Below are 72,089 nucleotides of genomic sequence, written 5' to 3'. Positions count from 1 at the left end.
ATGTCCAGTACGTGAACGACCACAAGATGACAGACTATCTGTTCTCTTTATTGAGGGACTGAGAAACGACACTCTCAAGAAGGACTTGCACTTGAAAGCTTGTACAAGTTTCGAGCAAGTAACGAGAGAGGCATTGTACTTAGTGGATAATTGTACGGTTTATGAAGAGGTGTCAGCGGATACAGATTTTGTATGCAGTAGCTCCTCCTCCGTAGCGAGTGAGACTACCACTAAAAAGAATGTTCAAACAACAACCATGCCAAATGTAGAGCAAATGATAGAAGATGCTCTAAAAAGGATGGCACCATACCAAATACCATTGCCAAAAACACTCAAATGGTGTGCTATTGAACAAAAATGGACAAACCATCCAACAGAGGAGTGCTATTACAACAAAGGGTATGTTAGGGATCGTCAGTATGCACCTCCTGCTCAATTAGCACCACCTCAGGTACATCCAGTACCTCGATACTCAACGGGAAATGTACCAGGACCTATGGGGATAGAAAGGCCACAACCAGTATTGGGACAACAACCACCTTTACCAGGAGCAAAACCAGTGGGCATTAGATATGCACCAACCTTCGAGAATCAGGAAGAACTAGACCTAGTGCCTGTTCAAGCCTATTATGAAGAATCTGGTGCACACATGTCTCCAATTGTGTATTACCCACCAGAAGAACCCAAACAACCAGAACCATGGGGCATGATTGGGAATGTTGGAATACCAACAGTTATAAGTGCTTTTGATGAAGAGAGATACAATTTGGACGCAAGGACATTGATGTTCATAGCTCATGGAGGGTTAACAGGACAAAGACCATCCTATCCACAAAGGACGAATCAAATGGGACCAAGACCAGCACTAGGACCCTTTTACAAGTGTGGAGGTGACCATCTGATGAATGTTTGTCCACATACGGAAATCATTAGAATTAACGCTTATTGCACTGAGTGTGGGGTTACTCACTTCATTGAGGATTGTTCAAAGAATCCAAACAAGCTAAGTTGCCAAGCTAATGTCCTTTTCCCAATTTGTCTGATTAGCTTGGCAACTTAGCTCGTAGGAATCCTCCCATAGTGGAATTTGAGGCAGGATCTCAAGTGGACTTGGATCTGCAATCTTACTGGGGAGATGGGGGCTCTGTTAGAACAATGGAGAGCAAACCTCACTCACTGAATACCTTACCTTCATACTTAGGAGAGTATGAAGCAAAATCCGAGACTAGAGCACTTCGCTCACGAAGAATCTCATCAGAAAAAGTCATGGACTCGCAAGGATTGATAGAGATCTTGTCAACACCAGTGACATGCACTATCACTCTAGCTGAGCTTTTGAGGCTAAGACCACATATGTGGACCACTGTAGGAAAATGAGAAATTTGGGATAAAAGACCCAACATCGAGACTACAAGAGGGTATACAAGAGCTGAGTAAACCACAAAAGAACGCTAAGCCTGTACCCTTAAACAAGGTCGGAGAGTATTGCGAAGGTAAAGAGGGGAATACAACCTTACCAGTTGAATTCCAAGGAGTGAACACGATGGCAATACTAGACAGCGGAGCTGGGGTAGCCATTGCTACAAAAGAAATCTGGAAAAAATGGGGGAAACCAGCAATAAGGAAGACTAGGTTGAAACTCCAATTAGCAGGTGGACACATGGAGAAACCTATGGGGTTATTAGAGAAAGTCGTAGTGACTTCTTGCGGCATTGAATACGAACATACTTTTGCTATTGTCGATTTTGGCAAGGAGAATAACTATGATATCATATTGGGAAGACCATTCATGAGACAATTGAAAATGGTCCAAGATTGGGGCTACGATCACATATACCTGAGAAATATGGAAACCACTACACGTGTGAACCTGAGAGACCATAGCTACAAAGATGTGAACCGAACACCGTAGAGGAGTTTGATTCAGCTACTTTGGCGGGATCCGAATTTCCAGCTTGGTTAGGTAAGCCCAAGGAGTTATGGATGTGTGGAGCCTCGAAATGTGGAAGTCTGAGGCGAGAAGAATATGTTTTAGAAAGGGCTATCGAAGACGAAACTTATATAGGAGAACCCTTTCCAGAGGACACACTTGAACCATTAGAATGGACACACATTCTAGCAACCCTAAATGTTTGTGCAATTCCGGATGGTCCCACAACGAAATTTTGCGACAAGGACGGGTACGACGTGGTTCCGTACTTCATGTTGAGAACTGTACTCGAAAAAGAAACTGAAAAGAACGATACACTGGAAAAGGAAGATGAAGAAGAGGTGTTCCACGACATTCCCGATCATCCTGAGTGGGGAAATAAAGCAGACAACGAGTCAACAGACAATTCAAGCGGAAACAAAGAAACTATAATGGATGTCCGATTTTATGATTTTCCGAACCAAACTAAACAATGCCAGAAATGCTATAGAGCAAAGAAAAAAACAAAGGGGGTTAGAACCAATCCGATGCTTAGAATAAGAGGAAAAAATCAATTCCTAATGCTAGTAAAGGCGGAAGATTGTGTTAAGGACAAGGTTTCTGGAAGAATGAGAGGCAATGATCAAAAGAGCTTACGAAAAAACAAAGGAGGCTCAAGAAATCGAGTTCAAAAGAATGGAACGAAAACTGAAACTGAAAAATCAGAAAAGAACAAGCGCAACAGAAAACACACGGAGTGCAAGCTAGAACGTAGAAACAAGTACAGAGAGCTCAAGAAAACTCTGAAAGAAGTTTGGACGACAGAAATTGAGAGTGGAGAGGACGAAAACGCCAAAATCAAGGAAAACATGGATATTCCCTCTCACTATAGGAAATTCACAATAGAGGATAGGAAGGTGGTATTAACCCCACCTATTCGAGAGAGAAAGGAGAACGAATCTTATGACGGACCGGAGGATGCAAAAAAAGTTGATTTAGCAGCTCCAGGTGAGACACCTAGACCGGTGTACATAGCCACGGATTTGTCTTCAGGCGAGGAAGAGAGACTTTTGAGTCTTCTCAGAGAGTATAGGGATGTGTTTGCATGGTCTTATAAGGACTTAAAGGGAGTTGACCCATCGATATGCCAACACACAATCCCACTGAAACAAGACGCAAAGCCTAGCAAACAGAGACCATACACATATAATGATACCTTTGCTAAGCGAATCAAAGAAGAGATAGATAAGCTAATGGAAGCTGAATTCATATACGAGATTGAACACACCGATTGGGTATCTCCGATTGTGGTAGTACCCAAGAAGAACGGAAAACTCCGAGTGTGTGTCAACTTAAAGAAAGTGAATGCTACAACAATCAGGGACAATTATCCCCTGCCGATAACTGATCATGTTCTAGAGCGTGTATCAGGGAAAACAACATACTCTTTTCTTGATGGTTTTTCAAGATATAACCAGCTAGCCATAGCACCGGAAGATCAACATAAAACAGCTTTTGCAACGGAGTGGGGAATTTATGCTTATCGGGTTATGCCTTTTGGTCTAACCAATGCTCCCGCAACCTTCCAGAGGCTGATGACGCATGCTTTCAAAGAATACTTAAGGTTGTTTCTAGAAATATACATGGATGACTTATGTGTACATTCTCTTATGAGAGATGAGCATCTAGAACACCTAAGAAAAGTATTTGAGAGATGTAGGACATATCGCATTTGTCTCAATCCTGAGAAATGTGTGTTTATGGTCCGACAGGGCAGAATTCTGGGACATATTGTCTCACAAAACGGAATATCCACGGATTTAGAGAAGATAAAAGTTATAGTGGATATGCCTAGAACAACCAATGCGAAACAAGTACAGAGCTTTATGGGACATTGCGGATATTATAGACGATTCATTTACATATACGCTATAATAGGCCAACCACTTTACAGGCTAATAGTGAACTTTGAATGGACAGAGGAGTGTGAGGAATCGTTCAAGAAATTGAAAGAGGCACTCATTACTGCTCCAGTCTTGAAATCACCAGATTGGGAGAAGATATTCCATGTGCATATAGATGCTTCGGCATATGCAATAGGATGCATTCTGGCTCAGCCAGAAGAAGGAAACATGGATTTTCCTATCTGTTACGCCAGTCGACAGCTCAAAAATGCAGAGAAGAATTATGCCACAACAGAGCGAGAAGGATTATGAATGATATATGCTGTGAAGAAATTTCGGCATTATCTTCTAGCCAACAAGCTTGTGTTTTTTACGGATCACCAAGCCTTGCTCTACCTAGTGAATAAACCATGCAATACCGGGAGAATAGTGAGATGGTTCATTAATTTACTGGAATTCGACTTCACGGTAGTAGTAAAGAAAGGAAAAACACATCTTAGAGCTGATCATCTTTCGCGATTGACGAATGGAGAAGACCCTATAGGAGTAGATGACGACATGCCAGACGCGTACTTGTTCAACATAGAAATGATACCGAAGTGGTCTTAAAATGTTGTTAACCTATTAACCTATGGAGGAGAGTTCGATAGAAGAGAATACAACCAGAAACATATTGCTATTCAGCAATCCAAGAATCTTCAATTGGTTGCAGGAAGGTTGTATCAATTGGGAAATGATCATGTTTTACGACTATGCATCAATCCTGAGGAATATAATATGTATTTGCGCGAAGCACATGTTCAGGAATGTGCATTTCATTGTTCAAGAAGGAACACATATAGGAATTTGTTACAATTGGGAGTCTATTGGCCAGGAATGAAAGAAAGCGTACATGAATATGTCACTGTATGTATTGTATGTTCATCAAAACCGCCAGCAGAGTATTCGACATTATATCAGATAATGATCGCTCCAGAATGGAGTCAATATATTGTTGAATATCTCACAAATAGAACTTTTCCAGAAGGAACGTCAAAAGCTCGTCAGAAATCTATAGAGACAGAAGCTAGAGATTACGCTTTAATAGGAGATCAACTCTATAAGAGAGGTAAAGACAACCAGCTTAGGATTTGCGCATCGGAGTCTGAGTATGTGATAATCCTAGAGCAAGCTCATGGAGGAGTAGGTGGAGGCCATTTCTCAGGTGATAAGACAGCAAAACTTGTCTTAGCCGCAGGAATATGGTGGCCAACATTACATATGGATGATGAGGAATACGTTAAACGGTGCGATGACTGTCAGCGGACCAAAGTACCACTTAAAAGAGATGATATGCCGCTTAGACCAATGATGGGGGCAAGAGCTTTTGCAAAATGGGGAATTGATTATGTCGGACCCATTTCACCTCCTGCATATAAGACTCATGCACAATACATCGTTGTGGCTACAGACTATCTAACAAAGTGGGTCGAAGCAAAGGCAACTCAAAAAGCAGATGCCAGGACCACGGCACAATTTCTATATGAATACGTCTTTGTACGATATGGATTGCCAATAGAAATTGTGAGTGATCGAGGCACACATTTTATAAATGAAGTGATAGAGATCCTTCTAGATGAATTCATGGTAATCCATAGGAAATCAGCCCCGTATCATCCACAAGCAAACGGACAAGCTGAAGCAACAAACAAAACCATGTGCACGGTCCTTACGAAGATTGTATCTGAGTCGAGAACTGACTGGGACCAGAAGTTGCATTCAACATTATGGGCATATAGGGTAGCATATAAAACATCAATAGGAACGACCCCATATAACATGGTTTTTGGGCTAAATGCTATCTTACCAATAGAATTCTTGATTTCAACCTTAAGGGTGGCTAAGGATCTAGAGTGGACAGGGCACGAGCTTTCTGATAGAATAGATGACCTGGAAAAGCTAGACGAGCTTTGCCTAAAAGCAGTAGCTTCTATCTACGCTCAAAAAAGGCGACAAAAGGAATTTTTTGATAAGCATGTGCGGACTAAAGAGTTTAAGGTTGGGGACTATGTCCTAGTTTACACTCTGAAACAACATGCTAAGAAGCTTAAAATGCGAGGGATGGGACCTCTGGTGATTAAAGATCTATCACCAAGTGGAGCCGTCAAGCTCGCTACATTAGACGGAGAAGAAATGCCCAATTGGATTAGTGGATGCAGAGTGAAAAAGTATCTTTTGCCGCTAACCCAAGACATGCTTCTCAAAATACATCAAGAAAAGCTACGTGTCCAGAAAAAGAAAAAGATTGTGGAGGAAGCGCAAGCCGAGGCGAAGGAAAGAATGGAGAAAAGAAGACTACTGCGTCAGAAATAGCGCAATGAAGGAGCAATACGAATAAATGCAGTCAGTGTAACAGAAATGGATAATGACAAAGAAGAACCCATCATTGAATGCAAAGTAGGAACCAACCAAATCAAAGCCAGAGCACTATTGGATTCACGAGCTCAAACTAACCTACTTTCACTCAGTTTATATAGACAATTGACAAATGACACTAAATTACAAACTGCCGAGCAAGAGTTAAAGAGTTACTCTGAGAATTCAATCAAAACTGTCGGATGCACAGTTTTACATATCCAGATTAACTAGTATGTGTATCCTCATATGCTTTACGTGGTTGAAGACCAAGCTACACAACATCCATTATTGCTAGGACAACCATGGCAAAAGCAATACAATGCAATGATTGACTGAAGTTCTGAATCAGTGCTTATCAAATACGAAGGTGAAAGTCAATCAGTTAAGTACACCATAGGAGCAGAGCCAACTCCAAAGGAAGAATCCACGAAAAAGGGCAAACAACAACCAGAGAAAAAGAAGAAGCAATGGCAACCAAAAGTTTCTATACAACCGGATTACTCTTCGACGAGGAATTCTCAACAGTGGATAAGGAAGACAAGCAATAATATAACAGCTCAACCTTGGGAAAAAACGGAGTCAAAGTTGGTATGGAGACCAAAAAAGGTTGTGCCAGAGAACACAAAGGTGGAAAACAGAGTCTTCAATACCAGACAACAGAGTGATTCCAGACAATCAAGGACAGTGAAACAGATCTGGATTCCAAAGAAGTTCATGACGGCACAACGCCATAGCAAGCAAATTTGGATCCCAAAGATTTGTAAACAGGAACTCCCTTCAGTACAATCAACGGAAACTCCTAGGTATTTCAAGGCGAGGAAAAGTTGCGGAAAGCCCGAAATGACAGAATTTTGGCAAAGTGGACAGATTTCTCAGAAACAGGTCAAACGGAGTCCAAATTGAGAAATTTCAAATCCTAAAGTGCATTTCACGACAAGATAGGAGCATATGTCAAATTTGGTAACAAGTGATCCGGGAAGTCCGAAGTTAAGTATTTTTCACTTCACTTTCAAGCTCATTTCCACTATTACCTTCTTGGAGAGAGCAAAGAGCACACAGGAGCATCCAACCTTCTACAGCCTTCTACGACTGCTATGAGAGCTCAGAGGACACTAGACATGAGAGGTAGACTCGTTGCCATAAGCTTTTGATGCTTATCATTAACTTTTGTCGCGAAAACTGACCAAAACCAAGAAACAAGAGCAGACGGGGAATGCGGTAGAATGCTAGGTAGTGGCACAACCGCCTAACCAAACCTTGCAAGAACTTATAGGTGGGTTACCCTAGTATAGAAGATGGGTTTCTAACACTCAAAGCTCGAGAAAGAACGACAGGAAAAACCCTAGGTCAACAGAGCCTGCAAGAGGCAAACAGGAAAAAGTTGTCGAAACGACACAAAACTTCTCAGGAAGCTTAACAACATCGAGGGCAATGCAACCATGGAGTATCTCCGGGTTTGAATCACCAAAAGTAGGTCGGAACAACCGATTCGGCTGCGGACACACAAAGCGTCATTTTGGCATAACGGCTAAAATTCACGACCAAATGACATGAAACTTCACAAGCAGCTTCAAATATACATGGATGACTTATGTTTGCAAGCAAAACCCAAAAGAAAGCTGATTCACTTACCGATGGTGAAAAAGACGCTTTCGGGCAACCAAATGGAGAAAGATGGAGAACGGGGAGCCAAAGTCAAGTTCAACCAAATAGGTGGCTTCACAACATATCCAATGAGCTGGAAATGCAACTCTCGAGAAGAAAAGTTGAAGAAATTCAACCCCACGTCAAAGAGACGACTTCGGAGACTGAAATGCCTATAAAGGGGCTTTTAAGCTAAACTGATGACTTTTTAAGTTGAAAACTAGTTAGCAGGGCTTAGGGCACTAGCACAAAGCATTCTTTGCACAAAAAGACCAACATTTCAAGAAAAGACATCATACGCGTATGATGTCTCACAGCATGAATTTCACATCCATTTCAACATTTGAGTGCATAGCCTCATTCCACATGTTAATCACATCCTATGAACCAAGTATCATGAGAATTGGAGTTGGAAAACCCAAGGAAAACCAAAAAGACACAAAGTAGGCCATAAAATTGATTTTTGGTCCTAATTTTGTCAAAATAACTCCAAACTCATTGAAACTTTGTAGGATTGTTGATTAACACATCTACAAGCTATCTGGAACCAAAAAGCACCATTTTGACACAAAAGACATCATACGCGTATGATGTCTATTTGCACTTACAGAGCCAAAACTGCTCATTTGACATCATACATCCATTATATATATCTAATACATGCTGCATATGAAATTTGGAACCATTTGGTCAAGTGGATCACCCCATTAGCCCAATTGAGGGAAAATCCTTCACCTAAAGCCCATTTTTGGCCCAAATCCAACATACTCAAGTCCAAACCAAGATTTGAGTAGATATAGTCCTTCACTAGTACATGGGGAGTCCACAGAACCAATCCCATGCAAAATTGACACAAAAGACATCATACGCATATGATGTCTCCAGAGCCATTTTTAGCCCAAAATCTATCCAAACTTCATAAATCCACTGAATAAGCCTATCTAAAGCCAAATCCAAGCTTATAGAGAAATTTGGTCCAAAAATACACTAAAAGACATCATACGCGTATGATGTCTCACTATGTGATTTTGGCACCTCAGGGCTTCAACCACCAAACAGAAGTGATCTACATGCCATTCAAAGGTGAACCACCAAGTTTTATCCAATTTAGATCATAAAATCCAATTCCCTTTCAAAATTTTGCCAAGAGCTTGAACTGGACTAAACTGGCCAAAACTTGACCAAATGGGATCCAAACTCAAATCCAAGCATATGACACTCATGTATACACTATCAGCTACAAGCACAACCAATATGAAGTCATTTTGACACAAAAGACATCATACGCGTATGATGTCTCCAGCATGATTTTGAGCCCAGTTTGCATATTTTTTCACCTACCTTGCATCCTTAGGCCCTGAATAGCTCATGTTTCAATTTTCAAGTCATTTGGATAGTTAAAAGCTTCATTTCGGCTTTCAGTACTAAAAAGACGCTAACTTTTGAAATTGGAGTTACAGGATCCATGGATTCCGCCAAGTTATCGGCAACGAAGAGAAAAAGACCAACAATCAAAGATGCTCTTGCAGAAGCGGAACCCTTTGACATTCCAGCAGAAACCCTCAAGCCAACCAAAACTTGGGTGGAGGAAGCAGTATTGGAGAAAGAGGGAATAAAGATCTACCAGGGGACTTTCAGAGACCCTCAAGGGCAAGCGGTGGATGTACCGATGATCCCACAGGAATTGGTAGATTATAGCAGGTCAGAAGACATCAGCAGGTACCTGGAAAGGGCAGACTTGCACAGTTTCTTCACCTCGAGACCATCAGGTGTGGATACAAGAAGAGTGTACGAGTTGGCAACATCCATTCAGAAGGATGGGAAAGCCACATTGATAGCCATGGATGGAGAGAAAGTAGAAGTACAGATCACTCCACAGCTCATTGCAGACGCATTGAAGCTGCACAACAAAGGGAGCTCTGTCAGGGAAAGAAGGGAGGCCATAGAGGTCTATGGATCCAAGAAACAGAATGCAACCTATGGAGATATGGCAGACCAAAGAGCGGCAACCCTTTGCCGACTGTACAACCAGTTTCTCCATATTTGCAGTAAAAGACCGCAAAAGTATACGACACCACCCCATGCCATTGCAACTACCATCACATGGGCATTGAAGAGCAATATGCCAAAAGAGGTGAATTATGCTCAACACATCCACGAGCAAGTAATTGCCATGCACAACGAGAAGCCAAAGTATATAGGAGGAGCTGAAGTTCTGACAAGAATAGCTTATGAAGCTATTGGAGCCAGAGATCAATGGCCAAAGGTTCCCTTCCAGAATGAGTGGCTTAGAGAAGCCGATGAGGAGGAAGAACAACCTGAAGTATCCAAGAGGGCGTCCACAAGAGCACGTAGCAAACTAGAAATAGTTTCAGAACCTGCAGAGGATGTGGATGAGCCGATTATGAAGAAAGCAAAGAAGAAGGTTGCTCCCAATTCAGCAAAAGAAAAACGATTATGAGGATCTGGTAGCGATAGGGTACATTGAAGAAGAGGCCCTTGAGGCAGTTTATGGGATCACCCTACAAAAACAAGATGATCGGAGAGGGACACAGGAAAAAATAAAGAGTACAAAAGAGAGTGAAGAGAAACTGGACGAGCAGAACGTACTAGAAGAGCCGAAGCCAGTGGAGGTGGTGGCAGAAAAAGCTTTAGAGTTGACAGATGAAGATGAAAAAGACATGCACATGGTGCATGAACTGCTCAGCAAGATCAAAGAAAGATCCAAGGCAAAGGAAGTGGAGATTGAGACAGCCAAACAAAGGGAAGCCGGGTTGCAGAGGAAATTAGAGAATGCTATGACTGAATCTGAAAGTCATAAAGCATCACTCTACGACGTGGAAAACGAGAGAGACGGCTTGATACTCCAGCTAGCCGAGGCTTCAAGAGAGGTAACAAGTGCACAGGAAGCAAAGGAGCGGATAGAAGATGAGTTGGAGGCAGCCAAGGATGAGCTCATTGAGCTAAGGGAAAGAGTCGAGCTCCAAGAAAGAACAATCACTAGACTTAGGACTACCCCTAGAGCTAGCATAGCAGGAACCGAACAAGGAGTTATCATACCAGCTTTGGAAGACCAGGTCCGAAGCTTACAAAGAGAGATGAGATTAGAGCAAGTCCAAAGGTTGCACATTGCGGAGAGATCATTGGCCTCAGAGGAGAGGCTCACATTAGAAAATCAAACACTACGGACAGAGAATGAGGCCCTCCGCAAACAACTCCAAGATCTACAAGAGCAACAAAGAAGAGAGACATAGACACCACACGAAGAATCAGGTGGAGCAGCCATAGAGCTACTAGAAACTGGAGAGGCAACCACAATTGAAGATCCAGCCCCAGCTCGCGAGGTGGCCTCAACTTCAGGAATCTCTGAAGAAGAAGAACAAAGGCTCCATGACCAAATAGAAAAGTCAACAGAGGAGAGTGCCAAGGCAGAAATGGAATGGGAGAGGAGACTCCTAATCTCCATTAGACTTCAGGGACTAGACACAAAAGTGCTCCATGAAGAGTGGATGCAACCTAACCTGCCTTTCTCTTTGATGAAGTTTGAAGTGATAAAAACGACAAAGAGAATAGAGGAGGAGCAGTATGTCGCTCTTTACGAAGGCGACATCACAAAAGAGGAACAATCAAAGAAGATTGTAGATTCGCAGCCTAGATGGAGGAAAGGTTGGCTGAACAAATACCCAGCCTACCTCATCTACTTGGTAGAGGCACCAAATGAGATTCGGGAGGATGCAACCTTCTGCCCGGTGCCAAGAGTCGGAAGCTGGAAAGAGCATGGCAGGATTGCAGAAAAGAAGCCAAATTGGCTTAATTACCCCAGGATGCCAGGACCAAAGGCAGGAGAGAGAATAGGTAAAGCCTACATGGTGAAAACCCTAACGGGCACCATCAAGCTCTTTACTGGCTCTCCTCACCTTTCGTGTCAGATGCTCAAGAAAATTTGCAGGACTCTCTTAGCTTGCATTGAAGTGTTCGCGCCAGATAAAGCCACGACCTCGAGTCTACTATCGACGGCCGACACAGTGACTGATATGATGTATGATCTTTCATTGCAGCCTTCTCCAAAAGTGTTGCACCTCCTATACCAGAGGATTCTGTTTTTGCCTAGCTTCCACATGCAAACATTCGAAGAAGCTTTCTACACCGGCTTTTTCACCCACGAAAGCAAAATATTCGGCCCAACCTTGACCATCGGCAATCTACGATACGAATCACATTTGCAGATGCTCAAGACGACAGGACTTTATTGACCAATCATAAAAGTCATGTCAGGGACGACATGAACGCGGAGGGGGGGAGTGTTGAGCCAGCAGAGGATCACACCCACATTTTTGCTCACACTCATCATTTTGTAACCATTGATTGTAATAAATGTCTTTCCGACATTAATTTTGATTTGAGCCATTCATTAAGTAACGGGACTCAATTGAGTTTCCAGCTTGTAATTCCGAAGTAATTTCACTTGCTGATGTAATTAGTTAGAGATGTTCTCACCTCCAAGGCTGAGGTATATAAGCCAAAGTTTTTGTAACCTAAGGAGATTCAGTTTTATTAATCAAAGTGAGTTTTTGGAGCGCCGTGACTGTGTCTGAGAGAGAGAGAGAGAGAGAGAGAGAGAGAGAGAGAGAGAGAGAGAGAGAGAGAGAGAGAGAGAGAGAGACAGAGAGAGAGAGAGAGAGTCTTATCTACTTGCTACGCGAGCTACGGAGCCGCCATTGGAGAAGCGACACCGCCATTGTGTTAGCAACGGCGAGAGCTACGCACAGATACCAAGAGTGCGTGCTATCGGCTTCTTTGTGTGGTAAGTTCCTACGAGCTTCGGTGTGAGTTTTCTTCCAACTCGTGTGTCGGAATGGAGCGTGCAGCATATCTATAGAACCACAACGAGTAGAGCTACGCATTAGTACCATCGGGGTCAAGTTTCGATCACCTGTATTTTTCGGCCTGTCTTCATACGCGTTTACCGCACGGAGTGATTATAGGTTGATTTTGCAGTTCAAGTCTTTAGGGTGTTGTTCTTACCTAGTGTATAGACTTCCCCTTGAGTTTGAGATCGATTCAATGATTTTAGATCCTGTTTCGTATAGCATTCGTTCGTAGTACGGATTTTAGTCACTTGCGTATTTTAGAACTTAGATTTGATTTCCTTTGTAGTGATTGTCATTAGAAGGTCGAGTAGGTGATTTGACACCCACCTAGTTGTTTCCATGCGCCTGCGGGTCAAGCTCCGTCCTCGTCTAACAAATTCTGTTGTTGGTTGAGTTCTCGCTATTTAGCTTCCGCTAGCGGCGTAACCGCCTTAACAATTGGCAAGGAATGAAAGAAAGCGTACATGAATATGTCACTGTATGTATTGTATGTTCATCAAAAACGCCAGCAGAGTATTCGACATTATATCAGATAATGATCGCTCCAGAATGGAGTCAATATATTGTTGAATATCTCACAAATAGAACTTTCCCAGAAGGAACGTCAAAAGCTCGTCAAAAATCTATAGAGACAGAAGCTAGAGATTACGCTTTAATAGGAGATCAACTCTATAAGAGAGGTAAAGACTACCAGCTTAGGATTTGCGAATCAAAGACTGAGTATGTGATAATACTAGAGCAAGCTCATGGAGGAGTAGGTGGAGGCCATTTCTCAGGTGATAAGACAACAAAACTTGTCTTAGCCGCAGGAATATGGTGGCCAACATTACATATGGACGCTGAGGAATACGTTAAACGGTGCGATGACTGTCAGCGGACCAAAGTACCACTTAAAAGAGATGATATGCCGCTTAGACCAATGATGGGGGCAAGAGCTTTTGCAAAATGAGGGATTGATTATGTCGGACCCATTTCACCTCCTGCATATAAGACTCATGCACAATACATCGTTGTGGCTACAGACTATCTAACAAAGTGGGTCGAAGCAAAGGCAACTCAAAAAGCGGATGCCAGGACCACGGCACAATTTCTATATGAATACGTCTTTGCACGATATGGATTGCCAATAGAAATTGTGAGTGATCGAGGCACACATTCTATAAATGAAGTGATAGAGATCCTTCTAGATGAATTCATGGTAATCCATAGGAAATCAGCCCCGTATCATCCACAAGCAAACGGACAAGCTGAAGCAACAAACAAAACCACATGCACGGTCCTCACGAAGATTTTATCTGAGTCGAGAATTGACTCGGACCAGAAGTTGCATTCAACATTATGGGCATATAGGGTAGCATATAAAACATCAATAGGAACGACCCCATATAACATGGTTTTTGGGCTAAATGCTATCTTACCAATAGAATTCTTGATTTCAACCTGAAGGGTGGCTAAGGATCTAGAGTGGACAGGGCACGAGCTTTCTGATAGAATAGATGACGTGGAAAAGCTAGACGAGCTTCGCCTAAAAGCAGTAGCTTCTATCTACGCTTAAAAAAGGCGACAAAAAGAATTTTTTGATAAGCATGTGCGGACTAAAGAGTTTAAGGTTGGGGACTATGTCCTAGTTTACACTCTGAAACAGCATGCTAAGAAGCTTAAAAAGCGAGGGATGGGACCTCTGGTGATTAAAGATATATCACCAAGTGGACCCGTCAAGCTTGCTACATTAGACGGAGAAGAGATGCCCAATTGGATTAGTGGATGCAGAGTGAGAAAGTATCTTTTGCCGCTAACCCAAGACATGCTTCTCAAAATACATCAAGAAAAGCTGCGTGTCCAGAAAAACAAAATGATTTTGGAGGAAGCGCAAGCCGAGGCGAAGGAAAGAATGGAGAAAAGAAGACTACTACGTCAGAAACAGCACAATGAAGGAGCAATACGAATAAACGCAGTCAGTATAACAGAAATGGATAATGACAAAGAAGAACCCATCATTGAATGCAAAGTAGGAACCAACCAAATCAAAGCCAGAGCACTATTGGATTCAGGAGCGGACACACAAAGCGTCATTTTGGCATAACGGCTGAAATTGATGACCGAATGAAATGAAACTTCACAAGCAGCTTCAAATATAATGGATGACTTATGTTTGCACTTACCGATGGTGAAAAAGACGCTTTCGGGCAACCAAAAGGAGAAAGATGGAGAACGGAAAGCCAAAGTCAAGTTCAACCAAATAGATGGCTTTACAACATATCCAATGAGCTGGAAATGCAACTCTCGAGAAGAAAAGTTGAAGAAATTCAACTCCAAGGCAAAAAGACGACTTCGGAGACTGAAATGCCTATAAGGGGGCTTTTTAGCTAAACTAATGACTTATTAAGTTGAAAACTAGTTAGCAGGGCTTAGGGCACTAGCACAAAGCATTCTTTGCACAAAAAGACCAACATTTCAAGAAAAGACATCATACGCGTATGATGTCTCACAGCGTGAATTTCACATCCATTTCAACATTTGAGTGCATAGCCTCATTCCACATGTTAATCACATCCTATGAACCAAGTATCATGAGAATTGGAGTTGGAAAACCCAAGGAAAACCAAAAAGACACAAAGTAGGCCATAAAATTGATTTTTGGTCCTAATTTTGTCAAAATAACTCCAAACTCATTGAAACTTTGTAGGATTGTTGATTAACACATCTACAAGCTATCTGGAACCAAAAAGCACCATTTTGACACAAAAGACATCATACGCGTATGATGTCTATTTGCACTTACAGAGCCAAAACTGCTCATTTGACATCATACATCCATTATATATATCTAATACATGCTGCATATGAAATTTGGAACCATTTGGTCAAGTGGATCACCCCATTAGCCCAATTGAGGGAAAATCCTTCACCTAAAGCCCATTTTTGGCCCAAATCCAACATACTCAAGTCCAAACCAAGATTTGAGTAGATATAGTCCTTCACTAGTACATGGGGAGTCCACAGAACCAATCCCATGCAAAATTGACACAAAAGACATCATACGCATATGATGTCTCCAGAGCCATTTTTAGCCCAAAATCTATCCAAACTTCATAAATCCACTGAATAAGCTTATCTAAAGCCAAATCCAAGCTTATAGAGAAATTTGGTCCAAAAATACACTAAAAGACATCATACGCGTATGATGTCTCACTATGTGATTTTGGCACCTCAGGGCTTCAACCACCAAACAGAAGTGATCTACATGCCATTCAAAGGTGAACCACCAAGTTTTATCCAATTTAGATCATAAAATCCAATTCCCTTTCAAAATTTTGCCAAGAGCTTGAACTGGACTAAACTGGCCAAAACTTGACCAAATGGGATCCAAACTCAAATCCAAGCATATGACACTCATGTATACACTATCAGCTACAAGCACAACCAATATGAAGTCATTTTGACACAAAAGACATCATACGCGTATGATGTCTCCAGCATGATTTTGAGCCCAGTTTGCATATTTTTTCACCTACCTTGCATCCTTAGGCCCTGAATAGCTCATGTTTCAATTTTCAAGTCATTTGGATAGTTAAAAGCTTCATTTCGGCTTTCAGTACTAAAAAGACGCTAACTTTTGAAATTGGAGTTACAGGATCCATGGATTCCGCCAAGTTATCGGCAACGAAGAGAAAAAGACCAACAATCAAAGATGCTCTTGCAGAAGCGGAACCCTTTGACATTCCAGCAGAAACCCTCAAGCCAACCAAAACTTGGGTGGAGGAAGCAGTATTGGAGAAAGAGGGAATAAAGATCTACCAGGGGACTTTCAGAGACCCTCAAGGGCAAGCGGTGGATGTACCGATGATCCCACAGGAATTGGTAGATTATAGCAGGTCAGAAGACATCAGCAGGTACCTGGAAAGGGCAGACTTGCACAGTTTCTTCACCTCGAGACCATCAGGTGTGGATACAAGAAGAGTGTACGAGTTGGCAACATCCATTCAGAAGGATGGGAAAGCCACATTGACAGCCATGGATGGAGAGAAAGTAGAAGTACAGATCACTCCACAGCTCATTACAGACGCATTGAAGCTGCACAACAAAGGGAGCTCTGTCAAGGAAAGAAGGGAGGCCATAGAGGTCTATGGATCCAAGAAACAGAATGCAACCTATGGAGATATGGCGGACCAAAGAGCGGCAACCCTTTGCCGACTGTACAACCAGTTTCTCCATGTTTGCAGTAAAAGACCGCAAAAGTATACGACACCGCCCCATGCCATTGCGACCACCATCACATGGGCATTAAAGAGCAATATGCCAAAAGAGGTGAATTACGCTCAACACATCCACGAGCAAGTAATTGCCATGCACAACGAGAAGCCAAAGTACATAGGAGGAGCGGAAATTCTGACAAGAATAGCTTATGAAGCTATTGGAGCTAGAGATCAGTGGCCAAAGGTTCCCTCCCAGAATGAGTGGCTTAGAGAAGCCGACGAGGAGGAAGAACAGCCCGAAGTGTCCAAGAGGGCGTCGACAAGAGCACACCGGAAACTAGAAATAGTTTCAGAACCTGAAGAGGAGGTGGACGAGCCGCTTATGAAGAAAGTAAAGAAGAAGGTGGCTCCCAAGCAAACCAAAAGTCAGAAAGTGGCAAGAATGGAAACACTAGTGGAGCAGTTTAGAGCAGAAAGAGCTCTAAAGGGTGACTTTGAAGAAAAGTGGGTGCCGGACCTCACCAAAGTCGGAACTAGCTCAGCCAGGCCACATGTTGATCAATACGATCAATATATTAAAGCTTATGAGGAGTCAAAGGCTATACTGAAGCAGCAACCTGTCGAGCCATACACTGAAGAGGAGGTACAGCTTTTAAAAGCTGAGCTGAAAAAGGACGACAAGGGGAAAGGGAAAGTGGATGAGTCTACTAACTCTCAAGAGAAAGACGAGCAAGCCGACAAGGGGAAAGCCAAGGAAGCTGAGGACAGATACCCCTCTATGACTGATGTACTAAGCCCGAAGAAGACGAAAAATATCGTGGAAGAGACCACAATAGAGATGGACACAGATGATTTGGAAAAGCCGAAGGCCGAGACCAAAGAAAAGGAGATAGATCCAGTTCATCAAAAGAGAAATGATTATGAGGATCTGGTAGCGATAGGATACACTGAAGCAGAGGCCCTTGAGGCAGTTTATGGGATCACCCTACAAAAACAAGATGATCGGAGAGGGACGGAGGAAAAAACAAAGAGTACAAAAGAAAGTGAAGAGAAACTGGACGAACAGAACGTACTAGAAGAGCCGAAGCCAGTGGAGGTGGTGGCAGAAAGAGCTTTAGAGTTGACAGATGAAGATGAAAAAGACATGCACATGGTGCATGAACTGCTAGGCAAGATCAAAGAAAGATCCAGGGCAAAGGTAGTAGAGATTGAGACAACCAAACAAAGGGAAGCAGAGTTGCAGAGAAAATTAGAGAATGCTATGACTGAATCTGAAAGTCATAAAGCATCACTCTATGACGCGGAAAACGAGAGAGACGGCTTGATACTCCAGCTAGCCAAGGCTTCAAGAGAGGTAACAAGTGCACAGGAAGCAAAGGAGCGGATAGAAGATGAGTTGGAGGCAGCCAAGGATGAGCTCATTGAGCTAAGGGAAAGAGTCGAGCTCCAAGAAAGAACAATCACTAGACTTAGGACTACCCCTAGAGCTAGCATAGCAGGAACCGAACAAGGAGTTATCATACCAGCTTTGGAAGACCAGGTCCGAAGCTTACAAAGAGAGATGAGATTAGAGCAAGTGCAAAGGTTGCACATTGCGGAGAGATCATTGGCCTCAGAGGAGAGGCTCACATTAGAAAATCAAACACTACGGACAGAGAATGAGGCCCTCCGCAAACAACTCCAAGATCTACAAGAGCAACAAAGAAGAGAGACAGAGACACCACACGAAGAATCAGGTGGAGCAGCCATAGAGCTACTAGAAACTGGAGAGGCAACCACAATTGAAGATCCAGCCCCAGCTCACGAGGTGGCCTCGACTTCAGGAATCTCTGAAGAAGAAGAACAAAGGCTCCATGACCAAATAGAAAAGTCAGCAGAGGAGAGTGCCAAGGCGGAAATGGAATGGGAAAGGAGACTCCTCATCTCCATTAGACTTCAGGGATTAGACACAAAAGTGCTCCATGAAGAGTGGATGCAACCTAGCCTGCCTTTCCCTTTGATGAAATTTGAAGTGCTAAAGACGAAAAAGAGAATAGAGGAGAAGCAGTATGTCGCTCTTTACGAAGGCGACATCACAAAGGAGGAACAGTCAAAGAAGATAGTAGATTCACAACCTAGATGGAGGAAAGGTTGGCTGAACAAATACCCAGCCTACCTAATCTACTTGGTGGAGGCACCAAAGGAGATTCGGGAGAATGCAACCTTCTGCCCGGTGCCAAGAGTCAGAAACTGGAAAGAGCATGGCAAGATTGCAGGAAAGAAGCCAAATTGGCTTAATTATCCCAGGATGCCAGGACCAAAGGCAGGAGAGAGAATAGGTAAAGCCTACATGGTGAAAACCCTAACGGGCACCATCAAGCTCTTTACTGGCTCTCCTGACCTTTCGTGTCAGATGCTCAAGAAAATCTGCAGGACTCTCTTAGCTTGCATTGAAGTATTCGCGCTAGATAAAGCCACGACCTCGAGTCTATTATCGACGGCCGACACAGTGACTGATATGATATATGATCTTTCATTGCAGCCTTCTCCAAAAGTGTTACACCTCCTATACCAAAGGATTATGATTTTGCCTAGCTTCCACATGAAAACATTCGAAGAAGCTTTCTACACCGGCTTTTTCACCCACGAAAGCAAAATATTCGGCCCAACCTTGACCGTCGGCAACCTACGATACGAATCACATTTGCAGATGCTCAAGACGACAGGACTTTATTGACCAAGCATAAAAGTCATGTCAGGGACGACATGAACGCGGAGGGGGGGAGTGTTGAGCCAGCAGAGGATCACACCCACATTTTTGCTCACACTCATCATTTTTGTAACCATTGATTGTAATAAATGTCTTTCTGACATTGATTTTGATTGGAGTCATTCATTAAGTAACGGGACTCAATTGAGTTTCCAGCTTGTAATTCCGAAGTAATTTCACTTGCTGATGTAATTAGTTAGAGATGTTCTCACCTCCAAGGCTGAGGTATATAAGCCAAAGTTTTGTAACCTAAAGGAGAGTTTTTATTTAATCAAAGAGAGTTTTTGGAGCGTCGTGACTGTGTCTGAGAGAGAGAGAGAGAGAGAGAGAGAGAGAGAGAGAGAGAGAGTCTTATCTACTTGCTACGCGAGCTACGGAGCCGCCATTGGAGAAGCGACACCGCCATTGTGTTAGCAACGGCGAGAGCTACGCACAGATACCAAGAGTGCGTGCTATCGGCTTCTATGTGTGGTAAGTTCCTACGAGCTTCGGTGTGAGTTTTCTTCCAACTCGTGTGTCGGAATGGAGCGTGCATCATATCTATAGAACCACAACGAGTAGAGCTACGCATTAGTACCATCGGGGTCAAGTTTCGGTCACCTGTATTTTTCGGCCTGTTTTCATACGCGTTTACCGCACGGAGTGATTATAGGTTGATTTTGCAGTTCAAGTCTTTAGGGTGTTGTTTTTACCTAGTGTATAGACTTCCCCTTGAGTTTGAGATCGATTCAATGATTCTAGATCCTGTTTCGTATAGCATTCGTTCGTAGTACGGATTTTAGTCACTTGCGTATTTTAGAACTTAGATTTGATTTCCTTAGTAGTGATTGTCATTAGAAGGTCGAGTAGGTGATTTGACACCCACCTAGTTGTTTCCATGCGCCTGCGGGTCAAGCTCCGTCCTCGTCTGACAAATTCTGTTGTTGGTTGAGTTCTCGCTATTTAGGTTCCGCTAGCGGCGTAACCGCCTCAACAATTTGAAACTAAAGAAAAAAAATCAGAATGAACTCCTAGATTGTGTATAAATTTTAGAATAACCAAAATTTCCTTCAAAAAAAAGTTATGCTAAAAATTTGAAAATAGCCCCCCATTGGACTCCCCACAATGATAGAAGTCAAAGGGTTCAAGGAGAGGTATGGTGTCACAAGTGCATGGTGGGAATCTCATCGAGGTTTATTCTGTCAAGATCTCTTGTACTTTATCATGTCTTCTCATGTACAATCTTACAAAAAAAAAAAGATACTTTAAATGACTACAAATCTTATTTAACTTATCAAACAATCTAAAATATGGTAGACCAAGAGTGCTCTTATACATCAACAAACAAAAAAGTCCAAACTTCTTCTCATTAACTTTGATAAACATACATTCGTGAACAACTTCCAAGGGGTAGTGCAGTCATAGTTCTTACATCCATTCCATGACATGGTATGCTCATGGGGTGACCTATCATATAAAAATATCTCTGGTGGGGGTGCCCTCATGTTAGGAAAGGGTGTGCTGCTGATGAAAAGTTGTTGTATTGTCCTACTAGGGATCTCTCCATGTTAGCATAGTGATTTTTGGTGTAGTGGGAGCCACATTGCTTAAGGAGAGCTTTGTGCCACCGTAAAAGCTTCATGTTATGCTAGTTCCTTGAGCCATTCTTGCATTAGGATGAGATTACCCACCTCTAATAAGGATGGATTTGAAGCACCTACCTGCAAGATGTAACAAAGAAAGCTGTTTTAGAGGAAAAGTGGTGACACTTGACCTCTCTAACCTGCACCCACTATTTCTTGTAATGCCACTGTTTTGAGCTGAAGAGCTTGACATTCGTGCATCCACGAATGCAAAGAAGCACCTGCACCCATACACAACCAATTGCAATAGCCTAACAAGCCTACTTCTCCCCTCCCAAGATATTGAAGAACCATACACATTCGTCTCACCGACAATATGACGATCTTGGGATGACCTCTGCTCACCCTCACGTGCGGCCTTCGGTGCAAACACTGCGGACAAGCAATATGTACACTTTTGTTGTGCGGAGTACATGGTGGTGGAGGGATACGATTTGTGATGTCCGTGAGCACCATGGCAGTTGTTGCGTGAGGAAGCAAAGAATGAAAAGAAAGAGGGGGGAGGGAGAGGGAGGAACATGGGAGGAGAGAAGGGGACAGAGGGGGAGAGGGAGAGAGAGGGGAGGAGGAGGAGAGAAGGGGGTAGGGAGGGAGAGGAGAGGAGAGGAACATGGGAGGAGAGAAGGGGGCAGAGGGGGGAGAGGGAGAGAGAGGGGAGGAGGAGGAGAGAAGGGGGTAGGGAGGGAGAGGAGAGGGAGAGAGGAGGAAGGAGGAGGAGAGAACAAAGGTTTTTTTTTGGGGGGGATTTTTTTTTTTGAAAAAGTGGAGTTTTAGTGTTTGTAAGTTTAAAAAAATGTCAAAAAATGATTTTTTGATGTGTATATATGTTGGGAGGGAATTTTAAGTCAAAAATAAGTAAAAATAACTTTTTTGAAGAAAAGTCAAATTTTGGCTCTTAGTGACCCACGTTTTTGCTGATGTGGCCACACCCCTTTACTCCCTTCACTTTCCAAAAGCTAGAGAGAGAAAGTGACCTCTTAGGTCCACATCCTACATGTGTCTAAAAAAAGGCTAGAAAAGTCTACTCAAAACTAGCTTCTTGAATGCCCTTGTCCCCTTAACCCTACACAACATTAGCTTTAATCCCTAAAAATTAGGATTCCTTACAAGGCGCATGCAAGGTTCATATTTCTCCTAATGATGTAAAATTGGGTTATGACCTCCTGACCCACTGTGGTGTGGTGTTAAACACCATAACCTTGGTTTTTCCAAGGCTAACATACAATCCATTATCGTGGGCAAATGTGTACAAAGCATCTAAATGACGCTGCATCCCCTCTGGGGAGTCAGAAATCAACACAATATCATCAACATTGTAGCAGGGCTACAGTGTCACCGGCACGGGACAGGCAGTTAGTCACAGTTGGCCCGGGTTTCACACTCGGACTCTCTTGCCGGGTGGGTGACTGTGACACGTGGCAGGGATGCGGGTGGTGATCCAATCGACACCGTGGCCAGCGCACCACCTCACAGTTCAGAGATAGGCTTAGCTGGAGTGGATATTTTGCAGCCATTGGTGGCTCTTCATGTTTGTATGTATCCATAGCTGTTTGGGGTTTTTATCTACTTTTGTATGGTCGAGAGTTCTGCACGCCACTGGCACTCTCTCTGCACATTGGACCCTCGACACCCCCATTGTACCTTGAGTCCTGAGCTTGGAGCTGTGTTTGCTGCCAGCCAGAGTTGTATGGTTCTTTGAGCTTGTCGAGTTCCATTGAGTTGAGTTTGCAGTTGTGTTTTGAGTCATATTTCGCTTCTGTGTTTAAATCATGTTCCTGTGTGATGTTTCTTCTGTTAAAGTGAGGTTTCATGCATACTGCACTGAGGAGAACCAACTCTAGAGAGCACGACACCTTTTCCTCACTACAGGTGCTCTCATTTCTGGCACGCCCGGTGGGACCTCAATTCAAGTCTCACTCCGTTACGCCTATGGGTCGATTAATGTCACAAAGTGATGACGTGGCGGACAGCAGAAACCCTAATTTCTGCCAGAAACCCTAAAATTCCTACAAACCCTAATTTCTACCAGAAACCCTAATTTCCGGAAATCGCGGAGGCGGAATATTATAAAAAATAATAAAAATAATAAAAAAATTGGAAAATTTTGAGCGATGCAAATCTCAGCTTTTCGCTTTGATTTGGGAGAAAGAAAGAGAAAAAGAGAACTTGTTTTTTTACTGACTCTCATTGAGAGAGAGAGAGAATCTGCTTTTGCTTTCAAGCTTTTGGGGCTCTGCTTTTGGGCATCCCTTGTAACCTTTAAATTAGTGGTGAGGGCCTCACTTCTCAGAGCATCTGGACGCAGAGTCTGAGAGTGAAACCCTAACCGCTCTCTTGTACTTTGATGATTGATTAATATAAAAATAAATACCGAAAGGGGCGCCAGTCTTTGGGGCCAATATCTCTAGGCACGGAACTCCGCCGGGCCAGTGCAAATCTATTGTGATCTGTGAATTGTTTTTAAGTGGTTATTTGGTGGTGTCGCGGTTGTTTCTTGACTTGGAGCGGCCGATTTCTTTTCTATGGGAAATCCGATCCCTGAATTTTTTTTTTCCGCGGCACCTATGGCTTCAGGCAATGATCAGTCGACTCCCTCAGCATTTGGAGATGCGGGCAGGGATCACAAGGAAGATTCCGGCAGAGAGTACGGCCCGCCTTGGCCTACTTAGGCGGAGCGGCGAGAGATGGAGTGTCGCCAGTTGATCGGCGATGCAACAAAGATGATGCTCAATTTTGCCAAGGACCCGAAGATGGCAAAATATATGAACCACACCTCTTTGGAAGAGGTACAGATGGAGTGGCAGAGAACCACAACACCACTCCCGAAACCGCTCTCAAGAAACCTTTTGCCTCCAAGAAATATACGGAGAAGGAACTAGAGACCGTGGTTGATGCACGGATTGCTCAGCTTTTCGACGTGCAAAAGAAAGGCAAAAAGCACGGCAAAAAGCAGAAGAAAGGCACTGACTTCCCGGGATATTTGGGTCGTTGGTTGACATTTGACAAGGCAAAGAAACAGAAGAAGCGTGTTCGATTTGAAGGAGTACCTAGTTCTTCTTCTTCTTCTTCTTCTTCTGACAGTTCTTCTAGCTCTTCAGATTCTAGCGAAGAAGACAGAAAAGGTAAAAAGCGAAGCAAGAAACAAAGCTTCGGAAAGGGCAAGAAGAAGGCTACATCTCGCCCAGAGACTGACAGTTCTTCTGAGGACTCGTCTACAGACAGCTCAGATTCTGATCATGGAAACTTTTATGCGAACAAGAAGAATTTTTACAAAGCCAACCAGTATGACTTTCTCGAAGATGAAAGCAAGAAAGTCCGAGAGTTTAAGGAAGGTGGCCACTCGATCAAGTTTGATACTTTTAAGGATACTCAGATGCTTCGAAGGCTTTGTCTTTTATACAGCAGTTTGACATCGCTTTCGCGGGAGGACGTTATTTAGAGCACTCCAAGATTCAGAGAGCTACCTCTTACCTTAAGGGGAATGCTCGTACTTGGTGGTCCACGCTTCTTTTAAACAAGAGTGCGCCAGTATAATGGCTGAAATTTGAAAAGATTTTTATTTCTTCTTGGTTGATGCAAGAATATGAACGAGATATTCGAGCTGCTTGGAACCATCTTCGGATGACCAAGAAAGACACAATCAATGCTTATTGTGAAAGATTCTGGAGCTCTTTTCTACCCGCCTCTTCATTCAAGAAGATCTCGTTCAGAGAACAGATTGAGCGGTTTACCTTGGGTCTACCTACAGAGATCCGAGATCACTGCTTGGAATAGAAGTCAGCTTCTATTTAGGCGTTGATGAGTCATGCGAAGCGGGGCTTTGCCATTCACTCTGGCAGTTTGACCTACCCCACAGATAAGGCCATGACACAACGAGCCGAACAGACTTCTGGGAATGAAAGTAGAAAGAAAAAGAGCAACCGAGAGGAAAAAGGATGCACGACCCAAGCTTACTCCTGAGGAGAGAGCTCGCTTCATCAAAGAGGGGAAGTGCTTTGGATGCGGGGAACATGGACATATCTCCGAGAAGTGTCCTAAAAAGGCACAGAAAGAACAGAATGATAAAGACGACGACAGGCCTGAGAGTTCGAGAGCAGCTTACGAATGTGGCAGAAAAGGCAAATAGAAAAGCAGAACAGGTGCCACATGGCGTGGGACCTGAACTGAATTAAATGAATGAAAGTACAAACTTTGCCGCTTTTGGGGCAAAGTAAAGGATCAGGAAGCTCTTTTGAAGGAGCCAAGGCCAACTTCTTTTCACTTGGAATTGGCGGCTCGATTTGGAATTACACCCAACAGACTGACGCCATAGGCGGAGGTAGTTCGACTGGCACCCGGATGGGATTTGCGATTACACCAAGCATTGGCAAACTTCGTTTGCAATGACAGGGGTGTTCAAGGCACGCGAGTGACGTTCTACTCAGGATCCCTTGGTACCACAAGAACTACGCCGTGGTTGACTACCGGGCCGAGAAAGCGACTTTGATAAATGAAGGGCTTAGAGATTGTACTTGATGAATTTCAGTTTCTTACTCATTCTTTTGGGAGAGAACTGAACGCTGGATAAAGGTTGAATATGTTTTGACCTGATCAAAAGAACGCCAAGATTTTTCTCCACACTCATGCCGATTGCTTTTCAGAGGGCCTGAAGATCAAACCATTGATCTGATACCTGGAAGCACGCCACCGAATCAGCCACCTTACCGTGTGAGCCGAGTACAGAATGAAAAGATTATGAGCCCGGTGAAAGACCTCTTGGAAACGGGTCTTGTCCAGCCTAGTACTTCACCGTATTGCTCTCCACTGTTGTTGGTTTTGAAGAAAGACGGATCTTGGAGAATGTGCATCGATTATAGCACTCTCAACGAAATCACCATCAAGAACAGATTTCCGAGCCCTAGGATCGATGATATACTCGACAGGTTACAGGGATCCTCGTGCTTTAGCAGGATTGACTTGAAGAGTGGATATCATCAGATCAGGATAGCGCCAGAAGATGTCTACAAGACAGCTTTTCGGACGACTTTTGGATTATTTGAGTTTTTGGTGATGCCTTTTTGCTTAACCAATGCTCCTGCGACATTTAACCGGATGATGGACAGGATTTTTCGAGAGTACAGGCTATTTGTTGGCACTTTCTTTGACGACATCATTGTTTTCTCCAAGAATGAGGCAGAACACAGAGATCATCTGCTTCAAGTCTTTCAGGCATTACGATATCACACGTTAGTGATTAATGCAAAGAAAAGTGATTTTTTTCCTACCACAGATTCACTTTTTGGGACACATTGTATCAACACAGCAGGAGTGCAAATGGACCCGGCCAAGATAGAGACTATCCATTGTCAGGAGTTTTTTGGAGCAAGGGATTGCGCATATGTACATACACATGCATGGTGCATCAAATAAATAATTGCCCATTTTCCAGAGCCAGGTGGTTACGTGGGGCCCACGTGTGTACAGGTAGGATAGCATGTACATAGTGCATCGATTTTCACTATTACCAGTACCACTGTGTTTTTTCTACAATAATGAGGAGTTTATAGCGTGTAAAACTTCTCGAGGAAGCTATCCACGGGCCGACGACATGAGGTCAGCAGGTGCGTCAGATGGCATCTAGTGGCGTCAGGAGGGCGAACGAGGTCAATATTTGCACGCGGATGAGAACGGACACAACGTGGGTGTTTTCTGGTGAGAGTTATGCAGAAAGGTCATCATTAGGACCACTTTTTGGGGCCACTTCACGTGGTGGCGAGATGCATTATTGGAAAAAAGTTGAGTGCCAGGTGTGCGAATGATGCAAAAAGGTGACAACTATGCACTGCGAGGTCAGTTTTTGGCCTGTTCGGGGTCCGTTTGAGGTCATCTAAAAGGCCAAGGGTGCCCAAGTAATAAAGCTAAGTGTGGGGAACTGAAAAAAGAGAGAGAAGACCAGAAAAAACGTGGAGAAGAGAGGAGGAACAGCCGCAGGTGTGTTTTTGGTTTTTTTGGAGCCAGTTTTGGCCGTAAACTGCTCATCCGAGGTCGGATTTGAGCACTTTGACATTGTAGACTGGGGTTTTGGGCCGTTCCGGACGCGATGGCGCTGTCCATTTTGCCAAATTCCTCCCTCTTTTCCTGCTGTTTTTCTGTGTAAGTTTCTCCTATGAGCGAAGTTTCTGCTCCAGTTTGTGATTGTATCTAGTATCTTTTACCCATATTGTGTGAGCTGTTTGCCCCATTGGTGTTGGCCCAAGCTCATTTGTATCTAAACATCAGAAATTCTCCTCTTTTGAGCTGAGTTTTTTTTGGGTGTGTGTGTGTGTGTGTCTCTGTGTGGAGTGGACAAGTGGATAATCTCTCTCCTCTCACTCCATAGGTGTGTTTCCTGTCTCGGCCAGGTGTGTTGTGTAAGCCGAGTGGTGCCCCATTGTGTGTGTGTGTGTATCTTCCCAAGAGTGTGTGTCGGGTCGATATAGAGGCGTTGTGTGTGTTTTCATCCCGCTCACATTCTTTTGGCGCCCCCACGGAGGATCTTCTTCGAGTACCTTCTGCTTCGAGCTTCAAGCTTCGAGATTCGGGATTACAGGTTGCAGATTACAGGTTACAGGTTACAGGGACAGGTACAGGTACAGGTGATTCACACAGGTACAGGTAGCTGGAGTACATTGATATACTAGCAGTGATGTCACTTGCAGTTGTTGTGGGAATTCATCACTTGGCACCTATTTGAGCGCATTGTCTGCTGGATTTTACGTTACTTGTGGAAACTGCCATTGTACGCATTTGTGGAGCCATAATTGGTTGTATTTGGTAGTCCCAGCCATTTCTGAGACTTGGTCTGGAAGATAGTCATTTCTGAGACTTGACTATACGCGATTTGCATTAGCCTTCATGTGAGGGTCGATAGCGTGAGGTTTTTATTGAGCTGGGGGATTCTCAAATGTGGAGATCCTTTCGGTGATACAGGTAGCTGGAGCACCCTTTTTGTGACCTCGCCATAGGCTATGTACTAGTGAGTCCTACTTGATGCTCGAGTTCTATTGTTGACAGTTTATGCATACATAGACAGTCTATATTTTGGGTTCCTACTGCTCTACTTCTGGGGAAACTCTGTCGAAATTTTCCCAAGTTATGATGGCTGGTTTTTTGGTATTTTGAGCCATTTATGCTGTTATGCTGCTGAAATTTTGGCAAAATCAGAGGATAAGACAGCTGTGCTTTCTTGGGAGCTTCATGGTTGGCTTTAATGGATGATCAAAATGGCCCTCAGTTCACTCCTTTTCATTTAACTCAAAGAATTCAGATTGATGTTCATGTGTCCAGGAAGATCTTTTTCCAGCAGCGCATAGTCTTTATGTTTGGGCCAAGAAGATTGAGAGAGATCCTGGAATGTCCTTTGCCTGTTGTAATTCCGATGATCAACTATGAAAACTCATTTGATGTGCATGTGTTTGTTCTCATCTAAAGCTGAGCTCCATTGAAGTTTCTGGGGATTGGGTAGTAAAAAGTTTTGGGTTCTTGCACGTGTGTTTGAAGGGGTCCTCTAGCCATGGCTTTCTCTTATCCGGAGTTTCATGGAAGAAGTGATGAAGATGTGGAAGAATTTTTGGAAAAGATGGAGGTTGCCTGCATTAGCAACCAGATTCATGACCCTGCGCAGATGTTACGCCTTCTCCAAATTTGTTTGAAGAGTGATGCACGAGTTTGGTCTAAAGCGTTTGAAGAGGAGTTGCGTGTGGCTGATCCACCTGTAAGGTTGAGTTGGGACAATCTACGACATGGGTTGGAAGTGGAGTTTGTGAAGATAGAAGATCCTGACAAAGTGTGGCAAGAAGTACAGGCTTTGGTGCAAAAGGAAGGTGAGCCAGTAGATGCGTACACACGTAAGTTTTCATTGGCATGGGAGCGAATGTGCAAGGCTTTAGCACCACAGGTACCCCCACCTGACATGATGAAGAAGGACAGGTTCTTGGCTGGTCTTTGGGAGAATATTCGTTGGAGAGTGGAGCTAAAGAAGCCTAGGACATATGAGGATGCACTAGAGGTAGCAAGGAACAAAGAGTGGAAGCTGAGGAAAATGAGCCAGCTAGGGGTGGAGTCTTTGCCAATGAGGTCTGAATTTCAGCCTATAGAGTCTTTACAAGGGCGCATGTCAGGGGTTCATCATGAACCAGTGGTTCCTGTTACTACTCAGGTTATGCCAGCAGTGGTCACTACAGCAGTGCAAGATGATGGCCTAAGGCAAGACATGAGGCAAGTGGTTGATTTGATGAAGAATCTCAGCCTAAACATGCTAGGTCAAGTGGGAAATAATCGAGGTCGAGGGCGGTTTGCAAATCAGCCAGGAGGTGAAGAAAGGCCTAGGAATGGTGTTGGACAAAGCAATGGTAGGTTTTGGAGGCAGACGCCCACATGTTATAATTGTGGAGAGTTGGGTCACATCAGCCCGCAATGTGATAAGCCACCAAGGATGGGGGGAGACATGTATCCATTGCCAAGACAGGTGCTAACTAGGTCAAATGATTATGGCATAGAAATTAAGGGAGATGAAGGAACCAGCGGATTAACCCAGGAGGAAAAGGGAAAGACAAAAGTGCTAAGTGTAGTCACCTTGGAGAAGGCATCAAAGCTAGAGGATACATTAGTGATGCCTATTGGGAAGAGGACCACAGAGGATAAGGAAGGAAGAAGTGCCCCAGGTCCTAGTAAGAAGAAAGGAAAGAGCCATGAAGGCGAGGATGTCAAGGCCAAGAGGAAAAGGAGAGCTCGTCGAAAGTTTCATGTTTCAGATTTTCCACTAGGGGATGGGCAATTAAGCTATGACTTGAAGGAGGATCTGACGAGCAGGAAGGCAGATGTTACTTTTGGGCAGCTTATAGAGATGGTGCCTAAGCTAAAGCGACAGTGGAAGAGGATGGTTAACCCAATGGAGAAAGAGCCAGAGAGAGGTTCACTGAAGGTGTTGGCAATGGACGAGCTACCAGACATTTGTCCAATAGTAGATGTGTGGCATAAAAGGAAAAATTTGGGACAAGGTTATGTGGATGGCGGAGCCCAAATATGCGTCATAACACACTCATGCGTTGAGAAGATGGGTCTCACAGTGACTGGGGTGTCAGGGTTTCGGATCAGATTGGCAAATCATCAAAAAGTAAAATGCTTGGGTGTTGTAAAGAGCTTAGAAGTGGAGGCATATGATGCAAAGGCAGTGGTTGATTTTCATGTGATGCCAGCAGGGTTGGGAGCATATCCTATTATACTGGGCAGACCATGGTTACGTGCAGTGGGAGCTGTTCAGGATTGGCGACATGGTACGATTAGCCTCTATGGAAAGACAGGTACCAAGAAGCTTTATAATATGGACACAAGGAAACGATTAGAGGAGCTTTATGAAGATGAGGATGAGTCTAGTGATGAAGACTCTTCCACGGTGACAGATGAGGACAGTGATAGCACTACCAGCAGTGAGGAGGATGCTGATGTTGCATTTCTTTTGATGGATAAAGAAATCCAGGAGTGTGGTTTAGTCGCATTTGCGAATGAAGTTGAAGATGAAAGTGAAGGGCCTTATGAAGTGATTGAAGGGCTGATGCAAACCAAGGTTGAGTTGTCAAAGAAGCAGGAATTAATGACGCAAATGATCAGTGGAGACCTCTCAGCTATGGAGAAGGATATATATTTTCACATGCTGGCTAGTTTTCCTGATTTGTTCATTACTTCATATGAAGAGATCAGAGGGTTCAAGGGCGAAGAGATGCATATAGAGCTGAAAGAAGGTGCTAAGCCAGTGCGGCAAAGGCTAAGAAGGATGGGTCAAGAGCAAATGGAATCCTTGAGAGAAGAGGTGGACAAGTTATTGAAGGCAGGGTTCATAGTCCCTGTGGAGACCACAAAATGGGTGAGTCCAGTTGTAGTCAGTCCAAAGAAGGATGGGAAGTGGAGAATTTGTGTGGATTTTAAACCCTTAAACGCAGCCACTAAGAAGAACCCATATCCTCTTCCATTCATCGATCAGATCTTGGATTCAGTGGCAGGTTATGAGAGGTACAGTGTGTGTGATGGTTTTTCAGGCTATTTTCAATTGAAGATTGCTCTTAAAGACCGCACAAAGACCACTTTTATTACGCCATGGGGCTGCTATTGCTACACAGTATTGCCATTTGGGTTGACAAATGGACCTTCCTTCTATCAAGAGAGAGCGAATTGGGTGTTGGAACCATTCATTGGTAGTTGTGTTAAAGCTTTTATGGATGACTTCTGTGTTTATAGCAGTAGGGCTGAACACCATGAGAAGATGCAGATGGTATTCGCTCGATATGATGAATGTGGAGGACAACTAAATCCAAAGAAATGTCATCTAGCACAGCCAAGGGTGAAGTTATTGGGCCATATGGTGTCAGAAAATGGCATTGAGGCTGATCCAGATAAGGTGAAGTCTATTATTCTTCTTCCATCACCTATGAGTACGAAGCAATTGGCAACCTTTATACACAAAGTGAAGTACATGGCACGGTTTATTCCATTGTCTTCGCAGCTTCTTTATCCATTACAGCAAGTGGCAAAGCATGATCCATTGCAATGGGATGACAAGTGTGAAGAAGTGTTTCAAGAGGTGAAAGAGGTGTTAGGGGGGTTGTCAGCCATGCAGGCTCCTGATTGGGAGAAAGTTTTTTATGTAAATCCATCAGTAGGGGATGATGCCATTGGAGCTATGCTATTGCAAAAGGGGAAGGGCAGCCATTATATGAGGCCAGTGTATTGTGCAAGCCGAGTGAAGTTGGTAGCGGAGAGAAAGTTATCGGAAGTAGAGCTAGTGATGGCCAGTGTAATATTTGCTTGTCGACGATTTCGTCATTACTTGCTACCACGGCCTTTTGTTTTCTTGACGAGTTATGCCTTTTTGCCACAGTTAATTAATGGTATTAACATGTCAAATGTGGTGAAGAAATGGGTAATTGAGCTGCAAGAGTTTGAGTTCTCTTTTCTAGTGGAAGATAGTACAAGGGCTACCCTAGCTGATTTGTTGACCTACAAGGAGAATCCCCTTATTGTTAAGGAAGAGGTGGTGAGAAAGGTAGTTGAAGAAGTGCCACAGATCAGCAATGCACATATGTTGTTCTTTGATGGTTCATACAGAAAGAGCCACGATGCAGCTTCAGGGGGTATAGCACTTTATGATCCAGAGGGGAAGCTAGTATGCAAGAGAGGGTTCAAATTGGATGCGCATAGTAACAATGAGACTGAATATGCTACATTGAAAGCCGGATTACACATTTGTTTGAAGCATGGGATTCGAAGGTTGAGCATAAAAGGTGATGCCTTGTTAGTGGTGAAGCAAGTGCTGGGTGTGTGGAAGAGCAAGAACACCTCATTGAAGGAAATGTGCTTCAGAATTAAAGGCCTGTTAAAAAAGTTTGAAGCATGGAGCATCAGACACATTGAACGTGCTCTAAATGGAGAGGCACATGAAGCAGCTCAAGGCATGATTGGGGAGCTATTTGTGTTGAGGACCACTTTACCTCTTTATCATGGCCGGGAAAGTTTGGCTCAAGAAGAGGAGTTTTTGCTAACAGGAATCATTCCAAAGGAGATTCAGAAGTCTAAGAAGTATGGCTTTGTGCGTAGAGCATACAGGTACAAATTGATTGGTGATGTCTTATACATGAAAGGGGTCGATCTCGTGTTGAGACGTGTACCTTGGCGGGAGGAGCTTTACAGAGTGTTGGAAGAGAATCATGAAGGCGCATGTGGTGGCCATTTTTCTCTAAAGATCACCTTGCATAAGATTTTGCAAGAGGGGTATGTATGGCCTAGTTTGCACAAGGATGTTCACCATTGGTGTAGGTCTTGCAATAGGTGTCAAGCATTTGGGAAGAGAGTGTTGAAGCCAGAGCTACGAAAAACCATTATGGCGTTTGATGTGTTTGAAAAGTGGGGGATTGATGCAATAGGCCCGTTACCTATCACAAGCAGGGGCAAAAGCTATATTTTGACGGCAGTGGACTATCTTTCTAGATGGGCAGAGGCTATAGCAGTAAAACAGATCATTGCAAAGGATGTGGCAAAATTTGTGTATGATGAAATATGTTGCAAGTTTGGGGTGCCATTAGAGCTACTTTCAGATAAGGGGTCAGGATTTAGAGCTAAACTGCTAGACTTCTTATGCACAAAGATGAAGATTAAGCATCAGCATACCACTCCTTATTACCCACAATGTAATGGCTTAAATGAAAGATTCAATGGTGAGTTGGTACAAATTCTTTCTAAAGTGACAGAGCACCAAGGAAAGAATTGGGATTTGGAATTGCCTAGTGCATTATGGGCTTACCGTACTTCGGTGAAGACAGGTATAGGGTTTACTCCATTTCATTTGGTGTATGGAAAGGAAGCACTATTGCCTGTGGAGGTAGAGTTGCCTGCGGTCAAGATATTAGAGAAGTTGCTTGGGTCGCCTAGTGATGCATTCAAAGAGAGGCTCTTGCAGTTACAAGAGGTCCAGTTGGATAGGATGAGCGCATTGGAGCATTATGGGCAGATGCAGGATAAGGCTTTGGCAAAGATAAATGAAAAGGTCAAAAGTAAGGGTATCAAGAAACATGACTTGGTTTTGCGCTACAACAGTAAGCTAGAAAACACCTTCCAAAAGAAGTTTCAAATTAAGTGGGAAGGCCCTTTCAAGGTAGTGGAGTGTTTTCCAAATGGCACATATCAGTTGGCTAACCTGGATGGGTTTCTACATAAGTCAAGGGTAAATGGATTGCGTCTTAAATTGTATCATGCAAGGTTGATGATGGTCGAGCAGGATGAGCTGTATGTGGATCAAGGAGTGTTGGTGAGGGATGAGGAGACCTGTGATGCGGCGAGTCTCATATCTCTTTTTGCTGCTGCTGATCATGAATGATCTAGCAGGCTAGGGGGTGGGCAAATTATGTCAGGAGTTTTTTGGAGCAAGGGATTGCGCATATGTACATACACATGCACGGTGCATCAAATAAATAATTGCCCATTTTCCAGAGCCAGGTGTTTACGTGGGGCCACGTGTGTACAGGTAGGATAGCATGTACATAGTGCATCGATTTTCACTATTACCAGTACCACTGTGTTTTTTCTACAATAATGAGGAGTTTATAGCGTGTAAAACTTCTCGAGGAAGCTATCCGCGGGCCGACGACATGAGGTCAGCAGGTGCGTCAGATGGCATCTAGTGGCGTCAGGAGGGCGAACGAGGTCAATATTTGCACGCGGATGAGGACGGACACAACGTGGGTGTTTTCTGGTGAGAGTTATGCAGAAAGGTCATCATTAGGACCACTTTTTGGGGCCACTTCACGTGGTGGCGAGATGCATTATTGGAAAAAAGCTGAGTGCCAGGTGTGTGAATGATGCAAAAAGGTGACAACTATGCACTGCGAGGTCAGTTTTTGGCCTGTTCGAGGTCCGTTTGAGGTCATCTAAAAGACCAAGGGTGCCCAAGTAATAAAGCTAAGTGTGGGGAACTGAAAAAAGAGAGAGAAGACCAGAAAAAACGTGGAGAAGAGAAGAGGAACAGCCGCAGGTGTGTTTTTGGTTTTTTTGGAGCCAGTTTTGGCCATAAACTGCTCATCCGAGGTCGGATTTGAGCACTTTGACATTGTAGACTGGGGTTTTGGGCCGTTCCGGACGCGATGGCGCTGTCCATTTTGCCAAATTCCTCCCTCTTTTCCTGCTGTTTTTCTGTGTAAGTTTCTCCTATGAGCGAAGTTTCTGCTCCAGTTTGTGATTGTATCTAGTATCTTTTACCCATATTGTGTGAGCTGTCTGCCCCATTGGTGTTGGCCCAAGCTCATTTGTATCTAAACATCAGAAATTCTCCTCTTTTGAGCTGAGTTTTTTTTGGGTGTGTGTGTGTGTGTCTCTGTGTGGAGTGGACAAGTGGATAATCTCTCTCCTCTCACTCCATAGGTGTGTTTCCTGTCTCGGCCAGGTGTGTTGTGTAAGCCGAGTGGTGCCCCATAGTGTGTGTGTGTATCTTCCCAAGAGTGTGTGTCGGGTCGATATAGAGGCGTTGTGTGTGTTTTCATCCCGCTCACACCGTGATTGGCCCGATTTGAGGAATGTCCATGAAGTTAGAAGCTTCTTGGGACTGTGTTCGTACTACAGGGGGTTCATACGAAAGTTTGCAGAGGTTGCTTCCCCTTTGCATACCTTGACACAGAAAGGAGTACCTTTTTCGTGGGGACCCACAAAGGTGACTGCCTTTCGGACATTGAAAGAGAAATTGACTATGGGACCTATTTTGACTTTGCCGAACTTGCAGAAGTCATTTGAAGTATATTGTGATGCTTGTGGTCGTAGTCTGGGTGCGGTTTGATGCAAGAAGGCCATGTCATAGCTTATGAGAGACATTTGTTCTCTAGGCCGGAGATGACAACACAAATCTATGAGAAAGAGCTTTTGGCGGTTATCCATGCTCTTACTCAGTGGCGGCATTACCTACTCGGAGCAGATTTTATTGTCTTTACAGACCATCAGAGTTTGCGCTACTTCTTGTCACAGAAGCAGCTTTCGGAAAAGCAGATGCGGTGGGCGAACATCTTGTCACAGTTCCACTTCCAGATTGTCCATGTGCAGGGACAGAAGAATGTGGTGGCAGATGCTTTGTCTCGAAAACCGTTGGTTCTGGTTGTTTCCGCGATACATCATAGGAGCTTCGAGGAGATGGTCGATCAGTATGCCACAGATACAGATTTTGCAGATATTTTCACACGAATACGGGATGGGGAGACAGTAGCTGGATACTCCCTTCGGGAAGGCTACTTGATGAAAAAGACTATGTTGTGCGTTACACAACCGTTGAGGGAAAAGGTTATGACTGAATGCCACTGTCCACCTTTTACGGGTCACCGCGGCATTGCTGCCACCATGAAAGGGGTAGAGAGATATTTCTTTTGGTGGAGACTCAGGAGGATGTGGAAGAGTTTGTGCGCAGTTGCTTGGCATGCCAGAAGGTCAAGTTTGACAGGCATAAGGCACAGGGATTGTTACAGCCTTTACCCATACCCACCCGCCCCTGGGAAAATATTGAAATGGATTTCATTTTTGATCTCCCAAGAACACAGAATGATCACGATGATTTTCCGATTACATGGCACGTTTGAGACAATTGTCTCCGACAGAAACCCCAGATTTATGAGTTTGTTTTGGAAGGCAATTTGGGAGAACATTGGCACGCGGTTGCAGTTCTCGTCATCGTTCCACTTGCAGACTGACGGGCAATTTGAGATTGCCAATTTAGTGATTTTAGATTTATCGAAGTCTTGTATCTCGGATCAGAAGACTCGATCAACTGGAGAAAGACAATGGCTTTCTCGGTTGGCAGTGCTCCTGTGCCAGATTGGATGCCAGGAGAAGGTTTTAGATGGATTCCCCCAGGGACTGCAGTTCGATACTTGGGTTGTCAGGTTGGCCTGGACTTGTCCCCCGAGCAGCAGATTGCTCCGCTTCTCCTGTCCATAAGGAGAAAGCTGTTACATTGGAGCTCAGCACGCCTTTCGCTGGCTGGCAGAGTAGTAGTTGCCAATCAGGTTCTGTTGGTGACTATGTGGTACATCACTTCGTGCTGGATCTTCTCGAGTTCTTGTATCAGCCAGGTAGAGAGGCTGATCAGGAACTTCCTTTGGTTGGGTCGTGACACTCAGATTTCCCAAGCCAAGGTGGCTTGGTCGGTCATCACACTTCCTTGTTCTCAGGGAGGGCTTGGGATCATTGATCCAGCACAGCAGAGCAGAGCCCTTCTTAGGAAGTTCGTTGTCAGAGTACTTCTTCCAGGCGAGGAGCCCTGGAAGGAGTTCTTGCTGCAGAGGCTTCGTGCCAGGGTGCCTCAGTCAGGAGGCCCTTGGCAACCTTCGACTAGATGGATCTTTACAGAGATGCGCCGAGTTGGTTTGAGCAGGAGACTGGAGGACCGCCTCACTGTGAGTTTGCTTCGATCTTGGGAGCTCCTACCGCGTGGCCTAGAGCAGAGACAGCCGACGTGCATGGAGGAGCGCCTACGATAGCCCCTCGTCTGGAACCCCATGGTTAGCACTCAGAGAGGCCACTTGGTTGTGAGTCCGTCTCATGTTTCCTGGGGTCCCATGGCAGCAGGTCCAGCGCGCTCTCTAGGTGACTGGCTAGAGTTCACAGGCTTGTCAGAGGAGGTGTAGGGTCTCCAGCTGCAGGGCATGAGAGGGGTGCAGAGCATGTGTCAGGACATCTCAGAGTCAGTTCCAGCTGAGTGGCTCACGCCTCTCGAGCCAGTAGCACCCAGGTGGATGGGAGCCTTCACTCGATTGGAGGTTCTCATTTCAGTCAGAGCCTGCTTAGAGACTGTCCCAGCCCTGTTCTTTGAGCTCCAAGGTGGGGGACGATTACAGCGAGTTGCTGAAACCGGCCCGTAGGGCAGTAGGCGTTGGCTTTCACCCGAAATTCTTTACTTAATACACACACACAGAGCACTTTGCAAAGAGAACCTGTAATGGGAATTAACACTTAATCACACACACAGCTCGGAAGCTAGAATGCTCCGAGCAGACGCCGACAACCTGTAGGCCCCAAAATTGGCGCCCCTTTCGGTATTTCTTTATTCTTTAGGAGGGTAAATTACAAGGTAAGGTCCTGGGAATCCTTCACGTGTATCCACCTAGATACCATTTGATTTGGCCAAATTTCGGCAACATAACAGCCCCAAAACTTGCGCGAAACCAATTCCCCTGCTGGAATTTGCTTACATTGTCGTATACCCTCTGATTCCTGTCCAAAAACAGTAAATTCAGCACGCTGTATTTACTGGTTTTTGCCCTGTTTTCAGCCCCAAACAGTCCCCTTACTGCCCTCTGCCAGTGGGACATGATTCCCAAGTGTTCTGGCGTCCGTATGGCTGAAAAACAGTCAAATTACAGCGCATACACAGCGCTGATTTTGCACCTGTATGGTGAGGTTATGACCCTCACCAGTGCCTGCTTTGGAGTAGCAGTTAGCTACCCCTGTTCCTGCTCAAGGAGACTCTTGCCTCAGCACAAAAGCATGAACCCACACAACTGTACATCAGTCAAATGAGTAGCCCTCTTGTGGGGCATCACATAACTGCACGTAGGGGAGAGAGAGAGCAGTGTGTAGTGTGCAGGGCATCACTCCTAGCACCACACTGTACATGAGAGGAAAAGGAAGCACTCCATAGCTCTTAACCTGTGACAGGTTCTCAATGAAGCATCCTCCCGGCATAAATCGAGCGCCCCCTCTGCTGCCCTTGACCTGTAATGCATCTATGAACAAATAGATGCAAAAAGGGGAAGATTTCCATGGCTGCCAAAACCTGCGTATCGCTGAAAACGCAGCAAAACAGCCCTGTAAACACGCATCTGATGCCTTCCAATGCTGAAAATGAGCTCCTTGGACCTAGGCAAAGTCATGGGAAGCTCAAAAATGGAGAGAAATGGCTGAAAATCAGCGTTAACAGCCTCCAAAACTGCTCCAAAAAGTCAATTACGAGTTCTCTTCTCCCAAACTTGGTAAATTGACCAAAAAGTGCCACTTGGCACTCATGCATGCAATTTTCCTGCATTGGGTTTCCTGCTTAAAAATCTCTCAACTGGTGCATCAGTTGACTTTGCAGCAGAGTACTAAAATGTTCCCTTGGTCATACCGAAGGTAATGACGCGAACACATTTCACGGCCCAAAATAGCAGTTCCCTAATTTTTAGGAGATGCTTCCGTCGGGCTCCCGCTGGTCTTCTGACCATCTATCCTCATTGGGACCGCATCCAAAAGTGCAATGTGGCCCAACTGTCGGATACTTTCTGTTGGTGATCCCACCTTGACTTTATGCCTTTATTGAGTTCACTTCCTAGTATCCACCAACTTGCTAAGTGCGACGGGGGGGACCTGTATGATCTTGCTCTGAGCCTAGACATCCTCTTACTGTACGAATTCCAGTGCCGACCAACTTCCCGTCTGCGGGTGAAACTACCGTTCACATTGGCCATACAATGTCCGACCATTTGCAACTTCAAAAAGAGGGTCTCAAAAATAAAACAAAAATCATTGGAAAGAAACCAACAACTAAGGTTAGCAATTGCCACGTCCTCGTGACAGTTGCAGTAGAGGCCCCGCAGGTAGCAGAGTGCTGTTTCCAGAGGATTCGAGTTGTGGGCATCTGTGGGAGGACTTGCGTCATAGACCCTGACCCAGCAGCTCTTGAGACTGGACACTGGAGGCTATGGGCTTGGGAGTGTTGTCCACTGGCACGAGTACAGTGGGATCCTGGTGAGTGGCTATGGAGGGACCCCTTCTCTTCTGTAGACCGCCCAGGAGTCCCTTTCTTTCAGTACACTGTTCGGCTTGGACGTCATATACTTGCCGCACAGAGAGAGGCCCGCCCCGCTGCAGCACGTCATTGGCAGGAGGAGGGCCTCAGTCGATTTCTTGGCAGCCTTTTGGCAGAGGCTGTGGGACTGAAGACAGCCGAGGCGCGTCACTTTGTTTCAGTGGCTGGTTGCACATAGAGCCACAGCAGTAGGGAGCTGGCTTGTACATAGTGGTCTCTCGGCCACATGTGCAGCTTGTGACCAGTTGGTGGAGAGTCAGCGGCATTATCTTTGGGACTGTCCCTCGGCCCAACAGGTGTGGCTACGAGTTCTTCGGCTGATGCCTGCCCTCTGCACGGCTCGACAGTACACTTGGGGGGCAGCGGCTTGGTCCACCCTCACGGGCCCGGCACTCTAGTTTGAGCTATCTCCCACCAGCAGGATGATAGCAATGCAGGGGGGGCGACCTACACTCCAGCCTGCTACAGAGCTTACTCCACAAGAGTGGTGCAGTGAGAGAGATGAGTGTTGGGAGCTCATCAGTGGCCTGACTCTTTGGTTCATCTGGCGGGCCCGCTGTTTTCGCATCTTTGAGGCTCGCCCTGTACCACCAGCAAAGACTGTTCGTGACTTTTGGCTAGAGCTGATCCATACTCTCAGAGGACAGCTTGAGGGACTACAAGGTAGGTCAGACCGCATGCGAGAGCGCCGCGAGGCTTTCCTTGGACTCTGGCGCCCTGGGCCTTTCTTCACCATAGCCCAGGGGGTGCTCAGATGGCACTACTGTCCACCTGTGTGGCTCTTCCCTCCTCCCATTTCTTGATTTAGCCTCATTGTACATATGCTGCTTTTTTTTCACTGGGAGTCTCCCCATCATTCTTGTTGTAGCCCTCTCTTGGAGAGGTGGATGTAGCCCTACGAGCAGTTCTCATTAACTAATAGAAGGATCTTTTTCTCGGAAAAAAAAAAAGGTAGTTTTTTCTACCAAGGTGGTTGTACGGTCATTGTTGATTAGTGTGTAGTGTCCAAGGTACCTGTCATTGTACTTTGTTTTTGGTCATGGTGGATTTTTTATCATGAGAGTCTTTCCTGTTATGGTAATAGCTTTTGCCTTGATGTTTTTAATTGAATGGCAGTTTTCTATTATGGTGGTAGTGTCCAAGGTACTTTTCTACCTACCATGGTAATTTTCATTGCCTTGGTGGTTTTTTGGAGTGTCCAAAGTACTTTTTTATGGTAGTTTTTTCTATTAAAGGTACTTGTCATGGTACTTTGGGCTGTAATGGTGCTTCTCATATCTAATCCCTATGGGCCTTTTGTTCTTCATTTGTCATGCAGAAAGAAGTGACCAACTTGGAAGCATCAGCGAGTACGTGTGTGAAGCAGATCAACTTTTGTGAGAGCATGTTGGAGCAGGTGAAGGCTGGTGACGCAATGTTACTGCTTCCGACAGCTGGATAGCACTTGAGCCACTTGCAGGCTACAGTCTCTCTTCCAGGACCATGTGCTGCATGTGGTCTTGCATTTATGGCTTCCCATGTGGTTTGTGTATACACGCTAGCATGTGGTCATGCATACCATGCTTTGTGTTTTGTTGTCTGGCTTGCATCAAAGACGGTAAGTGCGCACGCCTCTTGCAAGAGTAGTATTCAAGATTCACTTGAATCAATGCTCCTGCATACAGGTTGGTTGCCGTTTCTCCCAATCTCATATAAATCCAAGAACTGTTCAGGTTTCCTTTAAGTATCTGTTGATTGCACAAGCCTGAACTTCACTGATGTGCTTGCAGGTTCTGGCCATATTCCTTGTGTGGCACTGATACAGGATGACGTGCCAAAAGTTGTGCTACAAGCTACTCCTGAAGCCCATAGTGTGGACTCCAGTGAGGGCACTCCAGTTGTGAAGGTAGACCCCCCTGTAGGCACAGCAGCACTTGAGCCACAACCCAGCAAAAGCAGTCCAAAGGGAGATGCAACGGTTGACGATGCGGAGGCAATAGCGCAAGAGGGAGTGGATGCAGTACAGCGCATGGTAGCTGGTGATGAGTGTCACCAGCGTGTGACTACTATCTATCCTTTTTGTTGATTTCTTTCTTATTATCTATTTACTTTCACTTTTTGGAAACACCCCTCGGGAAATCTAACTGCCCCGCATTGCATAGCTAGTGTGGAATTGTCCAGAGGGAGTCCAGGCCTGAGGGCAAGAGAGCACTAAGGTTGGACAAGGACTATGGTTAGCCAAGTGGGGTCATTGACTAGCCAAAGTGGAATCCTTTGCTACAGAGGCTACATTTCAGTTCTGGATGTGGCCGCAGTGTACAAAGAGGGTCGGATGACCTAGAAAGATACAATGGCAGCATCTCCTAAAATTTAGGGAACTGCTATTTTGGGACCTGAAAATGTGTTGACGTCATTACCTCCGGAATGACAAGGAGAACATTTTCTTACTCTGCCGTGAAGTCAACTGGGCGACCGGTTGAGAGATTTTTAGGCGGCAACCCTGAAACGGGAAAATGCTTATAAATGTGCCAAGTGGCACCTTCTGGTGCACTTTCCTCATGCAAGAGAAGGGGGCGCTGAATTTGAAGAGCAAAGAGGCTCATTTTCAGAATTTGTCACAGGTTAAGAGCTATGGAGTGCTTGCTAGTGCGGTGCGGTGCCAGGAGTGATGCCCTGCACGCTACGCACTGTCCTCTCTCTCCCCTTTGGCAGTATGTTATGCCCCTCTAGTGGGCTCTTCATTTGACCAATGTACAGTTGTGTGGGTTCATGTGCGATTGCCGAGGCAAGAGCCTCTTGCACAGGTACTGGATTAGCTAGCGGCTAATCCCCCCACAGGTACAGGTGAATTCGGAGAGGTTTCACGCCAGAAATCTCGTCCGATTCAAAGGGCAAGTAGCCCTACAGGTGCGGGAACTCGAGGACTTGCTATGGATGCCACCGGCACGCGAAACGGAGCCCGAAACAGTAAATTACAGCCTGTTGTGTATTTTTGCAGGTTTAGGGTTTTGGCCCTAAACGGACCCTAATACCCCCAGGAGGTTCGAGGACGCAAGGGGACCGCTGTACAGGCGATCTGGCGCATTTTCGGGGCTGAAAACAGAGAATTCAGCGTGCTGCAGATTCTCGCCAGGTCTTGCAAAGTGCACGTATGCGTCGGGAAAGTCACTCAATGCGTGGGAATACTGAGTGTGAAGGATCCTAGTACAGTTATGCTGCCGAAATCGGGCCGGAACAGTTGAAATTCAGCCAAGTTTGTGCGGGGCAGCTTGTAGGGATCCACAACGTTTATTCCCTCTTTGGAAGAATAAAGAAATACTGAAAGGGGCGCCTATGTTAGGGGCCAATCTGGTGTCGGTCTTCTCATACAGGTGCATTCCAGCATCTGTATCCCATTCCTCTCTCTTGTGTCACTATAGCGCAGGTAAAATAGACGACTAATAATGGGTGAAAGCTAAATCAAGGTTTGAAGTAAAGTCTACCGCCCTTTTTGGATTGAACAGGCCGGTTACATGGTTCCATCGACGGGATTAAATCATTTTTTCCCATAGAAGTGAGCCTTGGTCAGTTTTGGGCTTGAAGACACGGGGGATCATAGACCAGACACAGGGAATTGCAATTATGGCTGACAGACCAGATGATGTGACTGAAGAGGTTTCCTCTTCACAGGGTCAACAGACACATGAAGTGGGTGAGTCCTCAAGACCACCACAGACGGATGATGATATATTCAGGACCCAGTTGGCTACTGCTGTGGCTATGTTCACACAAGTAATGCAGAACCCGAGGTTTTTAGCCTTTCTGCAACCTCCTGTTCCGTCTCAGCAAGTTGGGTCACTGGATCATATTCAAAAGCCTGTTAAGGCTCGAGCACAGGTGCTTCATACCGCACAGTCAATGGAAACACCTGTACACTTGACGGAGAACATGCAGTCTCCACAACCTGTGCCTAAGGTGCAAGAACAGGTGGCTGAGATGCCAGTCTTTCAAGCTGTACCAGTTCAGCCCGCCACCTTTCAGCAGCCTATAGCTGGTTCTAATGGGCAGGGAAGCAACCTACAGGCTATGCAACAGGTCTTCCCACCACCTTCAGTACACCCTCGCTATTTTGGAGGTGGATTGGTATTCCAGAGAATGACTGGTCATGCACCTGGAAATCAGTTTTACACGCCAGGAACAGTGTTCGAGAGTGCTCAAACGATGATGCCTAACCCCATGTATGGTGTCATGGGCATGCTACCAGGGTTTCAGAGCACTCAGGGCCAATTTGGGATGCCACAGACAAATTTTGGTATGGCTGGAATTACAAATCAGCAGCCAAATATGGCATTTCCAGGTCAAGTTAATAGCGGCCAAGGAACACAGATGAACCCTAATAGTGTTCCCATGTTTCATTCACTTCCATATGACAATTTAACGCCGCTGGAGAGGCCAACTCCGTACAAAGAAGGTGGCAAAGGTGTGTCATTCACGACCTTTACAGGGTTTGATGACAGGAAGAAGGCTCTCTCATTCCTCCAGCAGTTTGACAAGGCCTATGCAGGGGGAAACTTTACAGAGGCTTCAAAGGTCCGCAAGGCAACCACTTTCTTGACAGGGAATGCGGGACAATGGTGGACAACTTTATTGCTTCAAGGGCAAGCTCCGTCCACATGGATTTACTTCAAGCAGATTTTTGCAGCAACATGGTTATCTGATGACTTTGAAGCAGATGTCATGACAGAATGGCACCAGCTTAATGCTGCTACTTGCAAGAATCTGGATGATTACAATCGGAAGTTTTGGAAAGCTCTACTTCCAGTAACTTCCTATAGGTTTGTGCCATTGATAGAACAGATTGAAAAATACTGTTGTGGCCTACCTAAAGGATTGAGAAAGTACTGTACGAAGACAAAAGTCACTACTTTGACGCAGGTCATCGAGGTAGCAAACACTGGCAATGGTTTGCTCAAGGGAGAAGATTGTGAATTTAACACTGGCGTCAAGGCAGAATCAGGCAAGAAAAATTCAGCCAAGAAGCACGTTCCCAATGAGGCTCCTAAAGGGACTCAGGAGTCAGCCAACGCAGGGAAAGATAAAGCTACGGCTGAATCAGAAAAAGGACCAGCAAAGAAATGGAAAAGACGTTTTCCTCGCAAGTCAGAAGAGCAAAAGAAGGTCCTAAGGATAGAGAACAAATGCTTTAGATGTGAGCAGCCTGGCCACATTGCTTACAATTGTCCTACAAAGAAAAGGCCAGCTGATTCTGATGACAAGGAAGACAAGAAAGGAAAGAAGCCCATGGCTGGTCTAGTGCCAGATATGGTGGGCGACAAGCCAAATTCAGATGCAAGTGAGCTTTGCAGAGCATGTGGAAAGGTCAGGGATCAAATAGTGCTTATCTTCTTTGATCCAGGTGCCAAAGCCAACTTTATTTCCCCAGAATTGGCTTCAAAGTTGGGAATCAGACCTGAAGAGATGGGGTATACAGCAGAGGTAGGTTTGGCATGTCCTGGCCATACAGAGGCTGTGACACCCATCATTGGAAAATTGCGCCTACATATCCAGTCCTATGCAGATGCTGAAGAATTTTACATCATGCCACTGGACGGATGTGATGTGTTGTTAGGCATTCCTTGGTTGTTTCGTGTACAGGGAATCCTGGATGCCTACAACAAAAAGATCACTGTACAGAGCAGGGGAAAGACTCACATTCTGGATGTAAAGCTTAAAGGGGAGTCTATTCCCACTGTATCAGCTTCTGCTATTACTTCTGTAATGAAAAAGCATCTTTCTGCGTACTTGGTTTTTGCACGTGAAGTGTCAGATTGTGATGAATCAAATTTATCTGTGCTAGATAAAGAAAGGTCAATGTTTTTACAACAGTATAGTGACTGCTTTTCCGATTCATTACCGTCTCAATTACCGCCAGAGAGACCCAAGGACCATGCGATAGATTTGGTGCCAGGCAGTAGCCCACCAAATAAGCCTCCGTACAGGGTTAGTGCGGCTCAGCAGAAAGAGATAATGGGCCAAGTACAGGAGTTGTTAGAAAAGGGGCTGATTGAGCCCAGTTCATCTCCATTCTGTTCTCCAGTGTTGTTGGTGCAGAAAAAGGATGGCTCATGGCGTATGTGCATAGACTACCGTGCACTGAACAAGAATACCATCAAGAATAGGCTCCCTATACCTAGAATTGATGATATTATGGACAAATTAGGAGCAGCTATGTTTAGCAGGATAGATCTAAAGAGTGGGTACCATCAGATCCGCATTAGATCAGAGGATGTGCACAAGACTGCTTTTAGAACGACGTTTGGCCTTTACGAATTTTTAGTGATGCCCTTTGGTCTCACAAATGCTCCTTCTACGTTCAATAGGATGATGGACAGAATTTTCCGTCCACACCAGCAGTTTGTTGGTACATTCTTTGATGACATGATAGTCTACTCAAAGAATGAAGAGGAGCATAGGCATCACTTGGCCATTGTGTTCAAAGAGCTACGCAGTCATAGGTTGCTCATCAATGCAAAGAAAAGTGAGTTTTTTCTGGAAGAGATTCACTTTCTGGGACACATTGTCTCAAAGGATGGTGTCAGAATGGATCCTGCAAAAGTTGAAGCGATCAAGTCATGGCCAAATTTGAAGACGGTGCATGATGTCCGAAGCTTCTTGGGACTATGCTCCTATTACAGAAGGTTTATCCGAAATTTCGCTGAGATTGCTTCACCTTTACATGCTCTTCAAAAGAAGACAGTCACCTTTAGATGGACACAAAAAGAGATTTCAGCTTTTAATCTCTTAAAGGAAAAGATGACTTCGGATCCAGTCATTGTGTTGCCAGATCTTAGGAAGTCATTTGTGGTCCAGTGTGATGCCTGCGGTAGTAGCATTGGTGCAGTGCTAATGCAAGATGGCAGGGTAGTAGCCTATGAGAGCAGAATTTTGCAAGGGCCAGAGATGACCATGCAGGTCTATGAGAAAGAGTTACTGGCTGTGATTCATGCGCTCTTAAGTTGGAAACACTACCTGCTAGGTGTAGATTTCGTTGTCCAAACGGACCATCAGACCTTGCGATACTTCTTGACACAGACAAAGTTATCTGAGAAGCATATGCGATGGGCAAATATCTTGTCCATGTTCCATTTTCAGATTGTACATGTGGAAGGCAAGAAGAACGTTGTGGCTGATGCCTTGTCAAGGAAGCCACAAATTTCAGTTGTGTCAATTCCTTATCATCATGAACTTGATGATATGAGAGAACAGTATGCAAATGATGAAGATTTTGCAAGGGTCTTCGAGCAGCTAATGGATGGACAACGTCATGAACACTATCTTCTTAAAGACGGGTTCATGATGATGCATGGCAGATTGTGTGTCACAAAGCCATTGCGACGCAAAGTTATGAAAGAGAGTCATGTCCCACCGTATGCAGGGCATCGTGGTATCGATGCTACAGTTAAAGCGGTTGAGACATTCTTCTACTGGCCTACATTGAGAAGAGATGTGGATGCCTTTGTGCGAGAATGCCTAATATGCCAAAAGGTCAAGTTTGACAGGCAAAAGGCACCAGGGTTATTGCAACCACTACCTATTCCAGATAAACCATGGGAAAGTATTGCTATGGATTTTATCTTTGATCTTCCGAGAACGCAGACAGGAAACGATGGTATTTGGACCATTATTTGCAGATTCAGCAAACAGACTCATTTTATTCCTGTCAGGAAGAAGATAAAGCCAGATCAGATGGCACGCTTGTTTATGAGCAATATTTTCAAGTATCATGGCATGCCACAGTCGATTGTTAGCGACCGTGATCCACGCATGACAAGTTTGTTCTGGAGAGGCTTGTTTGAGAATATGGGCACCACGCTCAAATTCTCTTCGTCATTTCATCCTCAAACAGATGGGCAGTCAGAAGAGGCAAATTCTACTGTCCTAGATCTGCTGAAGTGCTATGTGTCAGAGCATAAAGGAAAGTGGGAGCAGTATTTGCCATTGGTGGAGTATGCATACAATAATACAGTGCATTCATCAACTGGCAAGGCACCCTTTGAGATAGTTGAAGGTGGCAAGAAAGTTCCTCCCATACTGCATACAAAGGACAAGATATTTGAAGCAGATAAGTATGTTCACGACATGGATGAAATGTACAAGAAGGTCAAAGTGGCCTTAGAAAGGACTCAGGCAAAGCAAAAGAAAGCAGCTGATCGTCACCGTCGTGAAGTGGTGTATTCACTTGGTGATTGGGTGCTTTTACGCTTTGAAAAGGCAAGGTTAAAGAAGATGAAGGGCAAGGAGAGACTGTTTCCAAAGCTCAACATGCGTTACTATGGGCCTTTTCAAGTATGCGACATAATCAGTGATGTTGCATATAGGCTGAAATTGCCTGACAGTTCGAAGATTCACAATGCGTTTCATGTGAGTCTTCTCAGACCCTATGTGGGTGATGTGCCAGAAGATATGACAGCTGAAGATCAGCCGGAAGTCGAGGAACTTGACGAGATCTTGGTCCCCGAACAGATTTTGGCACACAAAGAAAGGAAAGTGAAAGGCAAGGTTGCTAGGAGTTACTTGGTAAAGTTCAGAAACTATCCACCAATGGATGCTAAGTGGATGGAAGAAGGTGAACTTGCAGAGTCACCAACTGTGTTATCACTTTACCTTGAAGCCTTCGATTTGCAACCTACCTTGACCCCTTGAGTTTCAAAGCTACATGGATTGTCAGTGTGACAATGGCTTCTGAAACAAATGATGTACATGGTATTTAAAGTGAGCTCAAATCAAATACCTGTTACATGAATGTTAGAGCTGTACAGATTGTCAGTTTGGCAATTGCTCTTATGGAATGTCCAAAAGTTTGGTTAGTGCTATAGAAGTGAGTATTTCTTGTCAGTTTATCAAGGATACAGTGATTGCTTCTATTAAAGAGTACATGTGTAACTGCATTCTTAAACTGTCGGTTTGGGTATGCTCGAAAGTGTTACGGGATCCAACGTGTACTATAAGACAGTGGCAAAATGTGCAGCTACCATTTTGTCATTGGAAAGTTAGTGACTCAAAGCAATGACAGAGTGTGAAGCTACCACTATGTCATTGGGACAGGGTTCACACGCAGGCAATACATGAGTCGACGACGTGTTGAATACACGAGGGTTGACAATGAGCATGTATGTGTCGTACATGTGTCGATAGGTGTTGAATACATCAGTGTTGACTACGAGCATGAACGACATAGATGCAAACGAGGACGTTTGAGATTTCAAGAGGGGGGTATCTCACCAGCATGTGACTACTATCTATCCTTTTTGTTGATTTCTTTCTTATTATCTATTTACTTTCACTTTTTGGAAACACCCCTCGGGGAAATCTAACTGCCCTGCATTGCATAGCTAGTGTGGAATTGTCCAGAGGGAGTCCAGGCCTGAGGGCAAGAGAGCACTAAGGTTGGACAAGGACTATGGTTAGCCAAGTGGGGTCATTGACTAGCCAAAGTGGAATCCTTTGCTACAGAGGCTACATTTCAGTTCTGGATGTGGCCGCAGTGTACAAAGAGGGACGGATGACCTAGAAAGATACAATGGCAGCATCTCCTAAAATTTAGGGAACTGCTATTTTGGGACCTGAAAATGTGTTGACGTCATTACCTCCGGAATGACAAGGAGAAAATTTTCTTACTCTGCCGTGAAGTCAACTGGGCGACCGGTTGGGAGATTTTTAGGCGGCAAACCTGAAACGGGAAAATGCTTATAAATGTGCCAAGTGGCACCTTCTGGTGCACTTTCTTCATGCAAGAGAAGGGGGCGCTGAATTTGAAGAGCAAAGAGGCTCATTTTCAGAATTTGTCACAGGTTAAGAGCTATGGAGTGCTTGCTTTCCCTCTTATGCACAGTGCGGTGCCAGGAGTGATGCCCCGCACGCTACGCACTGCCCTCTCTCTCCCCTTTGGCAGTACGTTATGTCCCTCTAGTGGGCTCTTCATTTGACCAATGTACAGTTGTGTGGGTTCATGCGCGATTGCCGAGGCAAGAGCCTCTTGCAAAGGTACTGGATTAGCTAGCCGCTAATCCCCCCGCAGGTACAGGTGAATTCGGAGAGGTTTCATGCCAGAAATCTCGTCCGATTCAAAGGGCAAGTAGCCCTACAGGTGCGGGAACTCGAGGACTTGCTACGGATGCGACCGGCACGTGAAACGGAGCCCGAAACAGTAAATTACAGCCTGCTGTGTATTTTTGCAGGTTTAGGGTTTTGGCCCTAAACGGACCCTAATACCCCCAGGAGGTTCGGGGACGCAAGGGGACCGCTGTACAGGCGATCTGGCGCATTTTCGGGGCTGAAAACAGAGAATTCAGCGTGCTGCAGATTCTCGCCAGGTCTTGCAAAGTGCCCGTATGCGTCGGGAAAGTCACTCAATGCGTGGGAATACTGACTGTGAAGGGTCCTAGTACAGTTATGCTGCCGAAATCGGGCCGGAATAGTTGAAATTCAGCCAAGTTTGTGCGGGGCAGCTTGTAGGGATCCACAACGTTTATTCCCTCTTTGGAAGAATAAAGAAATACCGAAAGGGGCGCCTATGTTAGGGGCCAATCTGGTGTCGGTCTTCTCATACAGGTGCATTCTAGCATCTGTATCCCATTCCCCTCTCTTGTGTCACTATAGCGCAGGTAAAATAGACGACTAATAATGGGTGAAAGCTAAATCAAGGTTTGAAGTAAAGTCTACCGCCCTTTTTGGATTGAACAGGCCGGTTACAATGAGAATCCAGATTCTCCCATCTTTCTGAGTGACATGGTGAAGGTGTCAAAGAAGCGCAAGAAAAACGGTGATGGTAAGTGGTAATGGTATTGGATTTGTCAACTTCTATGCAATGTCTGCATGGGGCTGATGTGTTGCTTTATGACATAGGTAGAACTTCCAAAAAGAATAAACCTTCGCAGTCCACAAGTTCAAAGCAGCATGCAGATGGAGATATCGGAGAGAGGGAAGCACCCAGATTACCTCCTGTCGTGAAGAAGACTCCCAGAAAGAGTACTCCCCTCCGCAATTCTTCTAATGTTTCCCACCCCCCCAAGCCTCGAGTTTGCAAGAAATTGTGACTCTTCAATTGTAATACAATTCTTGATTTTGAATGCAAAAGAAACTTTTTTGTCCGCCTCTATGTTTTGGTCGCTTTTATGTTTCATAAGAGCAATGCCTATGTTTTTGTCGCTTTTATGTCAAATATTGCCTCGTGTTTATTTTTCAATGTTGAATGCTGTCTTTTACAAAGCGTCCAAAGGAAAAGGGGACCCTCAGGCTGCCTGTAGAGGAAATCATCATCAGAGATCCCCCAAAGTACATTCCCCCGGCTATCTTCTCCTTGCCATATGATGATCCAACCCGACCAGCCCTCATATTAGATCTTAATGGTATACTTTGTCTTACATGTACACCTGATAAGTATGACCCTTCGTCTGTCCCCAATATTGAGGCTACCTCATTTGTCAAGCATGAGGAGGCAATTGGCAGGTACCTGTTTGTTCCAAAAGATGCACAGGATTTTACTGCATGGGCTGTGACATGGGCAAATGTCTACATATGGAGCAGTGTAATGCTCAACAAAGTGGGCTCAAGAATTCGAAGATGTTTTCCCCATGTTCACAGCTATATTAGTGGATGCGCTGGACAACGGTTATGTGATGTGGGCATTTACTGTTTTGGTGGTGGAAGACCAACATTTTTCAAGGTATTGCAGAATTTTTTAGCGAAGTTGCAGCAGTATGATACCTGCAATGTCCTTTTAATTGACAACAGTTCCTATAAATGTCATTATAATCCCTATGGTACTTACATCATAGTGCCTGGTATTGAGCACCGCTCCAGCCAATACTTGTCAAAAGATCTAAAGGCCTGGCTAGAAGGGTGGCACCATGCTATAGATCGCCGTGCCTTGGCGGACACATTCAACAAATCAAAACCTACTGATGACGAAAAGTACATATTCACAGCAATTGCAAAAGGGTTTGAAAAGACATCATATGATGCGTACTTATGTGGGCCGCAGCTCATGCCCATAGAGTGCAAGCGATGATGACATCTCTTGCTTTTTTTAGGATAAAAAATCCTTTCTGTACCTTTTGTAACTAAACTAAACCCGTGCCAGAACCTTGTATATTTAGACCTTGTATATTTATATGCTACTTTCCATGTGGAAACCAATTTTTTGGCTTCATTTTGATGGCCATTGTAACTCATGTAATGACTTGATGTCAAATTGATGAAGATGTAATATATTCCAACTGGTTGGATGCGTTGTCTTTGTGTCCCAACATTGAAGTGTTATTTTTCTGATTCAAGTAGTTTAAAACTGTTTAAGTGTCCTAGCATTGAAGTGTTATTTTTCTGATTCTGTTTACTGTTTCCCAGTTTAGGATAGTTACAATGTAAGGTACTTTGGGTTGGCATTCAAAAACTTAACAGATTGTTATGTACAGAAACCACCTGAGGACTACCTATAAGGTACTTTGGGTTGGCATACAAAAACTTTTACAAGTCCTTGTTTCCTACATAGTTTAAGACAGTTTCCACCTGTGAACTACCTGTAAGGTACTTTGGGTTGGCAGACCTGTAAAGTACCTATAAGGTACTTTGGGATGGCATACAAATTTTTTTACAAGTGCTTGTTACCTACATATCTTAACATACAAAAACCACTTGAAGACTACCTTAAAGGTACTTTGGGCCGGTAGCCAATACTTTTAGAAGTGCTTATTTCCTATATATTTTAACAAAAGTGCTTGTAAACTACTTGTAAGGTATTTTAGGTTGGCAGACTAGTACTTTGTGTTCCAGAATTGAAATGCTATTTTTGTTACTCAAGTAGACAAAAACGTTTACAAGGGCTTGTTTGGACTGGCCTGCAAGAGGTTTTGAAACCTACGATAGGCTCCTACAAAAACCACCTATGGAATAGCTGCATGGTACTTTGAAGCTAATTACTGGTACTTCTACAAGTTACTTGGGCAGCTATATCACTATTGGCATACTGTTGTACACATTTTCGTATACCTCTACAACGAGTTTGAACTTATGTGGCTCTCCTTCTAAGGGTTCCAAGGGTATCTTAATCGATCTAACCAAGTGTGATGCCAGAAGCACTTTTGGTTGACTAGCAGGTATGTAATAGATATGCTCGGCGCCTTCGTAATAGGACCCCTCAACCAAATAGCTCCCTACAAAAAGTATATTTCCCAGGAATCACTCAAGGCTCTTGTTGTTTTGTATTTCTCTTGTGAGCACCTCAAAAGGTAGAAGTCAGCTCCATCTTCCTTGGCATTGGTGGCAAAGGTATCACTGATGCATAGAGCATCACTAATTGTGTCATGGTGCCCACCATACATCGGCAGATCCGATCCTTCGTCATCACTGAAATATTCACTTTCTGCATTGTCACCATCCAATGCCTCAAGGGTTAGATACTCCCAGTTCTCAACATGTGTGTTGTTCAAGCATCGCCGCCAACGCTGGGACATACAAAATTCACAAAAACAAGAGAGAAGTATGCAACGGAGTGCACTCTGTCACTCTTGGAGTATCCATTGACACAGTGTATTGATCGTAAGCCTTCAACTCGCTTGCAATTCCACTTCTTCTCCCTTGGCACCTCAGTTGCTTGGACCTCCTAAAAAATCCGATTCACCCCTGTGTGACCACTTTCATCATTAAATTTATGCTTCAAGAAGCCAACAACATCCTTGGCACACTTCATGTGTCATGCATCAACCTTTAACTACTTATGTGTTAAAGCCCTCTTAACAACTGCCCCTGCCCCATCATGCTCCCCTTTGTCGTGGCCCGAGGCAAAGAAACTCCACAGCATTTCAATGCCAGTCAAACCGTAGTACCTAAAACAATGACCCACTTTCAATGCTGAGCAGAAACAAACTTCTGGAAACTTTTCATCAGAGGTGGAATAAAACCTCGCGTACCTTGACACGAAGAAGAACAGTCTAGATGACTTGAATTGAGCAGCACATCCATCTGACCACACCCGGTGCCGCTTCAAAAAGTTGAATCCCTGATTTTGAAGCCAAACACTATGCAATTGCAAGCAATGTTGCACAAAAGAGTGTGTCATGATCTTTGTCATCAGAAATGTAAAAATGTGTATATTTTAACACCTGGTCTTTCTCGTCTCGAATGTATGTAATGTGCACCAAGATGGTGACTTGTGAAGAGTACCAATGCATTGACTGGATTTCATTTTGCTCCTTAAATGAGTAATTTTCTGCAAAGTCAATAACAGAGACCACTACATCTCTAGGAAACCTATGACTGCAATCTTTGAACTGCTGAGACTGCCACCGGGCAATAAAATTGTGTCGGATGTAAGTGGTCAGATGCTTTTGAAGAAAAGTTGTGAAATCCTTGCATCCCATTCCCTTCACCAGAAGATCCTTGCGCTTCTTGCCTTGAGAATGGGTTGAGGCAACATCTTCAAACACCTTAACAGAAATTTGGTTTGCACTTTCGTTTGGACAAAGCATCAATCTCTTCCACCCACATTGAGGACATTCTCCCTTCAAGCAAGGCAACTTATGATGCGGAGTCCATTTGGTTTTGCACATAACACACTTTCAGTCAATGTGCTTACGCTAGTGTATGTGTACGTGGTAGCTTCACACTTACTTGGAGCCTCTTTTGGCAAGCATATAGCACACATGCAGTCACACCCGTCGCCATGCATGCCTGTCTTACTGTGTCTCATGTGGTTGAATGCTTCCTTGAAATATATCATCTGAATATGAGCAATACAGCAGCACATGTAACGATCCTTCAATTTACGAACAAACCAAGGTTTCAATCCCTCAAAATATCTGAGTGAGATCTTGATGTGTGGATATTGCATTGGAACTTCCTGTAAAGCTAACCCTGTGCAAGAAAAAATAAAACCCATCAGAGGCTCAGACTTTTTTCAAAGTAAAAGCTCTGTGAGGTATTCAATGATTTTTTTCTACCTCCAAAGTACCTAAAGCACCTCTTTACTGTCATGGTACTTTCATGACTACCTTTGAAAAGAACTCTATGGTACTTTCAAGACTACCTTTGCGAGGTATTCTAAACTTTTTCAAAGATCCAGAGTACCTAAAGAGCCTCTTTACTGTCAAGAACTTCCATGACTACCTTTGAAAGGAACTCTATGAACTTTTTCTACCTCCAAAGTACCTAGAGAACCCATTTAAACTCACATGGTACTTTCAAGACTACCTTTGCGACGTATTCTAAACTATTTCAAAAATCCAGAGTACCTAAAGAGCCTATATACTATCATGATACTTCCATGACTACCTTTGAAAGGAACTCTATGACTTTTCTCTGCCTCCAAAGTTCCTAGAGAACCTCTTCACTCTCATGGTAAATAACTACCTTTGAAAAGAACTCGATGGTACTTTCAAGACTACCTTTGCGAGGTATTCTAGAATCTTTCAAAGGTCCAGAGTACCTAAAGAGCCTCTTTACTGTCACGGTACTTCCATGACTACCTTTAAAAGGAACTCTATGAACTTTTTCTACCTCCAAAGTACCTAGAGAACCCATTTAGACTCACATGGTACTCTCAAGACTACCTTTGCGAGGTATTCTAGACTATTTCAAAGATCCAGAGTACCTAAAGAGCCTTTTGTACTATCATGGTACTTCCATGACTACCTTTGAAAGGAACTCTATGACTTTTTTCTACATCCAAAGTTCATACCTGTGAAACTTTAGGAGCATACCTGTGAATCATCAAGCAAATGTATTGGATACTTTATGTAAGATTTTCTGCCCAATCGTTTTCGACACACATCTTTTTTGTTTAAGGACACTCTTGTCTCTGTCTGCCAAAAGGAAAAAACAAGGTCTTTTGTCGTCTGTGTGATGGTGGAACTTTGAGGTAGTTGACGACTACATAATTGCAAAGGAAATGCACCAGCCTTAGCCTACTTTAACTGCGAATTGGTTGCTGCAAAGTTTCGCCGATGCAATCCAATAAATCTGGCCATCTTGGAGTTGCTAATAGACCTTGATGGATCTCCTTCACTATTCACCAACATCATGCAGACAGCTCTTTTAATCTTCGCTCCTCTTCAGACATGGATGCTTTGACTTTAGTAATTGTGTCTCGAATATTGGATAGTGTTGACCTCTCACATGCATGATGCAAACGTCTAAAAGCTGGTAGTCCTAGAAGACATTGAAAGGCGGTTTTCTTAGCATCGCAAGTCATGCCTTTTGTTGCTTCCTACCAACATTTTGAGACTTTCATGCAAACCTGATTCACATCTTCTGTTGACCTTGAACCTAATGCATCACTTTCTCGTTGTCTCGTACGGCTCTCTCTTTTCATCATTGACGCAATATTCTCGCATCCGATGGTTACCTTCATGGCGAATTGTGACTGAGTCATCCCTGTGGTAATTGTGAGTCATGTCGTCATGAAGTGGATTGTATTGTGCATGCTGCTGAAAGTACTCAGAGCGCTGCAGTGTACTTGGAGGTGGCTCATCGTGCACAATCCTCTCTTCCAAACGTCTGACACCACAAGCAATGGCCGGCCATCCAACATGGCAAATTGTGTGGAGGTTGTTGCTGGTGCGGAACGTGCTCTCCCAAACTGCTCAAATCGACATTCCACAAAAGGTGACAATCGAGTGGAGGCTGCTGCTCGGACAGAACCTGTTGGCCAATCTCCTGCTGCAACATCTCCATCCCGATCTCCTGGACCATAGTCTCCACACCTTATGACAATTCTCCACAAGGTCCCTCTACAAGTTCCAACTGCAATTTTCCTTCTTCTTGCAAGGTAGAGAGAGAGAGAGAGAGAGAGAGAGAGAGAGAGAGAGAGAGAGAGAGAGAGAGAGGGTGGGGGCGGCTTGTAGCCTGCTGAAGGGGTGGGTAGAGAGTCTTGCATTCGACTAAATCAAGAACCGTTAAAGTGGTTGGCACCACGCCTTTAGAAATATTGAATATTTATCTTTTGGCTTTTGAAAACTGCCAACAAGACACCATCCAAAAGTGCCTCACAAGAGGTGTCAAGGATACTACTTTTTGCACCACCAACCCATGCTTTCACCCCTCAATGGATTCTATGTAATTTGATTTGAATGTGATGTGAATGTTCAGTGAATGTCATCTTTGTGCAAGTACTGGATTTGTGTCATCTAGTGCGTCGATACTTAGAGTCAGTGTCTACTGAATTGGTTTATGGCTTATGTCTGATTTTGCAGGTATAATCGAGGACGATTACAATTCTTTCAAGAGGGGGGTATGTCACAAACTCATGACGTGGCAGACACAGTACGGAACCCCACATCTCACACTGACTGGTGGCTGACGTAGCAGGCCGTGCGAACAGCTCCGTGAAATGCACTGACAGTTACTGACATGGCAGTGTATAGATTTCCGTGTTTTTTGCTGACAGCTTTTGGGCCAGAAGCTTTTGAGTTTGAAGCTTTTCATGTACTTGCTTTTGAGTTGCCTATAAATATGTACTCAAGAGTACACGCTCTCTCAGATTTTGCTATAGAGCACTGAGCAGAGAGGACCCTCGGATAATATAAAAATAAATACCGAAAGGCATGCCAAATTTTGGGGCCAATACCTCTGGGAACGGAACTTCGCTAGTCCGTGTCGGCTCAAGTGAATTGTGATTAAGTTTGTGAAGTGTTTTTAAGTAATTCTCTCGTGTGTCGTACCAGATTCTCAACTTGGGGTGTCCAAGTCTATTACATCCCTTTTCTCCCATGGCTTGCCATCACTACTACCCTCCATAGCCACGAAAACCCAAGATTGCCTTCTTTGAATGGCTCGTCCTAGATATCGGACTCTCTGCCGACGTGGCAGGGAGGTTCGTCCACCGGCAACCGGCCCCTTTTAAAAAGGATTAAACCCCCCCCCCCAACCCCCCCACCCCTTGGTTTAAACCACATATCCGTTTGAACACGGGCTGGGAATAAACCATGGTGGCTATGCTAGTGGTTGAGCATCACGCCTCTCACCGCGGGTGCCCGAGTTCAAACCTCGCTGGTGTTCAATCACCTTTTTGGATTGAGCACCAGGCCTTTTGTGCAAACCAAGGCGCTTGGGAAGAAAACTAAGTGTCGAAATTGACCTGTTGAACCGGCCCAACAAGTCAACCCGCATGCCACTTGGACGACTCTCAAGGGTGCAACATCCTTGAGAGTCCGATATCTAGAGAGAGCCTCTTTAAATATGCATTACATATTTTTATTTATTTTATTTTTACTTGTTTTTCCTAAAACCCTTGAAAAGGTGCAAGTGGATTGTAACAAACTTGGACACCCCAAGTCTGGATTCTGTCGCATCACAGCACGGCCAATTTCTCTTCTACTGAGAAATACGATCCTTCTTGCGACATTTATGGATTCCGAAAAGAATTGTTGGGTTTCCAAGCCCGTGGGAACACCGCCTAGAGCATGCAGATGAAGCTTCAGTTACTTTTTAGTTTGCATGGCAAGTATTGCTATATATTGTAAGTTTTGTTTTACAAAAATATACAATCAATCAAGCATAGCGTTATTTTGCAGTATCGACTCTCTCTCTCTCTCTCTCTCTCTCTCTCTCTCTCTCTCTCTCTCTCTCTCGCCATGGTTGCACGCCATCACCCACCATAGCCTAGCCACTCAACAAGAATCAATCGACCTCTTCTGCCACCGTTGAGGCAGGAGGAGACAATACGGAAAATTCAAACGACTTAGCAGAGACTGAGTATGGGCCACCCCGGCCCACACAATATGAACTCATGGAGATGCAACGTCGATAGCAGGTTGACGAGTGCAAAAAGCAGATGCTTCAGTTTGCTAAGGATCCCCAGTATGCAAAATTTTGACCCAACAGTCGACGGCTGAAGTCCCAATGGCAGAAAGCCACAGAGCCACCAATCAACCCGCAATCAAGAAGCCTCCTACTCCGAGGACGTTCACTGAAGAACAACTCCATGATGTGGTCCAAATCCAAATCACTCAGCTTCTGGTCACAAAGCCATCGAAGAAGCGCAAGAAGGGGACTGACTACCCCGGTTACTTGGGCCGTCAATCTTCTTTTGCATCTACATGAAAACAAAAGAAGCATGTGTGTTTTGAAGGACTACCTAGTTCGTATTCCTCTTCTTTCGACAGTTTCTTCTAGCTCTTCCTCTTCCGACACGAGCGAGGAGGACAGAAAGAGCAAGAAGCGAAGCAAAAAGCAAAGCTTTGGAAAGAACAAGAAAAAGGCAAAAAAGAAGAGATTCCGACCAGTTTCTGATAGTTCTATGGAGGAGCCATCCTCTGACAGTTCGGACTCAGATGACCATATGTTTTATGCAAAGAAGAAACACTTTTACAGAGCCAACCAGTATGATTTTCTCGAAAATAAGAACAAGAAGACAAAGGAATTTAAAGAGGGTGGACAGTCAATAAAATTTAAATCCTTTTCTGGATTCCGAGATGCTTTGAGGGCTTTGGCTTTCATTGGGCAGTTTGACATAGCCTTCTCCGAAGGGCATTACTCAGAGCACTCCAAGATCAAGAGGGCAGCATCATTTTTAAAGGGAAATGCTCGAACATGGTGGTCCACTCTTCTTCTGAGGAAAGAAGCTCCGAGAAAGAGGTTGAAGTTCAAACAGCTCTTTATTTCTTCTTGGTTGACCTATGAGTACGAACGAGATGTGAGAACCACTTGGAACCATCTTCGGATGACCAAGGGTGACACTTTGGACGCATATTGTGAGAGGTTTTGGGATTCTTTCCTACCGACCTCTTCGTTTAAAAAGGTCACTTTTAGAGAACAGATTGAGCGGTTTTGCTGCGGACTCCCTACAGAGATCCGAGATTACTACCTTGAATAAAAGTCTGAGTCTATACAACAACTAATGGGACATGCGAAACGGGGATTCTCGATACATTCGGGGAATTTGACCGACCCCAATGATGTAGTTTTGACTCAGAAGACCAGACACACATCGACCAATGAAAATAGAAAGAGATCCATGCTCTTACACAATGGCGACATTATCTACTCGGAGCCGATTTCACGGTTTTTACTGATCATCAGAGTCTACACTGCTTCTTGTCACAGAAGCAGCTTTCGGAAAAGCAGATGCGGTGGGCTAACATCTTGTCAGAGTTTCACTTTCAGATTTTGTATGTTCAGGGACATAAAAACTTAGTGGCAGATGTATTGTCTCGGAAGCCCCTCGTCTTGGCTGTTTCCGCGATCCATCATAGCAGCTTCGAGGATATGGTTGATCAGTACGCCACTGATCCAGATTTTACCGATGTTTTTGCTCGGATACAGAATGGGGAGATAGTTCCAGGATAGTCCATACGGGATGGGTACTTGATGAAGAAAACAATGTTGTGTGTGACACAGCCGTTAAGGGAAAAGGTTTTGACAGAGTGCCATTGTCCACCATTTACGGGCCACCGCGGCATTGGCACCACCTTGAAGGGGGTGGAACGTTATTTCTTTTGGCCGAGACTATCACAAAACGGGCACCACGTGCCAATAGAAAAGAACATACTGAATTGACTTTTAGCACTTCAATAACAACTAAACTGAAAGAGAGAGCACACACGACATAGAGTGGCAGAAGTCCACCCCAGAGAGTATTGGCCCCAAACCTTGGCGCCCCTTTCGGTATTTCTTCATATTGCAACAACTGAGTACAAGCCGGTACTCCAACCTCTGCACCTTCGTCCAGAAGCATGCCAAAGAATGAGCCCATGGCCTCATATTTAAAGGCCCTAGGCACAAAAGCAGTTTACATGAAAAGCTTCAAACTCAAAAGCAACTAGTCTAAAAGCAGGAGCTCAAAGGCTGCCAACGTAAATCACAAAAATCCGTACAACTCAACGGAAAACGCAAAAATCCGTACACTCTGCCACGTCATCATGTCGGCGCAAAATCCGGATTTTCCGTACAATTTCCACATGATCAGACCAGTGCAGATTGCGGAGAACCGTACAGTTGTTGCCACGTCATCAGCTCCACGCAAATCCTTCAGTGTGTGTGTGTGGGTCTTGCTTTATTTATATGCCTTTATGTCACTCGGGCCTCAGCGGACGGGGTCCCATAAGTTGGTAGGACTTCTTCTGTTGTTGCTTGTTCTTCTTAGGGTTTAGGCCCCTCGGCCGTGATCTGAAGGTTGGCTCTGTTCTTTACTGACTTGACACGCCAGTAGTTTGTGACATCCCCCCTTCTTGAAAGAAAGTAATCGTCCGCGATTATAGCATATCTGCAAAACAACTCAAGTTAGCTCAAAAATGTCCGAGGCTCATTCTGAGGAACAATCAATTTGACCTTTTTGTTAAGGAGTTGGCTTCTCCTTTCGGCTCTTTTGATAAGGAGTTGGCTTCTCCTTTCGTCCAGGTCGGAACTCTTGATATTCCGGCGTAGTAAAATTAGCCATCACACCCAGGCCGTACTAATCTTCCACAGGTGTCTTGATGCACTAAAATTACATACCCAGGCAATCTCATCCAATTAGGAATATTCAGTAGTTGGCACATCACAATGCAACACAAATGCTCACATATGCATGTTACAAGACACAACAAATAGCGCCGTTGAGCACTCCCCCAAGAAAAATGATCTGCGGTATGAAGCTACTCAATGACTACCTCGTCACTCCCCCCGCAAATAACCTAAAAAGGTCCGGGCCATGAGCTCAAAGGACTGTACAACCAAACGCTTCCCAGACCGCAGTCTGCGTCGTTTGGAGGTTCAAGCATACAACCAAATGCTCCCCAGACATCAGCTTGTGTCATTCGGATGTTTTCTAGCATACAACGAAATTCTCCCCAAACATTGGCCTGCGTCGTTCCGAGGTTTTCAAGCATACAACGGAACGCTCCCCAGACATCGACTTGCGTCATTCCGAGGTTCCAACAATACCAAAACAGGATTTCTCGCTTCTCCACCCAAGAGTAAAATCACCAATCATTGCAACCAGTATTAAACCAGAGTCAAATAATTCAAATCAGCACCAAGACAATTCAAAACAGATACCATCCATTTCAAACAAGATCACCAAACAAGTTCTCAAACAAAACTCAAACTTAAAAGGCAATCTCGACATCAGTTGAGCTCAAAAAAGTTGTGTGGCTTTCCATCCTGAAACCTGCACCAAAAATTAGGCTTAGATTTCTTCCATAAGGTCGTAGTTGACCACAACATGGTCCGTCAGCTCTTGGACAGAAAGTGTTCCTTTGGCGGCGATGCATGAAACCGGCCTATTCAATCCCAAAAAGGGCGGTAGACTTTACTTTAAACCTTGATTTAGCTTTCACCCATTATTAGTCGTCTATTTTACCTGTACTTTCAAGACACAACACGGGTTGCTAGATTGCACCTGTATGAGTAGACCGACACCAGATTGGCCCCTAACTTAGGCGCCCCTTTCGGTATTTCTTTATTCTTCAAAAGAGGGAATAAACGCTGTGAATCCCTACAAGCTACCCCGCACAAACTTGGCTGAATTTCAACTATTCCGGCCCGATTTCGGCAGCATAACTATACTAGGACCCCTAACAGACAGTATCCCCACGCATTGAATGACTTTCCCGACGCATACGGGCACTTTGCAAAACCTGGCGAGAATCTGCAGCACGCTGAATTCTCTGTTTTCAGCCCCGAAAATGCGCCAGATCACCTGCACAGCGGTCCTCTCGTGTCCCTGAACTTCCTGGGGGTATTAGGGTCCATTTAGGGCCAAAACCCTAAACCTGCAAAACTACACAGCAGGCTGTAATTTACTGTTTCGGGCTCCGTTTCGCGTGCCGGTCGCATCCGTAGCAAGTCCTCAAGCTCCCGCACCTGTAGGGCTACTTGCCCTTTGAATCGGACGAGATTTCTGGCGTGAAACCTCTCCGAATTCACCAGTACCTGCGGGGGGATTAGCCGCTAGGTAATCCAGTACCTGTGCAAGAGGCTCTTGCCTCGGCAATCGCGCATGAACCCACACAACTGTACATTGGTCAAATGAAGAGCCCACTAGAGGGGCATAACATACTGCCATAGGGGAGAGAGAGGACAGTGCGTAGCGTGCAGGGCATCACTCCTGGCACCGCACTGTGCATAAGAGGGAAAGCAAGCACTCCATAGCTCTTAACCTGTGACAGGCTGAAAATGAGCCCTTCTCCTCTCTAAAATCAGCGCCCCCTTCGCTTGCATGAGGAAAGTGCACCAGAAGGTGCCACTTGGCACATTTATAAGCATTTTCCCGTTTCGGGGTTGCCGCCTAAAAATCTCCCAACCGGTTGCCCAGTTGACTTCACGGCAGAGTAGGAAAATGTTCCCCTTGTCATTCCGGAGGTAATGATGCAAACACATTTCAAGTCCCAAAATAGCAGTTCGCTAAATTTTAGGAGATACTGCCATTGTATCTTTCTAGGTCATCCGACCCTCTTTGTACACTGCGGCCACATCCAGAACTGAAATGTAGCCTCTATAGCAAAGGATTCCACTTTGGCTAGTCAATGACCCCACTTAGCTAACCATAGTCCTTGTCCAACCTTAGTGCTCTCTTGCCCTCAGGCCTGGACTCCCTCTGGACAGTTCCACACTAGCTATGCAATGCAGGGCAGTTAGATTTCCTGAGGGGTGTTTCCAAAAAGTGAAAGTAAATAGATAATAAGAAAGAAATCAACAAAAAGGATAGATAGTAGTCACACGCTGGTGACAGCGATGGTGGTCTGAAGACATAGCAATCACACCGGACCTCCAAGGTTATCAGCTCGAGAAGAGACATCTACTCAGAGATGTCAAGAAATTTCAAGATATAATCTGCAAGGGTTTCCATGGCAAGCATTTCAGGATACTCCACTTTGCCATAAGTTGCACTACGAAGGAAGATGTCAGAAACCATATAACTTCGGGCAAAAAAAATTTCTTGAAAGCTTGCCAAGTCCTTGGAGTGTGCAGCTTGGTAGCTATAGACATCAACATCTGCATGGCACTGCTTTAAAGAAAAACAGTGACTCGAAACAAATCTTGGATCCTTCTCTTGCAAGTGATCTTTTTGGCTTATGCCTTGTAAGACATGAGCGGTGAAGACGGGAGCGCGCCCGATGCGCAATGAAGTAAGGGTGGGAGTTGCTAATAAGTTCGGGGTCCGAGCACGAAGCTAAGCTTTGGAAGTGTGATCTTGCTCTATCTGCTCTTTGGTAGGACCGTATGCTTTCAGAAAAACACACGCCTGATGCTCTGATACCACTGTCACAAAACGGGCACCACGTGCCAATAGTAAAGAACAGAGTGAACAGACTTTTAGCACTTCAATAACAACTGAACTGAAAGAGAGAGAGAGCACCCGCGACACGGAGTGGCGAAATTCCACCCCAGAGAGTATTGGCCCCAAACCTTGGCGCCCCTTTCGGTATTTCTTTATATTGCAACAACTGAGTACAAGCCGATACTCCATCCTCCACATCTTCGTCCAGAAGCATGCCAAAGAATGAGCCCATGGCCTCATATTTAAAGGCCCTAGGCCTAAAAGCAGTTTACATGAAAAGCTTCAAACTCAAAAGCAACTGGTCCAAAAATAGGTGCTCAAAACTGTCAGCGTAAATCACGGAAATCCGTTACAACTGCCACGTTAGCAGTCAACGCAAAACGTGAAAATCCGTATAGTCTGCCACGTCATCATGTCAGCGCAAAATTCGGGTTTTCCGTACAGTTGCCACGTCATTAGACCAGCACTGATTGCGGAGATCTGTACAGTTGTTGCCACGTCATCAGCCCTATGCAAATCCTTTACTGTGTGTGTGGGTCCTACTTTATTTATATCCCTTTATGTCACTTGGGCCCCATCGGACGGGGTCCCATAAGTTGGTAGGACTTCTTCTTTTGTTGTTGCTTGTTCTTCTTAAGGTTTAGGCCCCTCGGCCATGATCTGAAGGTTGACTCTGTTCTTCACTGACTTGACACGTCAGTCGTTTGTGACAAAGACTCAAGAAGGATGTGGATGACTTTGTTCGCAGTTGTTTAGTATGCCAGAAGGTCGAGCTTGACCGGCATAAGGCACAAGGATTACTACAACCTTTACCCATTCCCACCCGCCCTTGGGAAAGTATTGCAATGGATTTCATCTTTGATCTTCCGAAGACACAGAGTAGGTATTATGGCATTTGGACTATCAATGACACATACTGCAAGCAAGCTCACTTCATTCCAGTAAAGAAAACTGTCACAAACTGCTGACGTGTCAAAGCCCTGAAGAAGGGAGCCAACTTGCAGATGTCCGCCGAGGGGCCTAAACCCTAAGAAGAGCAAGTCACAGAAGAAGAAGTCCTACCAACTTATGGGGACCCCGTCCGATGGGGCCCCAAGAGACAAAGGATTAAAATAAAGCAGGACCCACACACACAGAGAAAGACTTGCGCCAATACTGATGACGTGACAGCTGTATAGTCAAATTCCGGAAATTGCGCTGACATGACGTGGCAGGCTGTATGGATTTTGGCATTTTGTGCTGACTGCTGTATGGAATTCCGTGATTTACGCTGGCAGCTTTTTGGCATTGCTTTTGGACTAGAAGCTTTTGAGTTTGAAGGCTTTTCATGTAAAACTGCTTTTGGGGCCTAGGGACTTTAAATATAAGGCTAGGGCTCATTCTTTAGCATGCTTCCTGGAAAAGGTGCACAGTCTGGAGTACCGGCTTGTACGATGTTGATGCAATATAAAGAAATACCAAAAGGGGCGCCAAGGTTTGAGGCCAATACTCTCTGGGGTGAAATTCCGCCACTCCATGTCGCGTGTCGTCTCTCTCTCTCTCAGTTCAGTTGTTATTGAAGTGCTAAAAGTCTGTTCAGTCTCTTCTTTTCTATTGGCACGTGGTGCTCGTCTTGTGGCAGTGGTATGAGAGCATCAGGCGTGTGCTTAGCATACCGGTCCTACCAAAGAGCAGACAGAGCAAGATTGCACTTCCAAAGTTCATTGGAAATTTTAGGTTCGTGCTCCGATGTTATTGAAGTGCTAAAAGTCTGTTCAGTATGTTCTTTTCTATTGGCACGTGGTGCTCGTCTTGTGATGGTATCAGAGCATCAGGCATGTGCTTTTCTAAAAGCATACCGGTTCTACCTAAGAGCAGACAGAGCAAGATCGCACTTCCAAAGTTTATTGGAAAATTTAGCTTCGTGCTCCGACCCCAGAGCAGACATAGCAATATCGCACTTCCAAAGTTCATTGGAAATTTTAGCTTCGTACTCTGACCCCGAACTTATTAGCGACTCCCACCCTTACTTCATCGCGCATCGGATGCACTCCCGTCTTCACCGCTCATGTATTACAGGGCATAAGCCATAAAGATCACTTGCAAGAGAAGGATCTAAGATTTGTTTCGAGTCACTGTTTTTCTCAAAAGCAGTGCCATGCAGATGTTGATGTCTATAGCTACCAAGCAGCACACTCCAGGGACTTGGCAAGCTTTCAAGAAAAATTTTGCCCAAAGTTATATGGTTTCTGACATCTTCCTTCGGCGTGCAACTTCTGGCAGAGTGGGGTATCTTGAAATGCTTGCCATGGAAACCCTAGCAGATTATAACTTGAAATTTCTCGACATCTCTCAGTAGATGTCTCTTCACGAGCTGATGACCTTGGAGGTCCAGAGCAATTGCTATCTTGGGACTACCATCGCCGCCAAAGTAAACACAGTCTGTCCAAGAGTTGATGGACTATGATGTGCTCGACTACTACAACCTTATGGAATGAACCTAACCCTAATTTTTCGTGCAGGTTTCAGGATGCAAAGTCAGTCGACTTTTCGAGCTCGATTGATGTCGAGATTGCTTTTTAAGTTTGGGTTCTGTTTGATCTTGTTTGGTGATCTTGTTTGTCTGTTTTGAACCTGTCTTGGTACCGATTTGAACAGTTTGACTCTGGTTTTACTACTGGTTTCATTGATTGGTGATTGTGCTCCCGGGTGGAGAAGTGAGAAATACTGTTTTGGTGTTGTTTGAACCTCGAAACGACGCAGGCCGATGCCTGGGGAGCGTTTGGTTGTATGCTTGAAAACCTCGGAACGACACAGGCGAATGCTTGGGGAGCGTTCCGTTGTATGCTAGAAAACCTCCGAACGACGCAGGCCGATGCCTGGGGAGTGTTTGGTTGTATGATTGAACCTCCAAGCGACGCAGACTGCGGTCTAGGGAGGGTTTGGTTGTACAGTTCTCTCAGTTCATGGCCCGAACCTTTTTAGGTTATTTGCGGGGGGAGTGATGAGGTAGTCTTTGAGTAGCTTCATTCCGCAGACTGTTTGTCTCGAGGGAGTGCTCAGCGGCGCTGTTTGTTGCGTCCTCTGTAACATGCATATGTAAGCATTTGTGTTGCATTGTGTTGTGCCAACTACTGAATATTTCTAATTGGATGTGATTGCCTGGGTATGTAATTTTAGTGCATCAAGACACCCGTGGAAGATCAGTACGGTCTGGGTGTGATGGTTAATTTTACTACGCCGGAATATCAAGAGTTCCGATCTGGACAAAAGGAGCAGCTATCTCCTTGATCAAAAGAATCGAAAGGAGAAGCTAACTCCTTGATCAAAAGAGCCGAAGGGACAAGCTTACTCCTTAACAAAAAAGAGCAAACTGACTGTCCCTCGAAATGACCCTCGAAAATTTTTGAGCTAACTTGAGTTGTTTTGCGGATATGTTGTAATCGCAGACGATTACTCACTTCCAAGAAGGGGAGATGTCACAAACTGCTGACATGTCAAAGCCCTGAAGAAGGGAGCCAACTTGCAGATGTCGGCCGAGGGGCCTAAACCCTAAGAAGAAGAAGGAACAGAAGAAGAAGTCCTACCAACTTATGGGGACCCCATCCGATGGGGCCCCAAGAGACATAAACGATTAAAATAAATCAGGACTCACACTCACACAGAAAGACTTGCACCAATACTGATGACGTGGCAGCTGTACGGTCAAATTCTGAAAATTCCGTTGACATGATGACATGGCAAGCTGTACGGATTTCCGCGTTTTGCGTTGACTGCTGTACGGAATTCCGTGATTTCCACTAGCAGCTTTTTGGCATTGCTTTTGAACAAGAATCTTTTGAGTTTGAAGGCTTTTCATGTAAAACTGCTTTTGGGGCCTAGGGCCTTTAAATGAGGCTAGGGCTCATTCTTTAGCATGTTTCCTGGACAAGGTGCAGAGTCTGGAGTACTGGCTTGTACTGTGTTGGTGCAATATAAAGAAATACCAAAAGGGGCGCCAAGGTTTGGGGCCAATACTCTCTGGGGTGGAATTCCGCCACTCTGTGTCGCGTGTCTTCTCTCTCTCTCTCTCTCTCTCTCTCTCTCTCTCTCTCTCTCTCTCTCTCTCTCTCTCTCTCTCTCTCCGTTCAGTTGTTATTGAAGTGCTAAGAGTCTGTTCAGTCTGTTCTTTTCTATTGGCACATGGTGCCCGTCTTGTGACAAAAACAGTCAAGCTCGACCATTTAGCAAGATTGTTCATTGCACAGATATTTCCATTACATGGCATGCCTGAGACAATAGTCTCCGACAGAGATCCCCAATCCACGAGTTTGTTTTGGAGGGCTATTTGGCAGAACATTGGCACGCGGTTGCAGTTCTCGTCATCATTCCACCCCCAGACAGATGGGCAATCTGAGATCGCAAATTCATTTATTCTGGATTTATTGGCTTACATCTCTGATCAGAAGACTCAATGGGAATTTTTTTTGCCTTTGGTGGAATTTGCCTACAATAACACGGTTCACTCTTCGACGGGGAAGGCGCCATTTTAGATAATTGAAGGTGCTCAAAAGGTTCCACCCTTTCTCAGCACTAAAGACAAGTTTTTTGAAGCCGCCCAATACACGAGGGACTTAGATACTACTTTTCCCAAGGTCCACGAGGCTTTAGCGAAAGTCTCAAGAACGCCATAAGAAGGCAATAGATCGACATCGATGAGACTTGAAACTAAAGGAAGACAATTGCGTGCTCTTACGTTTTGAGAAGGCACGCCTAAGGAAACGAAAGGGAGAGGAGCGGCTTTTGTTACATGGATATTGCATGGCCAGTGTGAAACGGTTGCAGTCAAACGGGTTTCTCACATCGGGGATCTAGGTCGGTTAGTCGGGGAGTGCCAACTTGCATTGAATTCTAAAGAGTATGGAAGCTTGTCTGCAACTAAATGGAATTTGGGCCACTCAGCAAGTCATTGATAACTTTATAAGTTGGGAGGGGTTAGGAAACTGAACCATAAGTTGGACACATGGTTGAAGGAGAGACACCTGCCAGCCAACTCACCACTCCAGAAGCTGAGGGCCAGCTTGGGGACACCCAAAAGAGGGGAGGGGACTGAGTTTTTCATTTGTGAGTGGATTTTTCTTGCAACTTTAATAGCAATATTGCCTTCTCCCTTCTCTCATGTAGAGTGATGATTCTGCTCTCGTGTATCTCTTTCCCCCTCACACATATCGTAATGCCCCATTAGTTGGGCTCCTCAAATGACTATGCATAGTCTTGTGGGTTTTATACACGTTTGCCAAGGTAACAACCTTTTGAACACGAGCCGGATTAGCTAATTGCTAATCCCCCACAGGTATGCAGAGTTCCATTACAAAGACAAATTGCAAAACCGGAGAGTTTTCTCGTGTGAAAACTCGTCCAAATCAAACGGGAACTATCCATTCCGTACGAGAGCTCCTGAGACACTCATAGACGTGTTTGCTCCGCTCAAAACGATCCAAAACAGAGAATTACAGCTTGCTGCGTTTATTTTTTGCATGTTTAGGGTTTCACACCTAAACTGCAAGATAACGCCAGGGAAGCCTCTGGGAAGCCTTGGGGTGGCTATACAAGAGTGTGGGCACCTGTCAATGACCAAAACAGAAGACTAGAGCACGCTGAAATTTACAGCTCACACGAAAGCTTCTATAATGCAAGGGAATCCATCCTAGACTTCCACTTTTGACCTACAGAGATTTTGGCACCGTTATGTTATCGAAATTGGGTCAAAAACCTGCAATTTCAGTCCTTTGACAGGTTTGGACAGCTTTGGGCAGCTGACGACCCCTTCAGGATCAGCATTTCTGGGTAGCAGATCTCAACACCTCGCATTTTCTTCAGGGCAGCCTTCCAAAGGGCTACATGCTGATGCAGAGGTAGAGCACCATGTCAATGCTGCAGACCATGAAGAGGAGAAATCCTGGATCCCATATAGCGCAGCCACATTCTTGTGGCAGCCTTCACGGCTCTCTTTCTCCATTCATATTTGTCTTCCAATCAAGAGGAGTTGCAAATTGTTTTGTTCCCAGAGCTTTCTAAGGGGTGTTGCCAATATTGAGGCCGAGTCAGAGGTTTCGTGTGCGGGAGCAAATGGAAATAGCAATAGGAGTTGTATGTACCAAGGGTCTATCCATCGAGGGCATGTCACATCTATGCCAATCAAGAGCCACCAATCCGGAGCCAAAGGGTCCAATCCAGGGCAGCCACCATGGGAGTTAGCAAGCATTGTAAGTCTACTTTCACAGCCACATCTGTTGCAAAGATGAGGATTTATCTAGAGCTTCCATCATCACGCAATCCAATCGAAGCCCCAAGAGGAGCCTCTATCTTTGAGGAGTTACTTGGCAGTTTAGAGAGTCCTCATAAACAAGATTTGACATGGTTCATGGGCAATCCAAAGAACATACTCATCTTCATCATCCATTTAGTATCACTCTCGCCAATCTTACGACATAGGGGCAGCTGTCACAAGACGGGAACCATGTGCCAATAGAAAAGAACAGACTGAACAGAGTTTTAGCACTTCAATAACAATTGAACTGAGAGAGAGAGAGACTACACGCGGCACGGAGCGACGGAATTCCACCCCACAGAGTATTGGCCCCAAACCTTGGCGCCCCTTTTGGTATTTCTTTATATTACATCAACACAGTACAAGTCGGTACTCCAAACTCTGCACCTTCTCCAGGAAGCATGCCAAAGAATGAGCCCATCGCCTCATATTTAAAGGCCCTAGGCCCCAAAAGCTGTTTACATGAAAAGCCTTCAAATTCAAAAGCATCTGATCCAAAAGCAATGCCCAAAATCTGCCAGCGCGTTTTGCGGAAATCCGTACAACTACCACATCAGCGCTGTCAGAGCGTTTTGCGAAAATCTGCCTCGTCAGCACTGTCAGCGGAATTTTAGGCATGTCCGTACAGCTGCCACATCATCAGCCCACGTGCGTGTGTGTGTGTGGGTCTTGCTTTATTTTGAATGTCTTTATGTCACTTGGGCCCCATCGGACGAGGTCCAATAAGTTGGTAGGACTTCTTCTTTTGTTGCTTGTTCTTCTTAGGTTTAGGCCCCTCGGCTATGATCTAAAGGTTGTGATCTGAAGGTTGGCTCTGCTCTTCAATGTCTGGATACGTCAACAGTTGTGACATCCCCCCTTCTTGAAAGAGAGTAATCGTCCGCGATTACAGCATATCTGCAAAACAACTCAAGTTAGCTCAAAAATTCCGGAGGGTCATTCCGAGGGACAATCAGTTTGCTATTTTTTTTATTAAGGAGTTGGCTTCTCCTTTTGGCTCTTTTGATCAAGGAGTTGGCTTCTCCTTTCGTCCAATTCGGAACTCTTGATATACTCGGAACTCTTGATATGCTGGCATAGTAAAATTAGCCATCACACCCAAACCGCACTGATATTCCACAAGTGTCTTGATGCACTAAAATTACATACCTAGGCAATCTCATCCAGTAAGAAATATTCTCTAGTTGGCACGTCACAATGCAACACAAATGCTTACATATACATGTTACAGGACACAACAAACAGTGCCGTTGAGCACTCCCCCGAGACAAACGGTCTGCTGTATGAAGCTACTCCACGACTACCTCGTCACTCCCCCCGCAAATAACCTAAAAAGGTCCAGGCCATGAGCTCCGAGGACTGTACAACCAAACGCTCCCCAGACCGCAGTCTGCGTCGCATGGAGGTTCAAGCATACAACCAAACGCTCCCCAGGCATCGGCGTGCGTCGTTCGGAGTTTTTCTAGCATAGAACAAAACGCTCCCCCGACATCGGCCTGCGTCATTCCAAGGTTTTCAAACATACAACGAAACGCTCCCCAGGCATCGGGAGCCTGCGCTGTTCCGAGGTTTTCTAGCATACAACGGAACGCTCCCCAGACATCGGCCTACATCGTTTCGAAGTTTTCAAACATACAACGAAACGCTCCCCAGGCATCGGCCTGCGTTGTTCCAAGGTTCAAACAATACCAAAACAGTATTTCTCACTTCTCCACCCGGGCGAAAAATCACCAATCATTGAGACCAGTATTAAAATCAGAGTCAAAGAATTCAAGTCGGCACCAAGACAGGTTTAAGACAAATAGCATCCATTTCAAACAAACTTCAAACAATACTTTCTCAAACAATGCTCAAAAGTATCTAACTAGAAAGTATCTAACTAGAAAACAACTAGAGAGGTCATTCAGGGCTTTGTTCGAACCACCGAACTGAGGACAACTGGCTTGCCCTTCTACATCACGGTGATGGTTCG

At 44.7% G+C, this 72,089-nt stretch overlaps 1 pseudogene; it reads left to right on the top strand.

Moving 5' to 3' along the window:
* Positions 1-40,929: 40,929 nt before the first annotated feature.
* LOC147449943 (uncharacterized) lies at positions 40,930-56,323 on the top strand (annotated as a pseudogene).
* Positions 56,324-72,089: the final 15,766 nt, after the last annotated feature.

Source organism: Adiantum capillus-veneris, chromosome 10 (genome assembly GCF_014529385.1).
Source record: "Adiantum capillus-veneris isolate H3 chromosome 10, ASM1452938v2, whole genome shotgun sequence".
NCBI classification, from domain to species: Eukaryota; Viridiplantae; Streptophyta; class Polypodiopsida; order Polypodiales; family Pteridaceae; genus Adiantum; species Adiantum capillus-veneris.
Note: the sequence above shows the minus strand (reverse complement) of the source record. Positions and strands in the feature narration are given on the sequence as shown.